Below are 72,089 nucleotides of genomic sequence, written 5' to 3'. Positions count from 1 at the left end.
TTACAGACACACAGACAAAACTACCATTAATTTCATTATGGTGTACATTTATAAAAAGTTCTAGATAAAATTCCACACCTAATATCTTCCAGGAAAATTTATCTACAATATAGATTTTTAACTGTATATTCTAAATTTACTGAAATTTATTTTGCTTTTCTGAGTACAACACAGAATAATCAGAGTTCCTTTTTTTTTGTTCAAAGAAAGTCACTGGTTGAGCTGAGCTTATGCGTGAAAAATTTCACCCCAGAAGGATAATATTTTTCGAAAGGAGCGAGAACAGGGTTTTGAATGGAAGTGTGTGTAACTGGAAGAAGAGGGGGACATTGCCACACGTCCCTTCTCTGCTGCAGAAGTCACTGTTACAGTAATGTTGGGCTGCACTCAATGAGGCAGTTCCTGTACTTCTGTCTTGTCTTTAAAAACATTTGAAATTCAGAAACCGTGATCCTGTAGCCATAAGGGAAAATTAAAACATGTTAACTGAGGAAGTTCATTAATTTTTAAAATCTTTTATCTTTGGTCAGCAACCAACATATTTAGAAAGACTTTTAAAAAATGTTTCAAAACACCAATAATCCACAGGGACAAATTGAAAAAAAAAAAAAAAAAGGAAACACTACAATGAAATTCTGCATCTGGTTGACATTTAAATAAAGCTGCCAGAGTACAAACAAATTTCAGGACAATTCTAGTGACATATTTTTAAAAGAGAGTGCAGAAAAAAAATATTTGGTGGAGCAAATCTTAACACCACATGTGAGGGAACCATCAATATTATTACACTATAGATTTGCCAAATGACCCAGAGCATCTGGGAATACTATAGAGAATGCTGTAACTGGAACCTGATTATGTGCTTTCATATGGTGGACTGTGTACTGAGGCCAGTTCTAGTTCTTTTGAAAAAGATAAGCCAAGTCTACTGACTCAGTTCAGTTCAGTCGCTCAGTCATGTCCAACTCTTTGCAACCCCATGGACTGCAGCAGGTCAGGCCTCCCTGTCCATCACCAACTCCCAGAGCTTACTCAAACTCATGTCCATTGAGTTGGTGATGCCATCCAACCATCTCATCCTCTGTCGTCCCTCTCTCCTCCTTGTAACTGTTAAATAGATGAGGGTTAAGTGTGCAGATGTCTGCATGCATGGTGCAAACTGGGCTGAAGAAAAACCGTTAAAAAGAAAACAGTGACAATGAAACTCCTGGGAGGTAGTCTGTTCATGTCAGTGTGAGGCAGGTGCAGATGTCTTAGGCTGGGCTCAAGATGTGTCTTGGACAAAAGGTAAAATTCTCTGAGTGTAGAGAGTCCACCTGGGTTCTTAGATGTACACCAGTGCTGAACCACGTTAGTTAAAACTCTGTGAAAGTAACTGATTCCAGGCTCGTACAGTGTAAAAATTCTAAACATTTTGAAAGAGTGAGTAATTACTCTGTGTGTTTGAGGGAGTCCTCCAAGTTGGTTAGAAAAGCAGGCTGCACTAGAAAAGCAGGAATTCAGTTTGTAGACCCTAGAATCTAGAGCCATGATTCACTTCTGCCACCTGTGTCTCTGATTCCAGTCCACTGGCATCAAGCCAAGTGCTCAAACGAGTATTTTGCTGGAGTGATTTATCACAAGGTTGTGAATTCTAGAAGATATCAGATCAGAGACCCAAGAAATTCTATCCAATTACTGTAATTAAATCTTACCAACTCAGCCCATGGGGCTGAAGCTTCAACTGACATAAAAGCAGTGGACCTCTGAAGTGTTCTTCTGAGAAGGGAGGAGCAGAAAGACTAGCCCATGACAACTGTTAAATCTGGCTAACAGATATATACACATTGTGTATCCATATGGCTCTATGAATAGCGTGGATATCACACTGTTGGATTTTACTAATGGACATTACACTATTTGACCTGCCTTTGTATATTGTTTAACATTTCCGTTATTAAAAGCAGAAGAAAAAGAAAGGGAAGGAAAACAGTTTAGCTTAAAGTTCTAGCTGGAAACCAATCTTAGCAGACTGAGATAAGACAGTTAAAGATGAACCTATTCTTCTCTGCATAATGACACACAGGATTTTTTGGGAGAGAAATGGAAAGCCTGTGGTTCAGTGTGTTTATTTAGCAAGGTTTTGTTACCTTTCAGCCTCCCTCCTGCTCTTCAAAGTGAGAATAGTATTTCCTTCTCAATGCTTTCACACAGATAAAGAAATCTATAAGCATTCCAAAACTTTGTTTCCCATTGGCCACAAGAAAAGTAAAGTACTTTTTTTTTATTTGGCAACTGAAGGAACATAATGGCAGCGTCATTTCAGAGAAGGGTATTGCTTGAATAGTCATTAATAAAACCAGCACAGTAGTCCCCTCTGTGGCTGTTCACAGTCATAATCTTATCAACTTGCTTACCCAGGGCATGATGTTCTTGATTTGACAAAATAAGACAAAGGGGACCTCATTAATACCTTATGTTCAAAATGCTTTATGTTTTTCAAATAATTCCAGGGTTTTTTGTTTGTTTTCATTTTGAACTTAGAAAACCACTGGTATTGTAAGGAAAAAGTATTTATCTCCATGTTATAAATGAGCAGCTGAGACATAGACAGGTCAAGGGCCTTGACCAAAACTTCTCAGGAGCCTTGGAAATGATTTTAGGTCTTCTGGAATCAAGATTGCCAGGAGAAATATCAATAACCTCAGATATGCAGATGACACCACCCTTATGTCAGAAAGTGAAGAGGAACTAAAAAGCCTCTTGATGAAAGTGAAAGAGGAGAGTGAAAAAGGTGGTTTAAAGCTCAACATTCAGAAAACGAAGATCATGGCATCTGGTCCCATCACTTCATGGGAAATAGATGGGGAAACAGTGCAAACACTGTCAGAATTTATTTTTGGGGGGGCTCCAAAATCACTGCAGATGGTGACTGCAGCCATGAAATTAAAAGATGCTTACTCATTGGAAGGAAAGTTATGACCAACCTAGATAGCATATTCAAAAGCACAGACATTACTTTGCCAACAAAGGTCCATTTAGTCAAGGCTATGGTTTTTCCTGTGGTCATGTATGGATGTGAGAGTTGGACTGTGAAGAAGGCTGAGTGCTGAAGAATTGATGCTTTTGAACTGTGGTGTTGGAGAAGACTCTTGAGAGTTCCTTGGACTGCAAGGAGATCCAACCAGTCCATTCTGAAGGAGATCAGCCCTGGGATTTCTTTGGAAAGAATGATGCTAAAGCTGAAACTCCAGTACTTTGGCCACCTCATGCGAAGAGTTGACTCATTGGAAAAGACTCTGATGCTGGGAGGGATTGGGGGCAGGAGGAGAAGGGGATGACAGAGGATGAGATGGCTGGATGGCATCACTGACTCGATGGACATGAGTCTGAGTGAACTCCGGGAGTTGGTGATGGACAGGGAGGCCCGGAGTGCTGCGATTCATGGGGTCACAAAGAGTCGGACAGGACCGAGCAACTGAACTGAACTGATGCTTTCAGAGCCTAGGGTGGTTTACACAGCTTCCTGTAACCTTGGCATTGTGTGGATTTGTCTTGGGTCATTTCTTAGTTTGGGGGATTGGTTTCCTTCAGAAGCAGCTGGGACCTGTGCTGGAATGGGGTGGTTCAAATTCAGATATGGGTTCTGTTGCTGTCCTAGCCCCCTGGACAGGACAGCCTCTTAGAACCCGCATCTTTAACTGTCAAATGAAAAGCTGTGAAGAGTGGATAACACCAAGCTAGAAGGGTCCAGCACCAAAACTGTGGGCCCTCAGTAGCTGTGAATCCTATTTCTCTTATCCTTCCTGGGAAATGCAGTCCAAGAGTCAATGCAAGAAAGGCCCCTCTCCATTCTTCTAGGTAGATGTGTAAAAGGCTAAGACTGGGATTCAGAACCGCTCCCTCCTCCGCCACCCCAGCCCCCCACTCACCCCCGCGCCACAAGCAAATGACGCTTACAATCTCTCTCTCGCTGATGACCCTTCAGACTTCAATGGATCAGTGCTTCTGACCACCGACCCCACCTAGAAAAGAGCACGGGAGGGCCAGGGAGATTTCAAGCAGTGCTCTGCGTCTCAGCCGAGTCTAGTAAATGCTGGTTAGAAGGCAATGGCACTCCACTCCAGTACTCTTGCCTGGAAAATCCTATGGGCGGAGCAGCCTGGCAGGCTGCAGTCCATGGGGTCGCAGAGTCGGACACGACTGAGCGACTTCACTTTCACTTTTCACTTTCATGCATTGGAGAAGGAAATGGCAACCCACTCCTGTGTTCTTGCCTGGAGAATCCCAGGGACGGGGGAGCCCGGTGGGCTGCCATCTATGTGGTCGCGCAGAGTCGGACACGACTGAAGCGACTTACCAGCAGCAGCAGTGCGCCCGCCCCATGGCGCCCCCGTGTGGCTTCTTTTGGTAGGGAGGATGCACCCGTCCCTGTTTTGGAGGAAGCTGGATCCTTGGGCAGTGGCCTGGCCCAGGGGGGTCCCTGGCATTTGACAATACAATCGGCTAGAGTCCACTAGGCACTGTGGGAGGATCAAAGCATTCTTGAGGGGTCTGAGGCAGGCACCGGGGTTGCAGTTTTGTTAGCTTGGCCTCACCTCGACAATAAATTTTCTACTAAAGAAGGGGCAGGGGTGGAGGGCAGGGGGCGGGGTGGCGAGGCTTGGTGACCAGGAGGCGAGAATGGGAGTTTCTTGCACCTGCACTCCCGCCCCGTTGAATCAGTGTGAAGCAAGTGACATCTCCCCTTTGCCTGCCCCCTTCAAACTCATCTTCCTTCCTTAGAACACCCGCCTGCTGTCTGGGGTCAGCTTTTCAAAGAGAGTATTTCCTCCTGGCTCTTCAAGTTTATGTAAGCACTTTGTAAGAGGGTTGCGCGCTCAAGCTGGGCTTTCGTCTTTCCCGTCCCCTCTCTCCCCACACACCTCCGTGGAGAAACCATCACACAAGCCTTTTTCAGTTTCTCACCCCACCCAAAAGTATTTTTTTAAAAATATGGGAAGGACCTTTAGAGGTGACTTGGTTCAAGCCTTTCATTTTGCAGAGTAGCCAGTCAAAGCCTAAAGAAGTAATGGTGAGTAAATTGGCCCAAGGTCAAGGGTTACTTTAGTTGGCAAAACCAAGACTAGAACAGGAAAATCTCTGGAGACTCTTCTACTTTTTTTACACTGCTTATTTCATAGAGGAAAAGAATCTTAGAACTGTCTCAGGCAGGTCAAGTGCTGTGTAGAAGTGTCTGTGTTTTTGCCAGTTGGCTTCCAGACCTGTGATCACACTTCAGTCACTTGGATGTATGGATAGTTGCTTGCTATCTATGTGAATCCAGGGCGAGCAGGAGCCAAGTACAGTTTGATCCTCTTTTCTTAGCCACTCCCTCCCCACCCCCAATCCATCAGGAGGGAGCATCTGTGCTCTTTGTGTCACACTGTTGGACTCTTCTACTAGGTTAGAGTAAAGCTTGACCATAGGGATGCTTCTGGTAGAAACTGGAAGGAATTCAGCCAGCCAGCAAGGACACATTTCAGGGAGACTTCCTGGGGTTAACAGCAAAGAAAATATTTTGGCTCTCTCCAGAGCCCAAACTCAAACCCCAGAGGAAGCTTAGAACACAGGGTAGGGATGCTGCTGCTGCTAAGTCGCTTCAGTCTTGTCAGACTCTGTGCGACCCCATAGATGGCAGCCCACCAGGCTCCCCCGTCCCTGGGATTCTCCAGGCAAGAACACTGGAGTGGGTTGCCATTTCCTTCTCCAATGCATGAGAGTGAAAAGTGAAAGTGAAGTCGCTCAGTCCTATCCGACTCTTTTCGACCCCATGGACTACAGCCTACCAGGCTCCTCGGTCCATGGGATTTTCCAGGCAAGAGTACTGGAGTGGGGTGCCATTGCCTTCTCCCAGGATAGGGATAGGGAGGCCTATTTAAGTGACCTGGTAATTTTTTTTTTTTTTTTTTGTCTTTTCTTTCCTTAAAATTCAGCCATCTGGACTGAATCTGGAAGTTACAGCATCATGGAACCTTGATGACATGTGAGAACCCTCTTTGTCACTTGAATGAATCCACCACACTGGATCTGGGCTCTAGGGAACTGAATCTTTTGTGAAATTACTCTATGTCCCTTTCTTTCACTAGATGACATTTTTGGGTTTTATTATCACATACTTGACTTGGATTTTGATTAGATAAGATCAGTAATGGAAATATGCAGGAGCAGAATATCACCAAGATGTCAAAATCAACACCAAGTTTGTTTGTTTCTTTTTCCTCTTTCCTCTTCTTGTCCTTCTTGGACTTTCTTCATGCCCTTATGATCCGAACCATGAGTCCATCAAATGGTAGTTTACATTTGTTACTGTTTGAGAGAGAACTTGGAAACCAATGAAATTTACTCTTCACTTTAGTCAAGAAACTGGAAGCCCAGGAAAGTGAAAGGATTTACCCAATGGGCCCTACCAGGGATGAATTAAATTTTCACCATAGTGCCTGCATCACAAACACTTTGCTTTCCTCTTCTTCTCTACTTGATTTTAATAGTTGGACTATTGGGAAAATATGGAGAGTGATTTGAGTGTGGTTAAAGGCTGTCCTCTAGAAATGTTAAGGCCCAGTATGGGATGGGAGTAGAGGTGAGCAGTTCTCAGGGATAAGGGTTCATGGTCAGGTAAGCATGAGGCTCCCAGGGGCTTCAGGGAGGCCCCCAGCAGGAGCTCAGTGTGCCTCCCGATGTGGCAACAAGCAAGGACACGCCCACGGGATTGGAACCCAGGCCCCACTACAAGCCTGAGCCTATACCTCCCCTGACGGCCATTTGGAATGCGTACTGAGAAGTCATGGACGCCTGCAGTTGCTTCATCTCCTAGAAGCTACTTGACCCCCAAGTGAATTGAGCCACATTTCCCAGCATGGAGGATGGAAGCTGCCTGGGGGTTGGGTCGGGCTGGCTGGCAGATCCTTGGATGTTCTAGGATTGCTTCACACACCCAGCATCTAACTCCATTCACATCCCACAAAGGGCACATTTTTGTTTGTTTGAATGGTGTGAAGACTTTGAGGTGGAGAGGGAGTTACTGTGGACCCTTTGGTCCCACGCAGTCATTGTGGAGCTGCGTGTCTCCTTAGCAAGTCCCATGCACTCTCCAAAACTCAATTTTCTTCTCCGTTTGTAAAACGAGGGGGCGTTGACTAAGTGCGTCCCCTTCTGTCATAAATGTCTGTGATTTAAATCTTGCTTCCCACGGAGGAGGGATGAGAGCGCAGATCACATTGTCCTTTTTTGTTCAGCATTTTCCCCCTAGACATGCAGAGCAGGGAGCAGGGAAAAGGAGACTTCCAAAGCCTCGCGGAGAACAGTTATCTTCCGCTAGCTGCCTCATCCCCCGGCCCCCTCCTCTTGGCTTCTGACAGGTCATATATTTGATTACGCAAAGCAAATTGGGAAATCGAATCGCCGCAGTCCCATCTGGGATTATTTATTTCGCTGCGTCCACAGCCGGTCGAAGTTGTGAGACGATATAACGTTAAGAGTAGCCTTCCGCTAGAGGAGGTGGATTTGAGGTCTTCTTCTGAAAAGAAACCGGAGCGTTTATCAGCCAAAGCAGAGCTCTTCTGCGATGCTTAGACGGTTCCAAAAACCATTTACCACTCCGGGCGCTGCCGGCAGGTTGACGTCGCGAGGCCGCTCAGGCTGGCGGTGCAGCGCAGGCCTCACCTCCCGGCCTGGATGCTGGAAAGTCGGGCGAGGACCCAGGAAATCGGCCTCGTATTTCCCGGCTTCGGGCTCCCTTGGGCTCTCCGCAGGCCAGTGCCTTGAATTCAAATGATAAAACTGAAACAAATAACTCCTAGGTACTGACCGTTTAGTGCGGGCGGGTCACCGTGCCAAGGCCTCTGCACCTATCTTGTCCTTTAAGGTTAATTTCACTTTGCAGTTGTGCAAAGTGAGGTGCAGAGGGAGTTAAGGACCCTCCTCGATGTCCCCAGCCAGGGAACCGCAGATCAAGCATTTTAACCCCTGAGAGCCTATTCCCAAACCTGGACTCGGCCTCCAAGCTGGTTACCCTGGAGGCGCCTGGACCCAGAAACCCCGCTCCATTCTAGCAGCCGGGGCCTCAGAGAACGCGGCAGGAAGTGACCGGGCCAAGCTTGGGAAGCTAGGCGTCCTGCAGTGGGACCTGAGCTCGCGTGGTGGGCGGCCGGCTGCGATTCTTAGCAAGGAATTAACGGGCGAGCGCGGCCAATTTGAAACATGCTTTTATTTTATTTTTTTTGAGAACAGAAAAGAAAGCCCCTATCATTTTGAAAGAGGAAAACTCCCCGCGCCCCCTTTCTGTCCCACCCGCCCAGGTTCCCTTGCTTGACTCGATGTGGGGTAGGGGGAAGTTAGCATTGCGTGTGTCCGAGATTCAAGAGAAAGGAAAGGGGTGCGAGAAGAGAGAGAGCTGCAGCAAAGGGAGAGGGAGAAGAAAGGACCCCCAGCGCCGGCCAGCTCAGAAAGAAGACACTCCCGAAGCTACCCCCACCATGGGGGACTGGCGGAGACAGTGGCGGCCCGCAGCTTTGTAATTTACAAGAGAGACGCCGAATTGCACTTTGTAATTTGGTGTTGGTTTACAAGCCAAAAGAACTTCTGTTTCTTCGCCTAATAGATCTGCAGTCAGGGCCTGACCCCTTTTCAGAGAGGGCCCTGGGGAAAGGAGCTGGGTTCCTGGCGCCATCGCCTGTCAGTCAAGTTTGGGAGACAGTTGGTGGCCGGGCCCCCTGGGGCTGCAAGGGCGGCCGCCCACTGGCCAAATAACGTTTATTAAACTCCCATTGTGTGAAAACTGTCCTCTTTACTACAACGGGCCAAAGATGGACATTCTTCCCATTGTGCAGATAAGGCAACTGAGGCCCAGGGATATAATTAACCAAATCAGGTAATGGATGGAACAACCAACAACCAGCCCAGGCTCTCTCACTTCCGCTGCCTCTGTATATTTAGTTTACTAACCAGTTTGTGCAGTCCAGATAATTTCTGATTTAATATTAGAGTTCCTCAGGTTTTCCTAAACTCCTAAGATAAAAACTTCTCCACTCCGACACCATCTCACCTCTCAGCAATTGGAGGGATCTTGATCTTCTTGGGGAGTTCAGGGTCAGGGAATGGAGTGTAATTCAACGGGATCACGATTACAGTTGTTTGTCCCCAAAGTACCACAGGTGGGGTGCAAAGAGAATAGGACAGGTTGGGGAAGGTACCTGGAGGTGGGTGGGGAAGTCCGGAGGAAGCAATAGGGCTGTAGAGTAGGTTTTTAATGCGGGAGGAAGGGTGGGGGCCTGCGTGCAGTGGAGGGAATGGTCCAGGACCCACCCACCTGGATCCAGAGTACTCCACCCCTCCAGAAAATTCTCGGGCTCTGCTTTCCCCAAATCTACCCAGATGCGGCGCAGGGAAAGGCACAGCGGGCTGAGACTTCTGAGGGCCTCGCACTTTCCTTACACTTTCAGGAGCTGCCTTCATGGTCCTCAGGTGACCCCTCCTCCCAGCTCCAATCCCTTGTCCTGGTTTCAGCCCGCACGGTTTACTGTTCACAAATCCCACGTGTTTCCTCCTTGTGTAGCAGCTTTTACAACTCGAACTAGTTCAAGGGCTGCCCGTCTTGTTTATTTTCTGTTTAGGAAACAGCAGATTCCGCCCCCTTTCCCCTTTCACTCTGTCTTGGTTCCCCTTCCCCTCAATCGAGTTACCCAAAATTTGCAAACTTTTTTTGTGCCGTCCCTCTCTCTTAGGGTAACCACTAGTTTAGCAAACCTACTTTCTTAATTTTGTTTTTTAATATTTAAAACAACTAGCGAAGGGCTAACGATTTCCTGTCCTCCGCCCCCTCCCCCGGTAAAAGCACTAAATTAAATAAAAACCCAGTCGGCCAACTGCTTGCCCACGCAGCCAGCAGTGTTGGAAGTTTGTAGTTCGTTAGCATGTCTCGGTAGAAGCAATGAACAGGCTGTTTGCTGCTGCTGCTGCTGCTAAGTCGCTTCAGTCGTGTCCGACTCTGTGCGACCCCATAGACGGCAGCCCACCAGGCTCCCCCGTCCCTGGGATTCTCCAGGCAAGAACACTGGAGTGGGTTGCCATTTCCTTCTCCAATGCATGAAAGTGAAAAGTGAAGGTGAAGTCAGTCAGTGGTTTTCTACTCTTAGCGACCCCATGGACTGCAGCCTACTAGGCTCCTCCACCCATGGGATTTTCCAGGCAAGAGTACTGGAGTAGGGTGCCATTGCTACAAAGGTAAAAACAGCTAACGGGGAGACGCAGAAGGGCAGGTACCAAAATCAGAAGCCGCGCAGGGAAATAAAAAACACGAAACCATTGTGAGTTTTTCTGGCTTGAAACGAAGGGCTTCTCGAAGTATGAGACTTCAGAACAGAGGCAGACCTAGGACCTTGCATACCAGTCCATTGCCCTCCCACTGCGTGACCCAGGGCTCCTCTTTGAACTTCAGTTTCATCATTGGGAAAAACGGGACAAATAACACACTTCTGCGCTCAAGAATTCAAACTCTCTAACATGGTGAATAAATACACACTGATGAGTGTAAAAAACTACGCAAAAGGTTAAGAATCACAGTGTTTCTAGGTGGTGCCAAACAGGAGTCTGCTTGGCTCTTTGTCCTGTGTTTGAGCAGACACAGCTCCCATGTCACCCTGCGAAATGCCCAGAGGGACTGAGCAGCGGACAGCAATAAACAGAACTGTTTCTCTACCTCCTTCGCTGGGCATGGAAAGCGGCTCGAGAGAGAAGAACCCGCACAGAGAGAAATCCAAGTGCCTGGTAACTAGGGAAGAACTTTCCGCATCGCCCCCTGCGCCTTCAGCACATCGCGTTAGTTTCACAGTAGTCTTTCCTAAGCTGCCTCGTTCCCACCTGTTCGAGCTTGGTTAATTCTGCCTGCCTGTCTGCCTGCTCCGCTGCTCTGTCGTGTCCGTCTCTTTGCGACCCGCTAGGCTCCTCTGTCCATGGGATTTTCCAAGCAAGAACACTGGAGTGGGTTGCCATGCCTTCCTCCAGGGGATCGTCCCGACCCAGGGATCAAACCCACGTCTCTTGAGTCTCCAGCATTAGCAAGCAGGTTCTTTACCACTAGCGGTTAACTTCTAACTTTCAGTAATTTCCTTTGTTTAACAAATATCTGTAGCGGGCCTACTATGTGTTCAGTGCACAGGCATTCAGTTTTCTAATTCGTCTTCTAAACCAATCCTAAGAAGCACTGATTATTTAAAGATATAACTAGAAAAGTGTCCAAGTGACTTTATATTTAGTTCGAGATAAAATGCAGCCTTGAATTAGAAGACTAATTCCCTTTTTCAAGATGTCAGAAACGTAACCGTTATTAAAACATTTACGTAAGAGATTTACGAAGGAGCCCTTTCCCCTCTTGTAAATACATTCACGAATACCAAAAAGTTCTCTTTAAAAGGCGGTTTCGTTTAAAAAAAATGCTTAGAGTGAATATATTGTACTTAGATCTCTTAAAGGCACGTATATCCCGTTCTCTCCCAAATCAACTCATAGGAATTCATATAGAAAAATATAAGTGACTTGGTGACCTGCCTATCTCACGGGCGTGGTGAAAGTTAACGAGGAACCACTTTTCATCTTGAGGATGAGTGGCGCTAGCCCCCAAAGTATCTGCAGGTCATTATGTCCTCTTAAGCCGGCGCTGGGGTGCAAGGTAACCATTGATTTGTTCTTGCAGGAGAAAGTAGGATGCCTCCGTGCGCTTCTCTTATTTCCGCTCCTAACACTGGGTTAATGATTGAGTCGCAGACACACTGGTGATGCAGATGACTTAAGTTTTTCTGAAAGCTGCCTTGTCGTCTGTTACTTTCTCTTGAGGACAATGTGATTTGTAAGACTGTTGTCTACTTATTTTCTAGCCCACGAGATAAGTGGCGACTTCGCTCCCGCCGGCGCCGTCACACTTCGGTTTTAACCTCGGGACAGACTTCCCGGCTGCACCGAAGGCCGCCAGGGAGGATTCTGGCGGAGCGCGGCGGGAGGGGCGCGGCGGTTGCGAGGAGGCGGGGAGCGCCGGGCCGAAGCGCCTCGGCCAATCAGCGTGCACACCGCCTGACAACCGGCCAATCAGCGTGCACACCGCCTGACAACCGGCCAATCAGCGGGCACAGAGCTCGGGGGCCCAAGCGGATAATACTGGGAAAGGGAGCCGAGGCTGGCGACTTCAGCCAGGGGCAGTGCGCTGTTCGCTGCTGCTTGCGCCTGCCTGTCCGCGCGTTCTGGGAACTCGAGATCGAAACCTGGTCAAGACGACCCAACCTTCCAGTTCAGCTAAGGTCAGAGAAAGCCAGAAGCAGACTCAGCGAGGTGAAGCGCCTGGCTGCTGAGGAATGATCAGAGTCCGGGATGTGCGGAGCCTGGTCGCTAAGAATTTGACTCACTTTCTCCATGCTCCTTCTCTTCCACTCCTCATCCACTGGACTCCGGGCCTCCAGCTGTCAGCCCCAGATTTCGTGACAGGGTGTGGCGACCCCGATTTCTGTTTGCAAGCCCTGCCAGCAGCCCAAGAGCAAGGTCCCAAGGCTGGATTTCTTTTGCCTAGGCTGCTTAGCCGGGGCCTCAGAGTCTTGGTGAGTTGATGTGATGTTGCTGGGGTGGGCAAAGGGCGTGAATCATCTTTCCCTACCTTTCCTATTCTACTTGTATGTCTTGTCTTTAAGTGCAAATCATGAACGATGTACACAGAGCCCGCCTGGCTTAGTGCTGCGCGGCTGAAACACTGCTGATGCTGGACGGGTGTCTGCAGCTCTGTGCCCAATGTCCCCATGGGATTCTATTGGCAGCAAAACAACTTTGATTTTTAGTTGATTAAATCTGGAGTATCCTGGGGGTGGGGGGAGTGTGCTGGGGTGTGGGGGGAGTTTGGGGAGGATAAGAGAATCTCTCCAAGCCCGACAGGTGTAGGAGGATGACAGGTGTGTGGGAATTGTGGGTGGTACCTCGCAGGGTCCAAAGGTCCCTTGTGATCTGGAAGAAAACAGTTCTTCCATGGACATTTTTATATTCATCATGGCTATACTAGTTGGATATGGCAAAGCCTGATTAGTGACCAAGGCCGTGGTAGTTGAACACGCTATCTTTACCCAGGGACTTGTCCCCAAAGCGTGTGTGTGTAAAGCCAGAGAGGGTTGGTGTTCACAGAGCACTTAGAATGCACAGATAGGAACCTTGTTGGCTTGGGGAACCGTGACGGGGCCTAAAGATACAAGAAATAAATGCTCGTGTGGTCTGGATGTGAAGGACGTGTAGAGAAGTGGGCTTCTCAAGAGGTCGGAGGCAGGCAGACCAGGCGCTCTGGGCCCCAAGCCTGGGGACGGTGCCTGACGGCTGTCGGTCGGTGGGTCTTTGGGTGTTTTCCTGTCTCTCCAGAGTGCAGGCCACTGAGCATAGGCCCGGGCGAGGCGTGGTGCGCCATGGCGGACGGGCAGCCGGGTCCCGCCGTGGACTGGGAGATCGACGTGGAGAGCCTGGAGCTGGAGGAGGACAGCCGCGGGGCACCGCCGCCAACGCCGCCCGGGCCCAGCCCGCCGCCTGCCTACGAGGACGACGACGACGCGGAGGACGAGGACGACGTCGACGCGGAGGACGAGGGAGACGGGGAGGAGGCGGCCGCATCTCCAGGGGTGCCGGGGCGGCCGGAGCGGCAGGGAGCCCTGGCCCCAAGGCCGTCCACGGCGCCGCAGGCCTCGCAGGCGCCCGCCGGGCCTCCGGAGCGCGGCGCAAACGCGGGCGGCGGCGCGGAGCCGCGCAAGCTCAGTCGCACGCCCAAGTGCGCGCGCTGCCGCAACCACGGCGTGGTTTCCTGCCTCAAGGGCCACAAGCGCTTCTGCCGCTGGCGTGACTGCCAGTGCGCCAACTGCCTGCTGGTGGTGGAGCGGCAGCGCGTCATGGCCGCCCAGGTGGCGCTCCGGAGGCAGCAGGCCACGGAGGTGCGTACCCGCCAGCCGGCTCACCCCCTCCCGGGTGTTTGGGGCCGCGGTGGGGGTCGGGAGTCGGGGAGGCAGGTAACGCACACTCTTCGGCCCGGGTCTTCCAGGCGCCTGGCCCTGCCTCAGAAGGATGTGAGGACACCTCTGCCCACGCTGGCCTGCGGTGTCGGGAGGCAGGAAGCCATGGCCATCGCTGGGGAACTTGGCAGAAAAGATTTTGTGTGAAGAAGCAGGCAGAGAGGTCTTGAAAGTGGTTTAGTTCCTTTGGGGACATTATGGGACATAATTTTATTTCGATTTTCTATATTTTATCGTTTATTTTGGTGGTGTTGGGAAGCGGAGGACAGAGGCCATTGCAGCTCCCTAAGTCCATGGGCGTATTACCCAGCTGATCGAGAAAAAGAACCACCCAGCACGTAGAGCTCACAGCACTTCCGCAGTCACGGGCCACTTAGGAAAGTTGCTGCCTATTTATGTGTTTGTCAGTCGTGTCCCACTCTGCGACCCCACGGACTGTAGTCCACCAGGCTTCTCTGTCCAGGGGGTTTTCCCGGCAAGAATACTGGAGTGGGTTGCCGTTTCTTACAGATGAGAGCAAAAGTGACGTGGGAATTTTGAAGAGACGTCTGACTTCCAGGAGAACTACCTAAGAACCAGTTGACAGATCTCTGCCGCCAGCGCGGGGCTGTGGCTGTGACGAGAGCCTGAATCTTCTTTAAGGGAAAGGGTCTTCTTGAACCTCGGCCTGGGACTGTGTGTTTCTTGTGTCCCTGTGCAAGCGCGCTCCGAAGAGAGCGGGCAGCTCCCACTTGGGGGTGGATGGAGAATTTTTGATATTACTTTTTGGCGAGAAGGGGCCGGGGAGTGGACCACAGGCAGGCCTTGGGCAGTGATCCTCATGGGAAGCCTCCCAAAGGCCCTAGAGAGCGCGGCGCGCTGGGCTCCAGAGGTGCCTGGGCCGCGGCGCGGCCTCCTCGGGTGTCCCGCGTGTTGCAAGGCGGTCTCTGCGTTCGCTCGCGCTCCCCGCGGCTTGCGGGCGGGGACGCGGGTGGGGAAGGGCCCGGAATTCCACCTACCGGGCGGTGACAGAGGGTGCGCCCGACTCTGGTTTTGCTCACCTTCGGGTGCCCAGTGAACAGCTTGGAGTTTTGGGCAGACCTGGAAACTTTCGACTTTTCCGCGTCGACTCTCTGTACCGGATCCCATCAGCCCTGCTTCGAGGAGAAACCTGCTCCACATCTCTGACCAACGTCGTCGGGTGCCCGGCGGAGTCTTTGGCCCTAGGCTGGGCTCCGAGGTTACAGCGGTTCGCCGCAGCTCTGTTTTAGGGCCCGGCTCCTACCATCTCATCCACTGTGGATTTCACGTCCTCCCCGCCTGTCCCTCCACTTCTGAATGTGGACTATGTCTGGATGACTCTCGAAAAGTGGCCCCAGGGAAAGCCCGGGCCCTTGCCCCACAATTGGAGGGTTCAGACAGAGCATCTAGCTCATTGTGCTGGAACTAAGCGGTGCTGATATTAATTTGTTTAGAATCATCTTTACATGGGATGGGAAAATAAATACATTTAGAACGAGGAAGATTACTCATGCCTCTCCCTTCTCTTACACCACCTCCCCCCCCCCCACCCTAGGGCTCTATTGATTATGTTTCTTGTATTTACAGGACAAGAAGGGGCTTTCCGGGAAACAGAATAATTTCGAGCGCAAAGCAGTGTATCAGAGGCAAGTCAGGGCACCCAGTTTGCTGGCCAAAAGCATTTTAGAAGGTAAAGCAACGCAGAATTATCCTTTAGCCTTTTAAACTGTGTTCTCAGTGATTCTCATTATTCAGGCACATGGCATTTTTACTTATCTGTGAAGGAGCAATCTGAGGGGGAATTGCTTTTTATTGGAAAGTTTGGGTTTGGGAAGGAAATCAGGATTTGGGAAAATTAATCTCACATACCTCCTTTTTTTCACTGGTAATTTTGTTTTCTGCCTAGTAGTTAATGGGTTAACATGGAGTACATGTGAAATTTGCCCTAGTGTGAGGGATGTACAGATACATTGCCAAGTGATCCCAGAGCAGATGTCCTGGAAGGAAATAAATTAAAAGAAAAGAAATCTTTAGTTTCATTTGGAACTAAATAGAATGAGTCAAGTGAGTTTAACAGCTACCCACTGCCTTTAGTCTGGGCAGTCCAGCCTTTAATACCTCTCTTTTTAATTGTACTCCTTTTCTCTCTGGATTATCTACTTAAATTGCAGTTATTCCACGCTTCATTTTGCTATATTGACAGTTTATAGATTGTAGAATGTGGAAAAAGTTTTGAATCACACAAGAGAAGTGGAGGTTGAATTTGAACAGAGTGATGTCTCTCTCTCCGTGTGTTTGTTTTCTCTAAAGCTTGGGAATATGTTACTTTTTCTTACAATACTACTAATTTTTAAAAATGGTTCAGTTTGGGTATGGAATTTATTTATTGATATAATAATATATTGACTGTTTCTCACCATTTAAAGAAAGGGAAAGTTTATATTTGCTCTAATTGCTGCCATTTCATAAGGCTCAGGTTGAAAAGCAGGTTTGTTTTTTTTTTTTTTTTAAAGTAGGCATTTGAATTGTTTTTCCTATGTGGCTTCTGAATTGAGTTGTTTCTGGACAGGTTTTAAAGTTTGTTCATGTCTCACCCTGCGCTGTATACTTCTGACCTTAGAATGGCTTCTCATGCATTCAAAATGAATTTGGTTACAAACTGGGTAAACAGATTTATAACCATAGGGACCACACTGATAAATTGAAATTGTGCCAAAGCAACTTGAGAAGTGGGAGGACAAAATGGAATAGAAAATCCAAGTAAATAACTTTCTGGCAAGAGGTCACCATAGAAATGTACACATTCATTTTCAAATTATATTTTATTTGCAAATGAGTATGATGGGTTTGTCACTATGTAAACACAAACATCACAAATGAATCCTTCAAACAGACTTGACAGTGGTGAGTGCTTGGGGCTGGTGAAATACTCAAAGTATTTTGTGCTGCCAGGAATTCTATTTATGATTTATACTAATCTTTGTTTTTTACTTTATCCCTATTTATAAGATGTATAATGACTTAATCTATGTTCTAGTGATTGCTTGTTCAACCATTTTGGTATCTGGCCAATGTGATTAGTACTGGTGAAAGATGTTTCAGATCAGTTATTTTCCGTATAGCAGGGGGTACTCTGGCCTTTGTTTGTACTGGTAGTCAGAGGTGGGGGTAGGGGCCCGGTTAAATTGTTCACTGCAGAGTCTCTTTAGTTAACAGCTCTTTTCAATTTTCTATGCTTTTCTGTTTCCTTAAGTCTTTCCTCTTTTTCTCCTCACTAATCTTTTTTAACTTTCTCTTTTTCCCTAGTTCTCCTTGGATTATTCTGCAACTGTAACAATGTGTACATAATGAGCCAACTTTAGAAAATAAAAGTGACATCAGCTCTAGGTATAGATATCTTTTTTTAAATAATGGAAAAAGGTGACATGGATAGTAATAAAGAATTGATTGAAGCAAGCTGAGCAGCCTTGTCTTCTTAATATATAGGCGCCTGGGGAGAATATTAAAATTTCAGCCAGTCAAGTATGCCTGTCAAAATAAACAAACCTATCATAACAACAACAACAACAAAAAGTTACAGTATGGATATTCTTCCCTGGGAAGGGATTCATTTTAAATTGAACCCATACTTTTGCTTTCTGTATAAAAAGATTAGTAATATGGAACTGTACATAACTGTTGTGCTGATATGTATTGTTTCTGTTGCTTTCTGGATTTCCAGATTTTTTCTTATTAGATGTTAATCTCTGTCATGTGCAATGCTTACTTATTTTAGGCTACCGCCCCATTCCACCAGAGACTTATGTGGGAGGGAGTTTACCTCTACCTCCCCCTGTAAGTGACCGGATGAGGAAAAGGCGGGCCTTTGCTGATAAAGAGTTGGAGAACATTATGCTGGAGAGAGAATATAAAGAGAGGGAGATGTTGGAAGCTTCCCAAGCTGCTGCCTTATTCCTGCCCAACCGCATGGTGCATGGTTCTGAGTACAGCTCCTACAAAAGCGCCTACAGCCCCACCCCAGTGGAACCACCAAGCAAAGACTTCTGCAATTTTTTGCCCACCTGCCTTGATCTCACCATGCAGTATTCAGGCTCTGGGAATATGGAACTGATTTCTTCTAATGTCAGCGTGGCCACGACTTACAGACAGTATCCCCTCTCCTCGAGACTTTTAGTTTGGCCCAAGTGTGGCCCCATTAGTGACACCGTCCTCTACCAGCAGTGCCTGCTGAACACTACCACGTCAGTTCAGGCCCTGAAGCCTGGGACCAGCTGGGACTTGAAGGGAGTACGACTGCAGGATGGACTTGGAGCAGATCATGACATGATGCCACCGAAATTGGAAGGCTCTCTGGTGCTGCCTCACACTCCTGAGGGCCACATCTTAAGAAGTGACCTTCAGGGTCACCAGGCCCTCCCGGAGAGGTCTGCGTTCTCCCCACCCCGACGGAATTTCTCGCCCGTTGTTGACACGGACACCCTGGCAGCTCAAGGGCACGTCTTAACCAAGATCAGCAAAGAAAGCACCAGGCACCCTCTGCCACTTAAACATAATCCATTCCACTCATTATTCCAACAAACTCATAATGACAAATCAGGTCCCGAGTTGAAAACATCATCTGTCAAAGAGGCCTTTGAAGAGGCCCCTAAGAAACCCAGGGAGTGTTTAGTCAAGGAGAACCAGAAATACACATTTACAATAGATAGATGTGCAAAAGACCTTTTCGTAGCCAAACAAGTCGGAACAAAACTCTCAGTGAATGAACCCCTGTCATTTTCTGTTGAGTCTATTCTTAAGAGGCCTTCATCTGCCATCACTCATGTCTCTCAGTGAAAGGCTGCTTAAATGGAAAGTTGGATTTGCTGCCGTCTCAGAGGATTCTTACTAGTCACTAATTTTTTTAAAGATAAAAGTTGTATAAAGAAATTTCTAATGTAAATGATGATGATTAAAAAAATTCTGTATAATCTTATGCATGTACTTTACCTTACCACATAAATATATTTAAAGATGGAAATTGCTTATGTGCAAATTTTCAGGCTTTACATACCATTTCAAAAAGCAATAAAATTGACACTGTTTTCTAAAAGACCCAGAATTTGCTTAAGTAAATAGTTTCTCTGTCTAGGTAAAAAAGCAAGTGTCCATGAAACGTGTTCTTTATTTTTCTGTGATGCTGTGTATTTTCAGGTGCTCTTAATGGTTTCTGGGAGCCATAGGGGAACACTTATAATGCCTTTGTTGTGCATTTTGGAGGTCATCTAAGTGTAGGTATTTAAGACTGAGGCAAACATAGCTAAGGAGAACATAAGGAAGATTTAGTTTATAGAATCTTCATTTCATGTGATTGGACAAAGTGAATTAATTTGAAGGGAAATGAAGTTTAATATCATTTATATGACATAGGTTCTTGGCATGGGTCCCAGTTTCCTTCACTGATGGGCCTCAGGCTTCCTTTCTAGGTTGAACATTCATTCTGTGATTTTTTAGGTTGCTGGGAGCCACAGAGCAGGTTTCCCTGCACATGGTGAACCCCAACTCAGCTCTGCGTTACTTTGTTCTTTCCTGGGATCTGGTGACAGCAGGCATTTAGCAGCAGACCTCGTCACAACTCGCAGCTGATCTGGGAGTCTCAGCTTCACGTGTCCCACATTTTTGCCAGTGTCAAAGGTGTAGCTTTCAGTGTAGCTCTCTTCTGAGATAAAAACATTTTGTCTTCAAACTGCTTCAGCAGATAGTTACCGAAGCCTGCAGATGTTTATCACAGCATAAGGGTGGCTTCTTGTTTCTTACAACTTCCTCCCTGTTTTTAAGTTGTTATCCCCTTGTTATGTTCAACAAAATGTTATCTGTTGTTCTATAAGATTGATAAAATGTCAGTAAGGCATTTACGAAAGTATGAAATTCATCCCTGAAGACTTCACCCGTGGACCTGGAATCAAGTACTAGGATGTTATGGTCATTTCAAATAATCAAGAGCCAAATCCACCTTTTATTTTGCCATGGAGTGAGGTTTTTACTTTCAACTCTGCTCTCATTGGGTAACAGGAACGCTAGGTGGGCATATGGAATGTGCCAAGACATTCAGTAGTTTGAAGAATTTTTCACTCTGAAAAACATTAAAAATTATTTAAGAATGATTTTCTTGCTACTGATGAGCTCATATAAGGCTCAAGGGGTTCTCTGGATTGTTGCTTAAAATCAACAGCAGTTGCAAAAACAAGCCAGACTGTAGATTGATTTTCAGTTTGTACTTGTAAAATAACACTTGGTTTAGTTGAGTCAGATTTTCTTATTTTTACTGTTGCAAAAGCCAGAGTGAATGGAAGTACGCCAGAAAAAAAGAAAATGAAAGCAGGTGGAGATCCCAATAACTGTTGAAGATTCTCATTAAGTGCAGAGTGTTTTCTAGTCATGAAGTCCTGGTGTCAGAGACAGAATCTTGCACTGCAGTTGCCCCTCTGCCCCCAACCCCAGTCATCTTTGTTTTATCTTTACAGTTACTAATTGTTTTCCTCCTATTAGGAATTTATTCTTCATATTAAGTATAAGGGCTTCCCCGATGGCTCAGCAGGTAAAGAATCTGCCTGCAATGCAGGAGACACAGGAGATGTAGAATCGATTGCTGGGTGGGGAAGATCCCCTGGAGGAAGCAATGGCAACCCACTCCAGTAATTTTGCTTGAAAAATCCCATGAACAAAGGAGCCTGGCCAACTACAGTCCAAAGGGTTGCAAAGAATAGGACATGATTAAGACTGATGCACACACACATTGAGTGTAAACTTAGCATTGAAACTAACTGCTGCAGAGGTAATGGGGGAAATCACATTAGAAAAACCACATAAAAAATCCCATTGAGATGGCTTTCTTAATCCACACGTGGATTTTTGTCTTTTTCTTACCACATTTTAGGATTGGGAATATATATATATATATATATATATATATATATATATATATATTTGTCAAATTTTTTATACTTTTGTGTTCATTGGACATTTGAGCATATATTTGCTGACCTCTCTGTATATCATTTTAATCTCATTAAGTGAATCCAGTTGGCTGTGAATATTAGTAGTTTTCCTCACATTACCAGTGTCCAAAATTTCACTGTTTTGAACATTTATGAGGGTCAGTACTTTCCTTGGTGAATATATTACTCTACCATGCATTAATTCTGCTGTAATGATGAGTTCTTGGAATTTCATATCTACCATCAGCCACTCAGTGAGAGCTTTGTGCTTGGCACTTTGCTTCTTTTAATCTTTTCTCTTCTGTAAAAGCTAGTATTTGGCTATATACAGTCTTCAGAGAATACTGTCTTCAACAAATTGAATAAAAATTTCAGTTTAAGTATTTTTTATGTTCAAAACAATAAATGGATTTGGCTTTAATCATTTTTAAGAACTTAAGGAATAGCAAAACATGGACCTTTCCCTCAATTTGACTCAACAGTACAATAATGCACTTTAATAACCTATTTTCCTTCCATCTCAATGGATCAAGCAGTTCTGAATCCTTTACAACAATGGTTCTCAAGCTTTAATGCATGACCTGGGAATCTTGATAAATGCACATTCTGATTCTGTAGGTCTGGAATGGGCCTGAGCTTCTGCATTTCTAACATTCCTCCCAGGGCCTGCCTGTGTTGCTGTCTTTAGACCACACTTTGAATAGCAAATGTTTACATTTCTATTATTTTAATACACATTTAACACACTCTTCTGTGCATGTTAGGTTCTAATGCAATAGAGTCATTATGAATAATTTAATATTGGGTTAGCCAAAAAGTTCATTTAGGTTTTTCTGTAACTATGAATTATTAAAAAAATTTCCCTCCAAACCCATAGAATATCTGACATCAAGAGTGAATATTAATGTAAACTATGGACTTTGGGTGATTATGATGTGACAGTGAAGATTCATTAGTTAAACGTTCCACGCTAGTGGGGATATTGATAAGGGGGAGGTTATACATGTGTTGGGGAAGGGGGGACATGGGAGATCTCTGTACTGTTCCCTCAATTTTGCCATGTCAGTTACGAAAGTTCCCTTTCTTTTTGACCCCTTGGTGGCAGAAGTAGAAGACCTAGGCAAAGTCATGAAGCAAACAAGTTGCTTCTGTTTTCCCTTTTTTTTAATGCCTAGATATTCTTTCAATTTGGTTAAAAAGTAATATGTATTTGCAATTGTGATAAAATACACATAGCGTAAAAATCACTGTCTTAACCATTTTTAAGTACACAGTCAGTGGTATTTAAGAATATTCACATTATGTACAACCATAACCGCCATCCCTCTCCAGAACTCCTCTTCTCGCAAAACTGAAACCCTTTTACCCACTAAACAATAATAACTCCTTGCTCCCCACAGCCCTTGACAAACACCGTTCTCCTTTTATTTATTTATTTATGGCTGTGCTGAGTCTTCCTTGCTTTTGCGTGGGGCTAGTTGTGGTGAGCAGGGGCTCCTGTTTAGTTGGGGTGTGTGGGCCTCTCATTGTGGTGACTTCTGTTGCGGAGCACGGGCTTTCTAGTGCTCGGGCTTCAGTTGTGATGTGTGGGCTCAGTAGTTGCTGGACTCTAGAGCACAGGCTCAGTAGTTGTGGCACACTTGTTTAGTTGCCCTTCAGCATGTGGGATCTTCCCAGACCAGGAATTACACCAGTGTCTCCTGCATTGGCAGGCAGAGTCTTAAACACTGAGCCACCAGTGAATTTGACTATTCTAGGTACCTCATATAAGTGGAGACATAATGTATTTGTCCCTTTGTGACTGGTTTATTTCACTTAGAATATTGTCTTCAAGTTTTATGCATGTTGTAGCATATGTCAGAATTTCCTTCCTTTGTAAGACAGTAAGTAGTATTCCGTTGCATGTGTATGCCACATTTTCTTTATCCTTTGATCTGTTGATGAACACTTGGGTTGCTTCAATGCTGCTGTGAACATGGGTGTGTAGCTATCTCTTCCCCTAGTCCCCACTTCCTGATTTCACTTTCCAGCGTCAAGAACTCTGTTTTCTCAAGTGTACACCCGTCCCACATGGTTTTGTCTCCTAGCGAGTGAACCATCTCCATTCCTCACCAAGTTAGCTCTGCTTTGCCCAGAGAGGCTCCAGTGTCAGTCATGTACCTTTTAATGTGACTTTAAGTGAGTGTGTTATCACATCATCTTCATTTAAAAGTTTAATTCTGATTGTAGACTGAAAGACTTGCATTAACTTGTATTAAGAAACTTTCTGGAATGTCTTCTGGAAAGTCTCAGCAGTGCTAAAGAGCAAAGAAATGGCTGAAGGTCAGGATGAAGTAAGAAAAGGAGAGTCTGCAATTCCCTGTAGAATCATAAAGACATCACTTCATTTTGAGGCTGGATTTTCAATTGGGACTAAAATTCTACTGGCCATCCTGATTTTATTTATTTTTGGATTAACTTTTTTCTTCCTATTCTAGGTCTGTAAGCTTAGGCTTATTTCTTAATAAGCCCTAGGGCTGTTAGTTTTTGATATGGCTGGATTCTGCAGTTTGTACACTTTGGTTTGTGGCACCCACTTATATTTATTTTAATGGTTGTATCAAGCTTTTATCATACTCTACCATCCTTAGTTATGTTGTTTTCTACCTTGTTATATCTGAACATGTTTAGAGTATGTGGTTGTTCATGGAATTCAGTTTAATGAACATCGACTGAGAACTTTTTGTATGCCAGATACATGCTGATAAGTGGGCCTATATTATTTAGGTTCTTTTAAGTAGAAAAAAGAACCCAGAAGACTACTTTTTTTTTTTTTTTTAAGTAAGATTTTATTTTAAAGAGAAGGACATAAGAAGGATGGAAATCTTGGCACTTAGCAGGTCTCCCAAAGACTGGGACATGGTCAGAACACTAAAAGGTGGTTCAGTCCAGGTCTGGCAACCTTGCTTCCTTGTTGTTCCCTTGGCAATTACTGCGTGACCTAGGGAAAGTAACTGAAAGTGCTAGTTGCCTCTTCAATGTCTACTCTCCTCTCCTTTAGTGACAGAGCCCTCGATTTATTTGGACTGGTGACAAGCCCAGCTAAAAGTCTGCATTTCCAGCCTGATTTGCATCTAGGTGTGGCAACCCACTCCAGTATTCTTGCCTGGAGAATCCCATGGAAAGAGGAGCCTGGCGGGCTACAGTCCATGGGTCAGAAGAGTTGGACGTGACTGAGAGGCTTAGCACGCATGCACGTGACTCTTGTGACACAGGTGGACAGCCATGGGTAGACTTGAGGGTATCTAACAGAGACTGGAACCACAAGGAGCAGCACATTTGGAGTTTTTCTGTTTTGCATTCTTTATTCCTGGAATTTGGAAGAATCCTGTAGCACGTGATGACATTTAGGTTGGCAGCCATGTTCAAAGGAGGCTGAAGCAGAGAAATCAAAAAAGTCTAGATGCCTGATTCTTTAGAGGATCTGCTATAGCAGCCCTCAATTGCTTTCCTCTGTTCATTTTTTATGGGAGATACCATGTGCATGCGTTGTCACTGGCTCATGGTTACAAACAGCTGAATGTAATCCCTTTTGGTAAAGTGGGGAGGGTTCCTCCATTCTGATGAAGCATCTGCTGGGTGTGCCTGCTTTTCCTCTGTTCCCACTCTCTTTTCTCTAATTTTCCTTCCCTTCTTTACTATTGTCTCTACGTGCATCTTTTGGCTTCTTTCTCTGCTATTGTTCCATCATACTGTAACTCCTTCCTCCGTACCAAGAGTAGGATCCGATGAGTTCAGCTAATTCCTGTTGTCTTCTTTCATCCAAGCCTTACAGGTAAGGTACTTGGATTTGGTCTCCATGGGGAGTCCTGTGGTATAAGCCATGGTGTTCTCCATTAGGAAACCTCTCACTGGCTATAGGGGGCTCTTGGAATATTAATATACTATATCCCCTTACAAATTAGTTAAAAATACGAATAAGACATGGTCCCTGCACCCTAAGGGCTCAGAGCCTACTGGAGAGAAGCATACATATGCTTAGTGGGCTCTTTGTTTTGTTTTGTTCTTTACAAAAATCCAACTCTAAGTCAGATGACAATGATAAAGAGCTAACTTATGTTCTTCATTTTTTTGTCTGAAACTTTTCATGCATTATTTCATTTAATTCACACAAAGTTTAACTTGTGAAGTAGATATAATTGTTATCCTCACTTTACATGTAAGAACACAGGCTTAGAGAAGTGAAGTAGCCTGCCCAGGATCACACACTGGGGACGTGACTGTGTCGGGAAGAATCCCAGGTCACTGGAATTTCAGAGAGTGTACTCTTAACCTGCATCTTATGCAACCTCACAGAAATGAAACGAAGCTCCTTTTCATGCCCATATCTTGGTGTATGAGGACAGAGAGGTGGGAGATGTGAGTTCCAATTCATGCTTCCTCTTTCTGTCCTTTTACTTCTCAGATTTTGTTTCCATCTGTAAAACAAGGGTTGATGAAATGGGCCTGAAAGACTTGGCTGTTGAAAGGCAGAATTTGAATCCTGGTGGACCACATGCTTGTCACGTGACAAGAAGATTCAACAGAACCCCTGAGCTGTGGTGGCTCTGGCTGGTCTATTCATCCTGGGCTCCATCTGTAGTGTTAATCCTCTGGAAAGAGACTCTTTAAAACCCACTTTATGTGGAATAAAACTAAGTTGTCCAGGGGGACATCTGAAGCATGAACCAGAGGATGTGTTTAAGAAGCTTACCCTGATGCTGAAAAGCCTCCAACAGGAAACAGACATGGCTCATAGTCACTAAGTCAGCTCTAGTCTACTTTTTATATGGCATTTCTCTTCCTTTCTCCACTCACTTAAATGACCATATTCTTAATATGAACCTGTTCCCTTAGATTGCTTCCAGGAGGCAGCATGGCAAACTAGAATGCATACAGGCTTGGAGTTAGGTTAAAGCAATTTAAAATCTAGCTCATCCTTGGCCAGTCATCTCACTTTTCTGAACTTCCTTTTTCCCTTCTGCGCAGTGGAGACAATAACATCAGAATTGTTCAGAGGATTAAGTAGTTTAATGTGTATAAAGGGCTTGATCCAAATCAAGTTGCTCTCCCTACCTTTGACCCGTGATATTCCCTAGAAGGTATTTCTCTTCACCAGGAGTCTGTAACTTCAAACAGCTACAAGAATTACATGGTTTTAAAGACTACTTATTAAGATGGAAAAATTTAGCCTCAAGATTCTACAGAACTGTAGACTATGTCATTTAATTTTATAACATAATAAACATTTTATTATAGCATGTGTATAATAAAATAAATGCTGTAATAAAATATAATAAATGCTATAATAAAAGTGAGCCATTTTGTACCCACTCATAATATGGACTTCTTTTCTAGATTTTAAACTATTAAAAAAATAGGTGAAGAATGTACATGGTGCAAGACTACAAAGGATGTACAGTGTAAAGTAAGCTCCTGAATCCCCTCTTCAGAATCAACTGCTATTGCTCATTCATTACATATCTTTCCAGAGATAATCTGTGAACACAGATGCATGAATGGGAGATGACATGTGCAGAGTTCTGCACTTTGCCTTTAGTACTGTATCCTGGGACACATTCCATGCCAATTCATGTTGAGCTGCTTTAATGTTGACTTAATGTAGACTCTGTGTCTTGAACTAGATTCTCAGAGATGACCTTCTCAGATGGTAAAGAGTCCGCCTGCAATGCAGGAGACCCAGGTTCAATCCCTGGGTCAGGAAGATCCCCTGGAGAAGGGCATGGCTACCCACTGCAGTATTCTTGCCTGGAGAATTCCATGGACAGAGGAGCCTAGCTGGCTACAGTCCCTGGGGTTGCAAAGAGTTGGACACCACTGAGCGACTAACACACAGTATAGTCCACTCTCTATATCCGTGGATTTCACATTCACAGTTTCAACCAATGAGCTGCCATTCAGTTGAATTAGTGAATGCAGAACCCTCAGTACTGAGGGGTGACTGTATTCATTGTACTGCACCATTATATCTACAGGATTTGAGCTTCACAAATTTTGGTATCTGTTGGGGTTCTCAGAACCAATCTCCCCATCCATTCCCTTTGTATACAGAGAGAGAGGACTGTGCAAACTTTCACTGTGTAGAGGAGGACACTGGCTTACAGGAGTGTGAACTGTTCAAGGTTGCAGATCCCTTAATTTTGATTCTGGTGAGCTTTCCTTGTCACCAAGCTGTGGATGAGTATAGGTGTGTGCACAGACGTGTGTGAGCACACTGGCCAGTGAGTTAGCTAATACCTACTACTTGTGACATGGTACCTTTAATTTAAAAGTTATAACAAGCCTTTCATTTAAAAGTCATAACAAGAGATACAGACACAAATGAGGAGAGTGAGCTTAAGTAAAGAATCTGTTCAAGGTTTTTGGTTCTCTCAGGCTCTAAAATCCATACCCTTTGGCACTGCACCCAGCTTTCTCTCTTCTTCTTAGAGGTAACAGTTTCAGGAAAGTGGGGACAAAGGATGCAAAGTGGCGTAAAGTGATTAGATTTTGATTAAATGTGAAGTACTTCTCTGGTGGCTCAGACGGTAAAGAATCCTCCTGCAACATGGGAGACCTGAGTTCGATCCCTGGGTTGGGAAGATCCTCTGGAGGAGGGCATGGCTACCCACTCCAGTATTCTTGTCTGGAGAATCCTCATGGACAGATGAGCCTGGTGGGCTACAGTTCAGGGGTCACAAAGAGCTGGACACGACTGAGCGACTAAGTGCGCACACACATACTTCCCGTAAAACAAATGACTCTGTTGAATCTTGAGGGAAAGGCACATTGTGTTGTATTGGCGGAGGTGAGGGTGGCTGGGAAGATGGGTCGTTAGGAAGTGTGGGTCAAAGTTGCCTGCAGGTGTGGTGAGGGCATCACAGCTTCATGACAGCCCAGTCTGTAGGCTCTCTCAGAATGACACCGCTAAGTGACGTCTTGTTCGTAAGAACCAAACCTGTCAGCCAACTTGGTCAGCATCCCACTTCTTCTTTTAAACCATGGCATGTGTTGCCCAGTTTCATTTCCCTCTTTCCCCTGGAATGTGCTCCCTTATCAGACTTGGAAGACAAAATCATTCGAGCCACCTTCACTCACAGTGAAAACACCACTGTATTTCTCATTTATGTTATAGGTTTAGATTCCTGCAAGGCCTGCCTTGCAGCACTGAATCACAGTGGATCCTAAGGCTGTGTCCATGACAGTGGATTGTGAATAGTAGATGACATAGTAATGTGGCCACAGCCATGGTGGCTGGCTGCCTCCGGCCAGGATCTGCCTTTTTCTGGCAAGTTGAAAAGCACTCCCTGCTCACAGGTAGTGTCATGAATGTTTCTTCCCTATTTTGCATTGAATATGTGTGTGTATGTGAGTATGTGTGTGTATGTGTGTGTGTATCTTTTTTTCTTTCCTCTTTTATTCCCTTATCACGTAGCATAAAATGTATTAATTTTATATCACAATGTTTAAATATTATTATTTAGTATTTTATTATTTATTATTATTTTACATCATAGTCTATAAGTTATGGGATATGATGAAGAGTAAACATGACTTAAGGACTTTACCCCCTGTTTCTTCTGAGGTGGAGGTTACTGTGATTTCAGCCTACACAAGATAGTTATATCATGTTAGGCAGAATTATGACCTTATTACTGTTTTATTTAAAGATCAAGTATGGTTTAAAGAGATGCATGTGGATGCCAGTTTGACAAAGGGTTAATCTTACCATGTGATCTTGGTGGGGCACAATGTGCCCAAGATTAAACATAATTTTTGGTGTGTTTGAGAGGGTGCTTCCCAATGAGATCAGCATTTGAGTTGGAGGACTCTGTAAAGTAGACTGCCCTCCCCACTGGGGATGGGCATTGTCCAGTCCATCGAGGGCCCAAATAGAATGAAAGACAGAGGAAGGAAGAATGAGTCCCTTTTTCCAGCCTCACTGCATGAACTTAGACATCTTATCTCATCTTCTGCCTTTGGACTGAGGTTTACACTTGGCTCTCCTGGTTTTCAGGCATTTGGACTCATACTGAATTATGCCATTGGCTGTCCTGGGTCTCCAGCTTTCAGATGGGAAGAATTTCAACTTCCATAATCTCATGAATCAGTTCCTCATCACTCACAACTCTTGTAGCTTTCCCACTGAAAACTCATGGGGTTGGAGTTTGTAAATCTAACTCCAGAGCTCTGCTTGCCTTTTGGTGCACCTGCTACCAGGCAGTGGTGATTAGTTATGGTCTCATGGATCAGATAGATACTGAGGAAACGTGGATTGGCATGCTTTTCCATCCAGCTAGGGGAACTAAGGGAACACGCTTCATAAACCTCTTATTGGATGTACATACTTTTTGTATAATTTTGTGCAAGATAACGAATATTCTATGCCTTTCTGTTCTTGTCCATAAAGTGGAATTACTTACATATATGTCACCGGGATGTCACACAGATTTAAATTAGGTCTTGTATTGTGTGCACTCAATAAGTATACGCTAACTTTGGATAATTATTATATCGATGTTCATAGTTTTGCAAAAATGGATTTTCCTGGCAGCTATATTCTATGTTCTAACCTGTCTTTTTTATTTGTGGGAAAGCCTTTTAGCTTACAGCCTACCTTTGTGATCAAGAAAGATTTTTAGAATGTGGATGTTCATAACCAATAGGTTCCCAGATCACTGCTAGACATAGTGCTGATTTTTAAACAAGTTGTATTTTCCTAGACTATACTATTTTGAAACACTTAACCAGAATCCAACACTCTTTCTGAGAAAGTAAAGGATGCAATTTTTTCATAATTCATTGCTATAAAAACATGGATACTTATGAGCAAAGAATAATTCAATTTTTTTCAGTATCTAATTTTCTGATAATGAAGTAATGACTGAAAATGGCTTATACTCAAGGTGAAGCCTACTGAGGATGAGAATGCGAGCTATTAGATGTTGCCAAATCAGGACAGGATAGGAATGTTCCTCTTTCCAGACTGTTATTGTAATCATTAGGTCTTTTATTCGCAGGAGACCTAAACCCTAAATAATACAGAATAAACTAGGACACTGAAATGAAGGTAGGGGCAGGGGTATTTGAAAGGCATATTCATGATTCATTTATGCTTGTTCTCAAAATTCAATGTATCTTGAATAATTTTGATAGTGTATCCTGCAGATTTAGGGCATCAAAAAAAGTAAGTTTTTTGATGTAGACTAGATTTTGGGTTTGCAGAAATACCGCTGCACTCCATAAACTGATTATGTGCCTGGGAGAAGAATATCCACTCACCAGCTCCTGCTGACAGGATTGTATACTGGGTGTTGTGTTAGAATACTTTGTGTTGCAAGTGACAGAAATCTAACCCTTAAGCATTTAGTTTAAACAGAAATGGAGAATATTTGAAATACAGGGGTTTCTTACATAATTGAAGAAGGATTTATAAATAAAATCTCAAAAGAAGCAAGGAAATGTTCAGACTTCCCTTCAGGAACAACTGGAACTGGGACATTTATCTCTGTACCGGATTCTCCCATGTCTAACATCTATCATTGCTTCTTCTTGCGGTATTCTTCCTTCATTCACTCTCATTGCAGACCAAGTCCCTCCCAAGCGTCATATTTCATAGCTTTCACCCCTGAGAATACTGAATTCCTACCTTTGTTCCATTTAAAAGTCCTGGGAAAGAACTCTGATTGGTCAGGCTTGGGTAAAGTACCAACCTTGGACCAATCAACCCTAGCCAGGAAGATGAAGAGATAGGGCCTAGGCATTGCTACCAGAGACCAGAAGAGAGACTCCTGAGTCAAGTAGACCCCATTTGGTACCAACCACAGTTTGCTAGTCCCAGGTCTCTTTAGGTGCTCAGGCATCTCTTCATTTCCTGAAAAAATCCTGTACACTTGGTATGTTCCTATGCTGAAATCCAGGTATAGAAATCTGGAGGAACTCTGGATGATGTACCTGCAGACCACATAATAATCTCTGGCCCAGGGGAAAAGATCCTCTTGGCCATAGGATAAAGATGTAGAGAAATTTCTTGCACCACACACCCTAAAGGAACACACATTTCTTAGAGCCAGGGGTGAACATGATCACTTTGGCATTTTCTTTTCCCCATAAAAAGACATATCAAACCACTAACACATTCATTTCCCTAACTTCCTTTGCAAAGGCTCATCCTACCTCCCCACCTTTGAAATACTCAGTGGAGACACTCACTGGCTTTGATATCACAAATAATTTTTTCTTTGGGATGAAGGTGTTTGCTGAGGCAGCAGACTTCCCTGCTTGATTCTTTATTTGTGCATTAAAATATAATAGGTCTGCAGTTTTAATCCTGGACCAGAAAGAACATAAAACATGTTTGATCTCTGGTTCGTGTTGGAGCTCCTTAGGTCTTGGATAGATTACTTCTGAATAGGTGCCCTTTGCCCAGAATTCCAGCGAGTACTCCAGGGCAAAGATAAACTGTGTCTCCAGAGATGAAAGGACAGTTATTTTTCCACAAAACCTCATAAATCAGTTTTGGTATTGTTTTTGTTTGATTTGATTTTTTTTTCAGGCACAACATTAGGGCTGTTCGATCCATTTAATTGAAAATATTTGTATAGAGTCCTGGGTTTTCTTTTGTGATGAAAAGTGTTACCTCAAGAAACAAGCTGATAAATTGCAAGGCAAAGTGAAATGAACATCCACCCAGCAACAGGGTCTGAGAGTCCAACATCTGATTGTACTTAGTGAGGAGGAAACTTGAAAAAAAATCAACCCAACTTTCATTTCTTGCTTCTTTTATCCTTAAGCTCAGCAATAAACTAGCACTCTTTGGTTAAAAAGTCAAGGGAACAGATGTATCATACTGGTGCTTCAGCATGTATATTTCAAGCAGAGCACGTAAAATATGCGAACGCCTCTCAACCCTCAGTGGAGAGAGCCTCAAGGAGCATGTGCCACGCTGCTGTCAGTCACCAGGGCACATCCCTGAAATTATAGCTCCTCTAGTTAGCTGGGGAGAAGGCAATGGCACCCCACTCCAGTACTCTTGCCTGGAAAATCCCATGGACAGAGGAGCCTGGTACGCTGCAGTCCATGGGGTCCCTAAGAGTTGGACACGACTGAGCGACTTCACTTTCACTTTTCACTTTCATACATTGGAGAAGCCAATGGCAACCCACTCCAGTGTTCTTGCCTGGAGAATCCCAGGGACGGGGGAGCCTGGTGGGCTGCTGTCTATGGGGTCGCACAGAGTCGGATACAACTGAAGCAACTTGGCAGCAGCAGCGGTTCGCTGGAGCTTGGTACAAAGGGATGCACTTCTGGAGGCTGGCTGCTTATTTCACAGAAAGTAAGTGGTTGGCTTGTACAGAGCTGAAACACCGACATTTGACAGCTGGTAGGTCACAAGCGGAGCCTGGAAACGATACTGTTGAAAACTAGGGACAAACCTCAGAGGCAGTTTAAAAAGGCACTGAGTGCAAGGTCTTGCGTTCTGTCCCGGAAGACCTGGGTTGTGTTCCACCTAGCCCTTGCTAGTCAGAGGAAGTTATTTAGTTTCTGCTCCCAAAAATTGGGCCTATCTGTGTTTGCCTCAGAGAACTTTTAGGATGAATGACAGTGCGTGCGTCTGTGTTCGGTCTCTCAGTCCTGTCCACGTCTTTGTGACCCTTTTGGACTGAAACCTATCAGACTCTGTCCATGGGATTTTCCAGGCAAGAAAGCTGGAATGGATAGCCATTTCCTCCTCCAGTGGATCTTCCTGACCCGGGGATCAATCCTGCCATTCCTGTGGCTCTGACAGTGCAGGTGGATTCTTTACCTCCTGAGCTAATGAGTAACAGTAGTGTGCGTAAAATGATTTTCTTATGCTCTAGTGTAGAGTGTATTTTTTAAAATTAGAATTCATTACATATAAGAAAGGCTTCATTCAACTTTTTAAATTCAAAAGCTGGAAAGGACCTTTGAAACGATTTGGTTCGATTTACTCATTTTGAGAGACTTCCTGATTTTGAGGCAGTGGCTTTTCCCAGGAAAGGATGGGCATAATAGGCTGGAAAAGGCACATATTTCAGCCTTAGCATGGTGCTCCTGCTAAACCATGCTACTGTCAGACTCTAAGTGCCACCAGGGCAGGGCCCCCAGAGGTGTATTCAATGCCTGTTATGGTGCCTGGCGTTCAGTGAAAGTTTGTCCAGATGGTAAATGAAACTCAGGGATGCTAAACTTTAACCAGAAGAGATCATTTTTTTTGCTTTGTGTTTCAGCTTTTATGTCTTTCTGAAGAGTCAATGAACAAAATATTGTGAACTTCTTATTACATAAGACAAATTACTAAGCAGCCTAATATGTGTACTGAACAAAAAAATGGGATATTTGAAGGAAAACTGCTAACTGATGTATGACAGTGCAGTTGAAACCCTAATCATTCTTAGGCTGTTAGGAAATACTTTTTTAGATGTCTGCTTTACACCTAGGATTATGATGCGTTAAACTGAGAAGAAAGGTTAAATGATTGTGGTTACCAAACATCCTACAGAATATGCACAAACAAACAAAACTAGTGAACAAACTGTTCTCTTGATGGTCCCCAAATGCCTTTAGGAATTAGTAATGACCCACATCTATTTTTCCCCGAGTTAGGATCAAATAAAGATGCCTATCCCTCTTCTCAAAAACACCCTTTTTGTAGGCTCAGGCCGGGATTCTTGGCCTGGTTTTCTGCATGGCTATGCGCGTTTTGCTCAGTAAGCGAATGCAATCCACAGAGAACCCCTTGACCACTGTTGGCCAGCTGCCATCCACTACTCCTACCTCTTCCTGCCATGTAAGGAAGGATGGCCAGATGAAGGGTAGTTAGACTCTGAAGGTCTGGCACATGGGGCTTCAGTGTTCCAAACTAGAGGAGCTTCTGTTGAATCTGTCCTTCTTTGTTGGGGAGCAGAGCTAGATAGGAGCAGGTGGCTTCCCAGGCAGTCTCATACTTGGTACCTTGATGCTCTGTAAATATGTGTCCAATTGTTATTCAGGCTGCATGGGAGAAGCATGAGTGGTGCTCTGCTTCTCTCTTTTCCCAAATAATTCAACTCCAGCCCCAAACATACTTATCTTTTTAAAACAAAAGCCTTGCATTCTGATTGAGTAGGGTTATTTGTTCACCTAAATGATTGAGCAAGCCTCTTATGGTGGCAGTTTAAACAAGGTCACCATGGACAGCCTTGCAGGTCATATGTAAATGACATCTGCTGGAGTTGTGCAGACTTCGCATTATGATCTTGTTTCACTGAGTTTAAATAATTCTTATTATTTTTCGTGTGTTTCCCTGGGAGAGGGGCCACACACAGTCCCACCTCACACAATTTATAACTCAGTTCTTTTCTAACCTTGCAAAGTGCTCTCGGTAACATGAGTGCTAGGAAAAATAATTTTTTCCATCTTGCTATAATTCTAGTGATATTTTTAGCACCTCTTAAATACTAGCACCCCAGGCAACTCCTTCCTGACCTACCTCTTAATCTGGCTCAGTATGGAATAGAATATAAAAAAGAGAAAAAAAGAAATTTGTGGTAATGAGAGATCACTGGAGACATTTACAAGCTCATAAAATATAGGTGAACTTCCAATGTGTGATGCTTATTCAATGTGTGGATCACCATTTTTAAGAATTCACTGAAGATACAAAAAATTAGAAGTCAAATCTATTTTGGTTCATTTTGTTCCTCGTCAATGAAGGAAATAATGAACTATAAACTGTAAGACTTAATATCATTTCAAAGGGTTTTCATGTGTATGATGTAATTTCTTTTTAAGGTGCAAACTTTTCAGTTCATAATACTTTACTGTCATTCATTATTGGTCCATGTAATTCCCTCTTATTTTATCATTTTTTTCCCCTAATTCCCCAACCTCCGCTTCAAGTTCCCTCTCCAATATATTTCCAGCTAATATGTTGATAATGAGTCTTTAAAGATGTGTGTGTGTTACTAAAATATAGAGTGTTGTTTGGAACATATTTATGTTTTTAATTGTGATTCAATCTTGTATTTAATATCATATGGCTGTAGCTAGTTAGCTCAGTATTTTTAACTACTGCAAGGTATTGCATAGTGAGCATCCACTGTATTTAAAAAATATTTTAAAAATTCTGGTAAAATATACATCACATAAAATTTACCATTTAATTATTTTCAAGTGTACAGTTCTTTGGCATTAGGTACATTCACATGATTCTACAACCATCACTACTGTCTTTCTGCAGAACTTGTTCATTTTACCAAACCAAAAGTTAACTGTTAAACACGAACTCCACATTCTCCTTTCCCTTCAGCCCCTGGCAACCACCATTGCATCTACTGAATTTTATTATTCCCCTACTGATGGACACGGAGGCTATTTGCAAGTCCCAGTACCACAAACCCTACCACCACCAATGACCTCATATAGATCCCCCATGAAGCTGTGCAAGAATTTCTCTGGCTTAATAGAACCAGAAGGAGATTTTGGAATCATAGAGGATACATGGTTTTCTAGAAAGACTGTACCAGTTTACAGTTTCCCCAAAGGTATCCCAAAGTTTCTATTTTGCTATATCCTGCCTTCTCTAGAATTAGCTATTTTTAATTTTCTTCAGTGGTAATAGTCTTATTTTCACTTAAATTTCTTTGTTTACTAAAGAATCTGAGCATCTCTTAATATTCTTTTTAGTTACTCGGGCTTCTGTTTCTGAGAATTACCTTTGTAATACTTTGCTCATTTTAAAATTGGAATTCCCACTTTTTCCTTATGGGTTTTCAGGAGTTGTTTGGATATTATTTGGTGCAAAGTTCTTGCTGGTTTTGTGTTAAAAGTATTTCCCCCTAAATTCTCATCTCTTAATTTGTCTATGGTGTTCTTTATTATTTTTTTTAAACTTTTTGTTTTGTATTGAGGTATAGCTGATTAACAAACAATGTTGTGAATTTCTAGTGAACAGCAAAAGGACTCAGCCAAAGGTACCAATTCTCCCCCAAACTCCCCTGGGAAGTTGATTGTTGATGATCCATTTCCATATGACAGTGGAAACTGATAATCCTTTTTTTTCCTTTGCAGGTGGGCAGTGGCTCATCACCTCCCATGATCAGTCTCGTCTCAGTTGGGGGACATCATCAAGGTAGCTTTGTCCTCTCTACCTGAAAAATTCTAGCATTGCTATTTGTACAAGAAGTCAGCCTTGCGAAATTCCTGTTTTTCTAACTTGCAAAATTCCTGTTTTTCTAATTTGTAACAAACTAGCCAGCAATGATGACAAAATAGGATTCCAGGGGCCAGGAGCATAGGGGAATCATTAGGTTACACCACCTATTTCTCTTTCATCTTTTTTATTCTTCAAGAAACACATTTTATTGTTTTTATTTTTGTTGTTCCCGAGGAACTTTATTTTGACAAAATCAAATCATCAGTTTTTTAATGTTAGCATTTATGTTTTTAGTGTCTTATTCCAGAAGTCTTCCGCTAACCCTATATAAAAAATGTACTATTGTACATTTTCTTTACATTTTTTGTTCCCTCATATCTCATCTGTATTTTCTTCATAAAGTCACGTCTCACATTTGTGCCTTTAATCCATCTGAAGTACACCCTTTTTCACTAGTCTCGTATAAGGTCCAGCCTTATTTTGCCTCATCTTGGTGACCTACTTTCCCATCAGAATTTATTACTATAAATGATTCATCCTTTTCTTCTTGTTTTGTGGTACCAGCTTTATCTCACATTAGTTCCCGTGTATGTGTGGTGCTGCTTCTAAAAACTCTGTTCTTTTCCATTGGTCTGTTTGCCTATTCCTGGTTCAGTGCCATGCTGTCTGCACAGCTTTGTAATATGTCTCAGTATCTGGTGGGGTGAGTGTCTCCTCCTTGACTGTCTGTTTCAAAATCGCCTAAGCTGTTTGTGGAATTTCACTTTCCCATATGCATTTTAGAATGAGTTTATGGAATTCTTTAAAAAATCCCCTTGGAAATTTGATGAGATTGCCTTGAGTATATAGATTAATTTGAGAAGCATTGACATCATTCCAGTATTTCTCTATTTATTCAGATTTTCCTTTATGTACTTTAATAGAATATTTTTAGTGTTTATTTTATAAAGGTCATCTATTGTTAGTTCCTAGATACGTTGTAACTTTTGTTATTGTAAATGGCATCTTCTTTCTAGTTCATCATTGCTAGCATAGAGGGATATTACTGCTTTTGTAGATTTATCTTATAACACTCTTGCTAAACTCTAGAAGTTCTAATATTAATACTTTATTGAAACTCTTGAGTTTTCTCTGTGGATAATGCTATTACCTTAGCACAGTAAGTTTTATCTTCTTTGTCTAATCCTTATACTTTTTAAGTCTTTTTTTTTTCTTTTTTGCCTTATAGCATTTGTCAGTTTCTCTTGTTAAATGAAGAAGTGATATGGGGCATTCTTGTTTGGTATTCATTATTAGTGGAATAAGTGAAATGTTTCTCTATTATATGTGATATTTAATATAGGTTTGTGGCATATAGTTTATTTAAACTCAGGGAAATAGTTCTCTTGGATCACTGATCTTTATTGAATGCTTTGTTTGCATGTTCTTAGGTAATCACATGATTTTTCTTCCTTCCTTCCCACATCACATCATTAAGCATCTGTCCTATGTCAAAGAATGCTGAGAGGATAAAGTAAGAATTGGAGATTATGGGCAGACTCTTTGGAGATAATGAATAGTACCAGGGGCAGTTAAATCTATGGCTCTTTAGGGCTTCGTAGGAAGCAGTTGAAGGGATTGTGAGAGGAAAAAAAAATCTCATTAAAATTGTATAATATAGTGATTAAAAGTAAATTTATTGGGTATTTACTGTGTGTCAGGATCTTAGTTTGCAACTTTAAAGCTGTTATGTCTCTTTAAGCCTCATAATAACCATGTGAGGTGGAATTATTCTCACATTTTAAGGTAGAAGAAACAAAGGCTTAAAGAAGTTAAATAATTTCTTGTTTTCTTGGAATGTTGTGAATGCTGATTGCCTTGAGGAGAGGAACCAGGAAATGGGGGAAAAGGAGTAAAAGGGAAAATTTCACAGATTCTCTTTTGTTGTTGTTCAGTCACTAAGTCACGTCCGACTCTGCGACCCCATGGACTCAAGCACACCAGGCTTTTCTTTGCTTCACTAACTCCTGGAGTTTGCTCAAACTCACATCCATTCAGTTGGTGATGCTATCTAACCATCTGGTCATCTGCCGCCCTCTTCTCCTTTTGCCTTCAATCTTTCCTAGCATCAGAGCCTTAGCAAGTAATAGAGCTAGTGTTCAGACTCAGATCTCTTTCCAAAGCTCATGTCTTTCCCACACACTGTTATTGTATTCCTTAAAAAATCTCTATTGATAATATGAAAGAGATATAAAGATGAAACCCAGTCAGTCATCAAAAGCAAAACAAAACAATTCCATCTCAATATGCTATAAATTTGGGGAAAAGAAAAATGAACTAGAGCTCCGTTGAGAAATTACCAGTTTCAGGATACCATGAAGGTACAAGGTGATCTTGGAATGCGTTGTTATGCCAGAAAGTAAAAGAAGTTCTCATAAAAAATGATAGGGACCTGTCAAAAGGGTACAAGAACCAGCTAAAGGGGCTCCTGATGGTCAAATCTGGAAAAATTTGAGCATCAAAAGAAACAAGAACAGTAATTAGTTGTAATCCATTGAATAAAGTGAGAATCCATGAGTCTGTACTAACAAATATATAAATTGAGATAGAAAAAAAGATTCTTCCTTTTGTACACATGATAAACCCGGAGGGAGTGGTGTAGTTGGGAAAATCACTATTTTGCAGCCATCACTGCAGAGATTGTTTTAGGCTTGAATCATCAATGGATGCTAAATTCCCACGTGAAGCAGAATGTTTGCATGGTCTTGAAATGTCTGTCCAGAGGTTTTTTTTTTCCTTTAGTGCAAGGAAGGAAAATAATAAATATACAGTGGAAAAATTGGACAACACCTTAAGTTAGCAATAAAAATCATTTTCATCAAAAATGGGCTTGTATGGCTCTAGATTTGATACTTCAAGGGTGCAGCATCATGGTATATAACCAAATCTGATCATAAGGAAACATGAACCAAACCCAAACTGAGGAATATTTTATAAAATAGTATTCTATATAATAGCTGACCTGTCCTGAAGGACTGAGAACTGTTTCAGTTTAAAAGAGATGAAAAGGACATGACATATAAAATTTAATACTGTTTGTGATCCTTAACTATATCCTATCCTGGAGAAAGGAATGTTATTAAAAAAAAAGGCATTTGGTACAATTGATAAAACTAGATTATTGACTGTAGATGAGATAAAACCGTGTGTTAAATTTCTTGAATTAGATAGCAATTGTAGCACCATATAAACACTTTGCTTTTAAGGACTATATATTGAAATATTAAGGGGAAATGGAGCATTTTCTAATGGCTCAGAAAGGAAATAAATAATAAAATATGTACAGGTAGAAGAATGAGAAAACAAATGTGGCATGATGGTAATAAATTAGTGAAGCTGAGTAAAGGCAATACGGAAGTTCTCTGTACAATTTTTGCATATTTTCAGAAATTATGAAATTATTTCAGAATGAAAAAAATATTGAGTAAGAACTAGTAAAGCCCTTTGTTGAAAGTACTGACAGATTTGACCCATACCATCTGTGTTTTCCCACAGAATGGATGACGGACACTCATAAATTACACATTTGTCCCCGAGATGGACTTTCTAGAAGCAGAAAGCTCCTTGTTGGTTATCTGCCTTCTCTTGCTTGTAAATTCAGTACCATTATTAAAAGGAAAGGAGGCGTTTGTTAGTGAATAGAGGTTTTTATTGTTTTCCTTTGCTCAGAATGGTGGATGGCAAGCCTAAGCCTTGCCAAGACTCTGTTTCCCAATTTGATGTATTTATAATAATAATCTTTAAGAAATCAACCCTCAGTGACACCCTGCACCCGAGGGGAGTGAAAAACCACTGACTTTTGTTTAGTCTCTGCTGTGCTCCAGGATTCTGCATGGAGCTCAGAGTCATGTTGGGGATGTGTTTTGTGTGGTGCTAAGCAAGTCACCCAGATTGTGTTATCGCCAATGCTTTGCTTAGAAGTGAACAGAAATTCTGTAAGTTGCATAATACTTCTATTTTTTTCTTTAAAATGAATTTAAAATTTGTAGTGAATACATGTAAAATTGTGATGATATACATATAATGTATACTATAAAATTTATAAGATAATCATTTTAAGCATACAGCTTATGGCGTTAAGTACGTTCGTATTGCTGTGCTACTCTCATCACCTTCCATCCACAGAATTCTTTTCATCTTGAAAAACTGAAATTCTGCATTTATTAAACAGTAACTTCCTTCTTCCCTCTTCCCACCCCTTTGGCACTCCTTTCCAGGCTTTGGCAATCACCATTCTAGTTTCTGTCTCTGTGAATTTGACTACTCTACGTACCACATATACGTGGATACTATATTTATACTTTTGTGACTGACTTGTTTCACCTAGCATAATGTCTTCAAGTTTCATCCATGGGGCATGTGTCAAATATTCTTGGCTTTCAAGACTGAATATTACTCTACTACATATATGCCACATTTTGTCATCCACCTGTTGATGGACATTTGGGTTTTGTCCGCCTTTTGGCTTTTGTGAGCAATGCTGGTGTGAACATTGCTGTACACATTTATGTTCAAGTCCCTGTTTGCAGTTCTTCTGGATATATACCTAGAAGTGGAATTGTTGGATCATATAGTAATTCTATTTTTAATTTTTTGAGGAGCCATCATACTTTTTCTGTAGTGGATGCACTAATTTACATTCCCATCAGCAGTACAGAAAGCTTCCAATTTCTCCACATCCTCTGTAACACTTGTTACTTCATTTTATTTTACTAGCAGTCATCCTATTGCATATATCTCATTGTGATTTGAGTTGGATTTCTTTTAAATGCAAACTCCCTTGAGAAGGAAAAGCAAATATTATCAGGTTATCAGTACTCTAGAGTGAGTGAGTTTATAAGGTTTTCTTTTTTTCTCAAAATGACAGCTCCCTTTAGAATGGCATGTATATGGATGGAAAATTACTTGTAGTATTTAATCTAACCCTGAGATAAGAGCCAGAAGGCCTTTTTCCAACCCATTATTATGAGGTCTTTGATAAATCAATATAATTCACAAAAGCCTCAATTTCTTTATATGAAAAATGTGCATAATACTCTATAGCAATGGCCCTCAAGCTTTAGCACACATCTGAATCCCCTGGATGGCTTGATAAAGCACAGATTGCTGCACAAATCCTCAAGGTTTCTGAGGAATTTGCATTTCTTACAGTGGTGCTGATGTTGCTCAGGCCAGGGACCACACTTTGAAAATCATGGCTCTAAGGATTTGTTTTAGGAGTGAGATAATGTAAATAAAATAAAATAATTTCCCACAATTATTAAACACTGTGAAATGCTAGAGATTAATTTAATCACATCAGGACAGAGAGGTCTCATAAGTTAGGTGGTGGAATCTAATAGAGTGATACTTTTCAGGACTGCACTAAATCTCAATGATTTGAGCTTTCTGAGAAGTGGGCCAATGAGGAGAGAGTAGGGGATATCATGAAAGAGATGGACTTTGGGAGTGAAGCTGGGAAAGTGTCAAAACCTCATTTTATCAAAGGCACAAGTTTTCCCAGGACCAGTTCTAGTGCCTACTTGAGGCTTCTGTATCAGTAAAGAATTGTTTGGGTGCAAGGATGAGAAAATTCAAAGAATGGGCATAATAGCTACTTAAACAATTAAGGGCTTACTTTTTTTCTCATGCAAAAAGAACTCTAGAGATAGAAAGTTATTTGTTTTGATTCAGTGGCTCAAGGATTTCAGTATTGAGGTCTGTCAATTTTTGCCCTCTGTCATGCATACAATATAGCTGCTGCAGTTCCAGCCATTACACCTGCTCTCCATACACGTATTCATGGAAGCAGACAAAGAGGAAAGGTCAATGTTTATGACAGGAAAACAAAACTTTCTCAGACATTTTTGTCTGGTTTCTGTTTATGCCTCAATGTCCAGAACTTCCCTTGGCCATTCATAGCTTCAGTGTGGCTGAGGAATGTTTCAGTTGAGTACATAACTATCTAAAACTAAATTGGAATTTTGTCAGTAAGGTGGAATGTGTCTGTCCCAGCTTCGTAATTTTTCCTGCCCCTAGTGATTTTAGGCTAAGATGGTTAGGCCACCGTGGGCAAAGCTGTTAGTCTGAGTTCTCTTTTTTTTCTTGTATAACTTAATGTACTTCTTTTTTTTTTTTTTTTTTACAGTTATTGTCATCATTAGTACTTTAACATCTATGACAAATTGAAGCTGGAGAGTACTTTTCACTCATGTTGGCTCAGCTATTTCTCCAAGTCACCTTGGGAGATCTTATCAGCCCTATTTTGTAGGTATGAGAATAGCTACTCTTTTTCCATTTGTATCTCTCTGAATCCTACCAGTTCACTAAGTTTCTGTCATCCTGCTTTGGTCTCTCCCACAATGTGGTATGCTTTCCAAATTCCCCAAATCCTAACATTTTCCTATGTCCCATTGCCCCTGGGAACTCTGTGGTGATCAAGCTAATCTGATGGACTGATTCATGGGAAAAACCGCACTTAAGAGGTGAACTCTGAAAGTAAACTTTGGCTGTCATTGTGTACAAAAGTTTTTCAGTCTGTGTTCTCATCCAGAAGTTAATGCTTTTCTTAGCTTCCAAATCTACTCGCCATGGTGTAGAGGCAATAATGAAGTCCACCTTATGCACTTTTGAGAATCTCCTTGGAAATGTGCTTTGTAAACATGAAATCATATATTTATTTGTGGTTTCTTACTTTGAGTTTTCTTTGTGAGCTTGACTGGAGAATAAATACAGAAATGATATCTTCCCAGGATGGTAACATTGTGAATATTCAGGGAGATTTGAAAGAGGAAAGCCTGGTAGCTGGGCCATCAGGCTCCTGCCAGGAAAGTAACCTCAGGAGTAGATGTTCTGGGGAAGACAGTGGAAAGAAGGCAGAAAAAGAAGGCAGTGGCTAATGGACAAGGTTGGGCAGGTGAAAGGAGAGTGGGAGGAAGTGAATGCTGATACTGGTAGTCTCACTGAAGATGAAATAAGGGGGCCAGGTCAGGGACAGGAAAGTAGAAACGGGGGCAGGGAGGTAGGCTGGCTTGCAGGAAGCACCAGAGTGACTAGAAAGGAGAGGATATTCCCAAGAAAGTAGGAGTCTGGGGAGATGTGAGCCACCATAGATCAGTTCAGCCAATTTGAGTCCAATTCAGCAAACATTTGTTAAAATTTTTCTAAAAATTTATTTAAAAATTAATTCGGATAGAAATATAGTTGATGTATAACATTATATGTTACAGCTGTACAATATACTGATTCACAATTTTGAAAGGTTATATTCCATTTATGGTTATTATAAAATATTGGCTGTATTTTCTGTGTCATGCAGTATATCCTTGTAGCTTATTTTGTATCTAAGAATTTATACCTCTTGATCCTCTGCCCCTATTTTGCCCTTCCCTCTCCCCACTGGGAACCACTAGTTTGTTCTCTGTATCTGTGAGTCTTCTTCTTTTTGTTATATTCATTATTTTATTTTTTAGATTCTGCATATAACTGATATAATACAAAAGAAGTATTTATCTGTGTGACTTTTTTTCACTTAGCATAATGCTAAGTCCATCCATGTTCCTGCAAATGGCAAAATTTTACTCTTTTTTTATGGCTGAGTAATGTTCCATTATATCCTTTCATCTTCTTTATCCATTCATTTATTGATGGATATTTAGATTGCTTTCATATCTTGGCAATTTTAAATAATGCTGCCATAAACATTGGGGTACTTGTGTCTTTTTGAATTAGTATTTTCGTTTTTTTCAGATACATATGCAGAGTGGAATTTCTGGGTCATATGGTAGTTCTATATTTAGTGGGACTTTTTTTGCTCTTTTTTAAAATTTATTTTTAATGCAGGGTAGCCAACACAACATTATTTTTGTTGTGTTTTTTTGAGAAACCTCCATCCTATTTTCCAAAGTGTTTGCACCAATTTACATTCCCAACAACAATATATGAGGGTTCCCTTTTTTCCACATCTCATCAGCATTTGTTCAGCAAACATTTATCAAGTGTCATAGAAAAAAATAATCCCTACCTCCTCAAAAAAAAATTGTCCTTGTGATCCCTAGAATTTGTGAATCGACTACTTTGTATTTTGCTGGTATAATTGTTAATGAGCTTGAGATGGGGAGAGCATCCAGGTGGCTCAGTGTAATCACAAGCGTCCTTGTAAGTGAAGGGGGAGGAGAAAGAAGGATCTGAAGAGCTGCTAGCTTTGAAGTCTGAGAGGAGGGCCATAAGCCGTGGAAGGCAGGTAGCCTCTAGAAGCCCAAAAGCAAGGGGAATGGATTGCCTTTTTACAGCCTCCAGAAGGCATGTTGCCGTGACAACACCTTGATGTTGGTCTAGTGAAACCCATTTTGGATGACCTTCAAAACTGTAAGCTTATATATATATATATATATACACACATACATTTATGTATTTTTTTTGCTTATGTCCACTAAACTCCTGATAATTTGTTATCACAACAAGAAAAAAACCTGATACATTGAGAAAATACCAGATGGTGCTACGGATTGGGAAATATGAATACATAAGATATTAACGCTAGCCTTTAGATGACTATCAACTCCCTGGTCCAAGTCAGTGGTGGTCAAATTTAATGCGACCAGGAGGATTTTTGCTAAAATGTAGATTCTGACCAATGAGGTTTGAAGTGACCCCAGGATTCTACACTGCAAATACTTCCTGGGTGATGCCTGTGCTGTTTGTCTGGAAAGTATTCTTGGTTTAACAAGGGTTTAGACTGTGAGTCTGTCCTAGGGGCTGGGAAACCACGAACAGCAAAGCTTCTTAGTTATGATGGAGAAAATTGTTGGAATATCATTTGACACTAAAATTTAACAATATGAAACTTACTAGTAGAAGAAACTTGGGGCTTCAGACTCTTGAAAGGATTGTTGTGATAAACAAGATGTATGTGAAAGCAGTAGGCAATTTATAAAGGTAGGCAGGTGGCAGGTAATGTGCACTGTGTTCAGATTTTAGTTTCCCACTTTGAATGTCAGATGAGAGCAGTTTTGGCAAGAAAGTACAAGTGTCATTTTGGACTCATACTTCCTTTGCTAAAGTGAAGGAAGAAATATTTGAATTAAAAACACCTCAGTGTTTATCCCAGTCATTTTTCTTTTATGTCTTTTAAGTCCTCTGTTCTGCTCTGGTTATACTATACATATGGAATGCAACACTTGAAAACAAAAAGTGTACAGAGAATAAAACAGTAGTCACCTGTAACTCCATAATTCAGAGATTACCAGGAAGTAGAATTTTTCCAAGAGCTTATTGATTTGTTACTGTTTTAGAGTCTGTGCAGACTTTTGTCTCCCTTAAATATTTTAGAAAAGAATAACTGTATGCTCTTGTGTTGTGCACTGTTATTAATATCCTGTAGTGATATTGTCTTTAATAATTCTTTTCACATCAGGGAACACTTTTCCATAAAGCAATAGTTCTCAACTGGGGGCTATTTTGTTCTCGGGAACATTTCACAATGACTGGAGATGCTTTTTTATTGTCGTGACTGGGGGTAAGTTCCTGCTGGCACCTAGTAGGGATTCTCCCCAACATCCTTCCATGCAACAGGACAGCATCCACAACATTAATTATCTGCTTCAAAATGTCAGTGCTTGGTTTGAGAAACTCAGCTGTAGAGCAGAGCGTTGCAAATTGTACTGGTCATCAGTCATCTGAAAGGCTTGTTAAAGCAACAATTGCCCCCTACCAAATTTCTGATCTAGTAGGCTTTGGAGGAGGCTGAGAGTTTGTAGTTCTAACAAGTTGTCAGGTGATGTTGATGCTGCTGGTCTGAGAGCCGCGCTGCGAGAACTATTTCCATAGGGCTTAATAAGTTACATGACTTTAATTGACCCTGTATGAACTATTAGCTTCTTAATTTGGGTCCTGACTTATATTCAGTAGTTAGGCTTATCATATCGCTGGTGTGTTGCAAACATCACTTGGGCCCAGGCCAGGTCTCTTCCTTTCTTGGTATGTCCTGGGATGCTGAGAATAGAAAATAGGTCTCATTACTGTGGACCAGATGGTTTCACTTGGCTGTGTGGACTCGGCACCATATAAATGGCTCCAAGGACATATGAATGAGTTGTTGGCCTGGGGAAGATTGATAGAGAGAGGGGAGAGATGGAGCAAGTGAATGTGGAAAGGAAAGAAACATCCATTTTTTATTGTGCTTACGACACTCTCTCACTGTATCTCGAAACCACAACACACCTGTGCAGAGTTTTGCAATTTCTTATAAAAACATGGCCTTTTAGTCTGGAATGGTAGATTCTCAACCTGACACTATCTTAATGGTATTGCAGTCAGGTTAACTTTTCACTGTCATCACACCAGAGGGAAGATTTATCGCTTGTGTCTCCGGGTTCATAATCTCTTTTCCAAGCATCCTTTCTCCCACCTTGCCTCCTGTTGCCCTCAGTCCATTCAGCATGAGCAGAGCTCACTGCCCCCTCTCATAATGCATCATATCGAGACCTTGCACAGAGGTGGCAACTGAATTCAGGGTTGGGGAAGCTAAGTCAAGTTGGAACTGAGAGGGCTGGGGGTAAAGCACGGGTTAGATCAGAAAGATCCCAGAAGCTGTGGGTCAGAAACCAAGGAAAAATTGTGCTTAAGATGAGGCAGTATGTCAAAAACCAGATAAAGGTTAGAAAAGCACTGGGGCCAAAGCATGCAGGAATGGGAGTGTTCACAACTGAAGTGAAGCCCTTTTTTCGAAGCCTCTTATGATTTTTACTTGGAAATAGTGCTGGTCTGTGAAGTGCTAAGCCAGTTCATCTGGTTGACGGGGTAGACCTCAGAGCATAAGAAGAATAGTTGATAATTTTCTAGGTGGAGCACAGAGATGGGCATATAGGGATTTCAAAGATACTGCTAATATTTCTTTCCTCAAGGTGTTAAAGCAAGTGGATTATTTTATTACTATCTACTACTTAGAAAGATGTTAATCAAACACCTCCTATTCCTCAAGATAATTTTCTCCCCCTTTCAGAAATAAGGAAATGGAAACTGAGAAAGAGAGGTCATTTGCTCAAGGAAGTGTGGGGCTGGCATGGGGGTACCCAGTTTCCTCCGTCCAGCCCTGCTCTCCTCTCTCACTGAAGTATGAGGCTGTTTGGGTCACAGGCGGTTTCCCAGGTTTCCTCCTGATCATTATGGAGTCCTCTCCGTGGGTCGGGGGTCACCCTGTTGCCCAATCACGGGTGCTCACAGCTCCAGTATTCCAGCCTGCTGAAATTTAGCCACCTTTCTATGAAGATTTTTTACCGGTTTCTCTTCAAATATTAAACAATTCTCAAACCATAAAGACAGCAACTCGCTTCCTTTCTAACCTGAGAATTTGAGGGGTGGAGAGTGGTGTTTTGCAGCACTGAAAATTAAAATTGGTAGTTCCATGAGTATTTGGCACAGCCATCCCTGACGAAACGTGCGAGCTGCAGTGCACGTGGGAAGTCTGCTGTTAAGTCAGGCCCACACCTGACCACGTGGGAGCCTCGCTCCCACCGTCGTGGGTCATGCCAGCCTTTCCTATAGCACAGTCCTGCTGCACTTAGCAGTGCTCTGCCCTCACTCACTTCACTTGAGCAGGGTCTTAGTGGCACTGTACAACCGAGTTTACGGCGCCCATGAGTCATGGAGGGAGAGAGCTGCATGGTGGCTGGAGCCAGCGGCAGAATCAAAGAGGCAGAAGGTGGGGACCATGGTTTAGGGATCTCGAGGGCCTGGGAGTCATAGATTAATGCCCACATCAGGGCATCCTGGGGGAATTGCAGCATCCTAAAATTTTGGAACAAAGTAGACCGCCTAGTCCAGAGTTTTTACAGGACACACCCTGATAGAAAAACCAGGGCTGTGTTACTTTAGCTAGAGCCAAGCCAGAGATGTGTGTCTTTATTTTGATAGTCTTTGCATCTGAAACCTGGAAGCTGCCTTGTCTTGCAGTCTCAGGTCTTGCTTTCAAATAAGGTATATTTAAATATATTCTTTAAAAATACTTTGTCATCTTCACAGTTGACATCAGGGCAACTAAACACTGTGATTAGAACTGCCCACCCCTCTTTGTAGCCAGCCTGGCCTGTCCCCATGGCCTGAGTCATTTTGCTGCTAAATGAGGTCTTAGTGGTTGCAGCCAGGTTGCCAGGTGTCAGGCCTGTGGTGAGCACTCTGAGGCCACTTCCGTCTCAGCACTGCCCACTAGGTGACGCCTGTGGGTGGAAGAGGCTCTCCATAGTGCGGGCTTCCGTGCTTTCTTCCTTGCTCGGCTCACATCTTGCTGAGAAGATGCTTGCATGGCAAGAACTGAAGAAATTATTCTGGTCTACTTGCTTGGAGAGAGTGCATGTGAGGATCTCAGCTCCTTCTTCTGAGGGATATTGATGTCTTTGCTTAGCATATGTGACGGTCTAATTATAAAAGAAGGAAAAAAAACAAAAGCCTAGCATAGCCCAAACAACTTTAAGTTTCTAGGTAGGTTTATAGCTGCTTTATCAATATAAAAAAATAATGTCCAAATTAAGGTGACTTGCAATGGTCCTAGAGTAGTAACTATGAGATTGTGTGAGTAAGAAGATTGGAGATGGATGTGATTGGAGCAGTTGTATGACTGTTTTATGCTGCAGCAGTGGTTCTCAAATGGGAGAACATCAGAATCTCTGAGAGACATTGGCCAGCCACAGATTTCTGGGTCCCACTCAGACCCAGAAATTCCTGATTTAGAACATCGTGGGCGGGGCCTGAGAATCTGCATTTCTAAGTTTCTAATGGATTCCCAGGTGATTCTGACGCTGCTGGTCCAGGGACCTCACTTAGAGAACCACTGCATGACAGCATTTTGTTCTGAGTATGGGGGTGGTGGGGTGCCGGAAATGGGCGGAGAGGGGGTGGAGGCTAGGAGCTGGGATATCGTGGAGGGGCAGGGGGACAGTGAACTGGGAATCTGTGTAAACAGAGGTTGTCTTTTAGTTATAGCAAAGTCACTTCCCCTTTCCTTGTACAGCTTTTCAGATGTTCTTATTCCAAAGAATGCCAACAACACATTGTACTTTTGATAGATAAATCTTCTGGGCAGGGATAACTTGAATCTAATGACAAGTCAGGGACAAATAACCAGGCAGCTGGGCCATTGTTGGAGATACATTGAGGTGATTTATTTAAATTCACTCGATTGTTTTTCTAGTAGGGAAATGAAATAGTCTCTGGTATCACAGGTGTTCAAGTGCTTTTTTTAAAAAAATGGCTAAATATTTAAAGTGACAGACAAGGTTGAGAAGGTTGTATGAAAACACATTATAGCTGGTAGTTTTTGAACATCTTAATTGAGATTCTTGGTTCTTTATAAAAAGTGAGAGTGGGTGTGTAGGTATATATGAAAATAGTTATTCCCGTTACACCCCAAACTCCTCTTGAAGTGTGTTTGCCTGGCTTAAAGCATCTTTGTATGACATAGCTTCTTTGTACAGATTTTTTGATGTTTATGCTTTTTCTTTTTTCCTAAACTAATGCTTCTGTGCAGCACAAGATAGGTTAGTTTGATCTCCATTCTGTAAGTGAGGACTGTGGGCCAGGGCAGCTAAATAATAAGCCAAAAGCTACTTGGTTTAGCATCAAAACTGGAAACAAGAAGGCCTAGACTTTAGTTTCCAGGCTCCATCTCCATTTTTCACCCCTGCCTTCCCCACAGGACTCCTTCTATCAAAGCATCTCTTGTGAACATTTCCATGAAGTTTACTGTAGTTGCGTCTTGTCCTCAGTTATAATTGGGGTCCCCTAAGATTCAGTGAAATATCTAGCCCTCAGGTTGATAGCAAGGCAGGCAAGAATGTTCCTCTCTATCTTTCATATAATGACAGTTAAATCCCTTTCACAAGAACATAGAGGTTTTGCTCTGTTTCTAATTTCAGAACAATAAGTTTCCAATGCACCACCACCCACCGGAAAAAGCGCACGGTGACTGACAAGGTGAGGTCTTTGTTTGGTTGTATTTCAAATCTTGCGCTTTCTGAAATCCCTAACACTGTGGTTATAAATCACTAAAAGGTGGATGTTCTCTAAAATGAATTTTGCATGAAATGTCAGCTGGAGTCTAGGGGACAGCTACAATATTTACGACTGGTGGTATTTCTTAGGAGAGAGAGAAGAAAATGAAGCCAATATAGTTTAGTACTAGGGGGTGGGGAATAAAGGGGTGAGGAGAGCAGATTTCTTTCACTCACTCAGATACTTTGTTTCAGCCATTTTCAGTGCAAACACAACTCAGGTGCTCATAGTGGAGCATTCAGGGATGTTCATCCATATGGTAAAGAGTGGGTTGGAAGAACTTGGGCAGCTGTGTTAAGGGGAAAATAAACAAACCTAAAACTACTATGGGAATGTATTTGTTAGTAGGGAGATTGTTTTACTAAGTCCTCTATTTCTGAAAGACAGTTTGACCCTAGTCACAGCTCATGGTGGTTTGCTTTCAAAAGCAAACTGCTCTGTTTATTTGGGGGAGGAAATGTTGCAGAGATAATGTAACATCCATGTGTCCCCCTTCATTGTTGGGGAAACAGAGAACATCTCTGCCTGCCATTTGAGGGCCACTGACTCAGATACAAACTTATATTTTCAATGTTTTCTCCGATTAAGTGTTCCTCGCTAACTGCTCCAGTCCCATGAGCCTCTTGAGTATTTCTGTCCTGTGTCTTTGCTTGAAAACGCTCTGTATGGTAGAGTGAGTTTCTCTTCGTTACTCAAGTGGTTCTTCATTAAAAAACAAACAAACAAAAACCTTCATTGAGGTAACTCCCTGTCTCAGCTCAGGCTGCTTTAACAAAATACCATAGACTGGTGTGGGAGTTGGGGGGTGGGGGGTGGGGGAGGGTTGGGGGGTGGGGGCGGGGTGGCGGGGCAGGGCGGGGAGGGGATAGTGGCTTAAATAGCAGACATTTCTATCTGAAAGTTCTGGGAACTGGAATGTCCAGGATTAAGGTGCCAGCAGATTATGTGTCTGATGAGAGCTCTCTAGTGGCAGCTGTCTTGGCTGTCCTCACATAGCAGAGAGCATGTATGCTCTGGTATCTTCTTGTATGGACGCTAATCCCATCTTAGAGGCCTCACCCTCATGACCTCACCTAAACCTAATTTCCTCACATACTCCACCACCAAATACCATCATATGAGGAATTAGGGCTTCAACATAGGGATTTTGAGGGGACACAAAACAGTTGATAAGATTCATGTACCATACACTCATTTAAAATTTGTAATTCAGTAGCTTTTTATTATATTCAGTGTGTAACCATCACCACAGTATAAGTTTGGAACATTTTTAATGACTTAAAAAGAATCCTGTACCCATTAGTAGGCTCTATCTAAATAAATCTATATCTAGATATATAATTTCTCTGTGAAAGTGAAAAGTGAAAGTGTTAGTTGCTCAGTCGTGTCTGACTCTTTATGACTCCATGGACTGTAGCCCACCAGGCTCCTCTGACGATGAATTCTCCAGGCAGGAATGCTGGAATGGGTAGCCATTCCCTTCTCCAGGGGATCTTCCTGACCCAGGGATTGAATCTGGGTCCCCCGCATTGTAGGCAGACGCTTTACCATCTGAGCCACCAGTAGGTTGACCTATTTAAGGTATTTCATAAAAATGGAATCATATAGTATGTGACATTTTGTGAGTGGCTTCTTTTACTCATATAATGTTCTCAAAGTTTCATCCAAGTTCTAGCTTGTGTTAAAACTTTCATTTTTTATTGCCAAGTAATATTGTTTTGTATGGATATGCCGTATTTATTTATTCATCAAATGATGGATACTTGGATTTTTTCTGTCTTTTGGCTTATTGCCATAAGTAGTCATGTGTAAGTTTTTTTTTTTTTTTAATGTGAATAAACACTTTCATTTCTATTGGATGCATACCAAGGAGTAAAATTGCTGGCTCATATGACAACTCTGTTTAACCATTTGTAGAACTGCCAGACTCTCTTTCAAAATGACTATACTATTGTTACTTTCCCACCAATAATGAATGGGAGTTCTAATTTTTCTGTTATCTTTGCCAACACATACTATTGTTGTCTTTTAAATTTTAGCAATCCTAATGGGCATCTGGTCCCATCACTTCATGGGAAATAGATGGGGAAACAGTGGAAACAGTGTCAGACTTTATATTTTTGGGCTCCAAAATCACTGCAGATAGTGATTGCAGCCAGGAAATTAAATGACGCTTACTCCTTGGAAGGAAAACTATGACCAACGTAGATAGCATATTAAAAAGCAGAGATATTACTTTGCCAACAAAGGTCCGTCTAGTCAAGGCTATGGTTTTTCCAGTGGTCATGTATGGATGTGAGAGTTGGACTGTGAAGAAAGCTGAGTGCCGAAGAATTGATGCTTTTGAACTGTGGTGTTGGAGAAGACTCTTGAGAGTCCCTTGGACTGCAAAGAGATCCAACCAGTCCATCCTAAAGGAGACTAGTCCTGAGTGTTCATTGGAAGGACTGATGCTGAGGCTGAAACTCCAGTAATTTTGGCCACCTCATGTGAAGAGTTGACTCACTGGAAAAGACTCTGATGCTGGGAGGGATTGGGAGCAGGAGGAGAAGGGGACGACAGAGGATGAGATGGCTGGATGGCATCACTGACTTGATGGACGTGAGTCTGAGTGAACTCCGGGAGTTGGTGATGGACAGGGAGGCCTGGTGTGCTGTGATTTATGGGGTCACAAAGAGTCAGACACGACTGAGTGACTGAACTGAACTGAACTGAATGGGTGTGAAGTTGTTTTGATTCACATTTCCCTTAAGGACTAACAAAATGACTGGTGGAAATATCTTCTGAAAGTGAAATTTGCTCAGTCATGTCTGATTCTTTGTGATCCCATGGACTATACAGTCCATGGAATTCTCCAGGCCAGAATACTGGAGTGGGTATTCCCTCTCCAGGGGATCTTCCCAACCGAGGGATCGAACCCAGGTCTCCTGCACTGCAGGTGGATTCTTTACCAGCTGAGTCACAAGGGAAGCCCATACATTTTCTAGTTGGGTATATTTTATTTATATGGTATGAGGTAAGGGTCCAACTCTTTTCCATGTATTTTCCTAGCATTATTTGTTGAAGATTTTCCTTTCTATAAAATTGACTCGATACTTTTGTCTACCATCAGTTGACGTAAACATGAGGACTTATTTCTGGATTCTCAGTTCTATTCCACTGAAATGAATGTGCCACACTATCTTGATTATTGTAGCTTTGTGTAGTAAGTTTTGAAATTGCCAAGTGTAAGTCTCTCAACTTTGTTCAAGATTGTTTTGGGTATTCTGGGTCCCCTGAATTTCTGTATGAATTTTAGAATCAGTTGTCAATTTATGCAAAGAAGCCAGCTGGGATTTTGGTAGAAACTGTATTGAGTCTGTTCAATTTGTATAAAGTATTGCCATCCTAACAGTATTATGTCTTCTGATCTGAGTGTGAAATATCTTTCCTTTTATTGAGTGAATAAGTGAAAGTCGTTCAGTTGTGTCTGACTCTTTGTGACCCCATGGATTGTAGCCCACCAGGCTCTTCTCTGTTCATGGAATTCTCCAGGCAAGAATATTGGAGTGGGTTACCATTCCCTTCTCCAGGGGATCTTCCCAAACCAGGGATCAAACCCAGCTCTCCTTTTTTATCTTCTTTTAGTTTTGCTTCCTTTTGGTCTTTACCCTACTGGGGTCTTTGGGAACTGTGCATATGTGTAACAGCATCTACCATACCTCTTCACTTTAGCTTAGGTTGGATTTGAAGAGCCAAAACAGGAAAACACTTAAGGAGACCTAAGACTCTAATAGAGAAATAAAATAGAGCTGTTGTTTCTTGTACCTTTGCTTTCCTGTTCTTTATTATTTATTTTTTAATTCCTTTTATTGAGGAAGTTTATTGACTTCTTTTTATTGAGGTCTTCTTAAATTTCCTTCAACAACCTTGAAGTTTTGGGAATATGTTTTGTATTTCTTATGTTAGATCTAGTTATCTTTTTGATACTGTTGTAAATGAAATTCTCTTCATGTTTGGGTTGCTCTTTGCTACTCTGTAGAATTATGACTGATTTCTTTTGTATATTGATCTTTTATTCTAAAAATCTTGCTTGACTTGTTCTTTAGTTCTAAAGGCTTTTTAGCAGATTAGATAGGATCTTTTCATAAATAATATTATGTTCTTTGTGAATACAGAGCTTCATTTCTTCCTTTCTAATATGTCACTTTATTGACTAATTGTCTCAGCTAGAATCTCTAGTACGGTGTTAAATAGAAGTAGTCATTTTTGTCTTGTCTGTAATCTTACAGGGGAAAGCATTCAGCCTTTCACAATTAAGTGTAATTTTTAGGTGCAGGGTTTTTTTGTAGTTGCTGTTGATCAGGTTGAAGACGTTTCCTCATATTCCTGATTTGTTGACTGTTTCTATCATGAAGGTTTATTGAATTTTGTGAATGATTTATCCATTTATTGAGATGGTCATGCCATTTTTGTCCTTTATTGGCATGATTGTGGTATATTGTGTTGATTTTTTTTTTGGTTGTTAAACAACCCTGCATTCAAGGGATAAACTCCACTTGACCATTATGTATGAATATAATCTTCTGTATGTGTTTCTAGATTCATCTTGCTAGTATTTTGATAAAGATTTTTGCATCTATATTCATAAAATGTTGGTCTAAAGTTTTTTCTTTGTGACAACTTCATCCAGTATTGGGTTTTAGAATCTGGATGTACTGGTCTCACTGAATGAGTTGTTAATTGTTGCTTCCAATTCTGTTTTTTGGGAAGGGTTTGTGAGGGATTGTTATAAATACTTGTTTAAATATTTGATAGAATTCATCAGTGAAGCCATCTGGACCTGGGCTTTTTTTGTGGGTTTTTTTAAAATTAATGATTCACTCTCTTTACTTAATTTTTTGAGATTTTCTAATTCTTGTTAGTGTTAGTAGTTGTATAAGAATTTGTCCATTTCATCTAAGTTGTCTAATTTTTTATAGTTGTTCATTTAACACACACAGACACACACATTCTGTCAGTAATGGTCTTGCCTCTTTAATTTCTGAAATAGTAACTCATCTTCATTTTCATCATGGTGAGTCTAGCTAAAGGTTTGTAAATTCTTTTCAAAACCCACCTTTTTGTGTCAGTGATTTTTTTTCTCTATTAGAATTTTATTATTCCCTTGTATACTAATTTTTATTTTATTCATTCTGCTATATTTGGGTTTAGTTTCACTATTTCCAGTTTCTTAAGGTGGAAGGTACATTGTTTTTAGATCTTTTTCAGTATAGTCTATTATTTCAGCTATATATTTCTCTCTAATCACTGGTCATATTCAGTAAAAATTGGTATGTTGTATTTTTTCATTCATCTCAATACATTCTATTTTTCCTTGTGATTTCTCCTTTGACCAATTTTGAAGGCTATAATCCCAGAGATAGGATAATCCTTCCCAATGGAAAGACAGAAATGTTAAACTAATAATTTTGCAGCAGACCGAAACTTTGTCACAGATCAACATTTGGGATCTTTGGGTTTGTGTAAATAATAGTAGCATCACCTTCATCAAAATGACGAATTTTATTTAGGGCATATTATTGTGAGTCAGGCATTGTTTGAGGCACTCCATTGTAGGTTGACTCATTCACTAACGTAATTGATGAGGTGGATATGATTAGCATCATCAGTTTTTAGTGGAGAGAACTGAAGCACAAAGAAGTTGGGGAACTTGCTCAGGGTCCGGAGTGTCAGAGCCAGGACTCAATGGCCAGAGTTTGGCCCTAGCATCTGCTACCCTCAGCTGCTGCAGGGTGTTACGGCAGGTTGGCCGAGTGTGGCCCTGGACTCTGATACTGGTTTCTTTAGGGAGAGTGAACAGCAAGGTTCACTGGAGTGTCCCAGAGAGGGAGACTTGGACTTAACCTTGTGAATGACAGGTTGAGTCAGTCAACAGTGATGATCTCTTGATGTGCATTGAATCAGAGAGCAGACAACGCAGGTTTGCTACCCAACCAGCTGCAAAACCCAGAAGCTAGAATGTCATTTTCGACTCTCTCTCACCCTCATGACCTGTCAGTCGCTGAGTTTTATTAGTTCAACATCCTAAATGTATTTCTTGGTTATCTACTTCTCGTTTTCTTTGGTTCCATCCTATCCAGACCATCATCATGGATGGCCTAGTTCATTTTAACAATTTCCTAACTGGCCTTCCTGACTGTAGTCTTGGTTTTCTTAAATCTATTCGTTCTGCATGCAGAATGGGCTTTCTTTTCTTTTTTTTTAAAAAACAGTTTTGATGAAGCATAACTGATATACCATAAACCGTACATTAAAAATATTTATTTGGCTGCGTTGGGTTTTAGTTACAGCCCGCAGGATCTTGGTTGTGTCATGTGGGATCCTCCACCGTGGCTCACAGATGCTCTAGTTATGGTCTGTGGGCTCACTTGTTGCAGTGTGTGGGCCTGGTTGCTCTGCAGCATGTGGGGGCTTTTGTTCCTCAACCAGGGTCCAAACCCATGTCCCCCACATTGCAAGGTGGACTCCCAACCATGAGACTACCAGGGAAGTCCATGAATTGGTTTTTTAATAACACAAATCATACCTGAGGGCATACCTCTTCTTATAATCTCCAGATGGTTTCCGTCTGCCTTTAAAACACTCCAAATATACACTCTAGGGCTTTCTAGCCTTCCCTTTTCCCTGCCCATTTTCCCTTTCTTCTTCTAATCTCCAGCCATAATAAACATTGCTTTCTCAAAATGTCTTTTTAATTGCTATTTGTTGAAAAAGAAAAACTCATCTTTAGATTTTAAACATTTTAAATGTTTAAAGATTTAAAAAATTTAATCATGAAAGTTATAAGTTTCCTAGGATGCCATAACAAACTGAGTGGCTTGGAACAACAGAAATTTTATTATCTCACAGTCCTAGAAGCTAAAAGTCCTAAATCCTAATGTAGGTAGGATTGGTTCTTAAGGCTGTGGGGGAATATCTGTTCCACGGCCTTCTCCTGGCATCCTCAGGCATTCCTCAGTTTATAGACGGCACTCTTCCTGTGTCTTCTCTCTATGCCTATCTGTGTTCAGATTTCGCCTTTTTGTGAGGTCAAAATCATGTTGGCTTGGAGCCCACCTTAATGATGTCATCTTAACTAGATTATCTGCAAAGACCTTATTACCAAACAAGGTCACACTTACTGGTACTGGGGATTAGGACTTCAGCATCTTTTCAGCGGACACAATTCAACCCATAAAGTATCTTATCCGGTAGAATTTATTTCAGAAACATTGAACACAGATAAGGGTATTATCATGAATAACTTTGCCATCCTAAATAGCTGTTGTTGGCATTTTTGTATATCACCTTTCATTCATTTATGTAAGCACTTTAGGATAGGAATCTTTCTTGTAACATGATTGGAACAACTATCCCTTCCCCAGCAAATCTGCTGAGAGCTTTTGACTGACAGCCTTTGCCTCAGAACCCAGAATTCTCTCATCGTATAGATGCTCATTGAAATAATGGCTGTAAACGCATCAACAGAGGAGTGGAAGTGTAGCTTCACTGTGGCTGGGAAATTCTCTCACAGTGGGCAATAGAGTGGGGAAGGTGGCCAAATGACAGGGATACACAGCTTTTTTTTTTTCCACATTGCTTCTTCCAGATACCACCCTGACTTTTTTTGGAAGTTCTGTACTCTTCCAAGAAAGCAATATTCATGTTTCTATCACTTTATCAAGAGGCTGTTATTTTTGGCTCTAAATTAAAAATGAAACTTCAAGAAAATTTTAAGTCTGGTTGGGACAGGTACAAGGACAACTAGATTTTTCTTGGTCCACTTCCTTTTCAAGCTAATCCTGTAGATTCTTTTGCCTCTTTCCTATTTTCTTCTTTTCCTCTCCTCCTCTTTCTTTTCTTCTTTTCCTGCTGTGTACAGATGAGACAGTCTCTTCTGACCATAGTTTCAAATTGCCCAGGACCAGCAGATGAACCTGCAGTGGGACTTGTGAGAGGGCTGGCTTTGCTTGGAGCAAGTTGGGGCAGTTGTGCAGAGTCCTGATATCTGAGGTGGAAGAGTCCTTGGTGTTGGGCACTGGATACCACCCAGGAGGTAAAATGTCCTAAAGCACTTATTTGTGATGGTACTTTAACTTTCTGTGACTGAACCCCTATGCCCATGAAGAAATTCTATATTTATTATAGCATGGAATGGCTTTTCAGTGTTTTTGGTTACCTAGCATTGCACATTTCTGTGTGCTGTCACCATTTCTCCCCTTTCCCCTTACCAAAAGATTACCAAAGGCCAGACCTTGCTTTTCTCTGTGTGGTAGCTGGTCTTAAAAACCATAAGTTATGCCTCCCAGCCTTTCCAGTCTTGTGTGGTTCCCTCTTCTTGAACCTGGAGGGCTGGACACGTGGCTCACTTGCAACCAATAGCATATGACAGAAGTGATACTGTGTGACTTCAGAGTCTCACATGACAGGCCTTTTATCTCTTGGAACACTTGCTTTTGGGACGCTTCCTCTCAGAACTCAGCTACCATGATGTGAGGACCCCGAACCACACAAAGAGGCCCCGGATGGTTATTCTGGTCTGCAGCCAGGAGCGCCTGCCAGCACTGAGGCGACCACCCTAGGTGTCTGTCCAGTCCACCCTTAAGATGACGGCAGTGCTAATTGGCATCTGATCTCAAGACACGGGGAGATCTCAAGTAAGAGGTGCCTTGCTGAGCCTGGTCAACCCCAGATCTGGAAGAGATAATAATTTTTAAGCTACTAAATTGGGGCATCCTTTGTAGGCAGCTTCTCCTGGCCATGAGGCCTGGGTGCCTGACTTACCAGTGTACTCAGGCTTGACCAAGACATTCTACCCAGACTTTAAAGCTAGCACGAATGATATAACGGTGAAGGGACCTTGGAGAACTCATCATGGAAGCAGAGGAAGCTGTAACAACATCCAGTGTCCAGGGTGACTGCGGCCTTGACCAGTGCCACTGGCCAGTGATCAGCTGCACTTGTCCAGTGGCTGGGCTGGCAGCAGCATTCCTCCACAGTGTTCCTGTGGTATGAGTTTTGGCTACTTTCTGGCTTCCCAGTCTCCCTTCCTTCTACCTGCTTTCTGATCCCAATTCTTCAGATTTTCTGGGGACTCTCTGAAATTCCCTCAGTCTTCTTAGTTAATTCCTTTTCTGCTCAAATTAGCCAAATGTCTACTTATACATGGTCAATGTGATAAAAGATACATTTTCTTATGTGAATGCAGTGACGTCTTAAAAGGATTCCTTTGTTATAGTTAAACTTGCATGTCAAAAAATTATTCTCTGCATGCAGTTTAATCTCTATTTATTCAGGGTTGGTTCCTGTCACATACAACTGGTGATCTTAATTGATATTATTCTTTGTCCTTTGTGAAAATGACTGTTGGAGTGACTGTGAAAATTGGAGGCACACTCTTTTACATTTTGTATTTTCATCCTGTGAGGTAGATGTGATATTTAGAAGTGGTTCAGAACTACCGGGAGCAGGTATCATGGTGGAGTGGTGGTGAGGGAACCACTGAACCTGGTAGGAGTCAGGGGATGTGAGTTTTAGCTTTAAAACTGTGGCTAATTCACCATATCTATTATCAGCATATTGCTTCCTTTCTGTAGACCTCAGTTTCCTTATCTTTATAGATGAGAGTTGAACAGCACTAGGTGATTGCAAATATTCCTTTGAGCTCTGAAACTTCCCAAGTTGCCCGTGTTGTTCATTTTAAGCGGATGTTTCATCTCAACATTGTCAAGAAGAAGAGATCTTTGTGATTGATCCACTGTGGACCCCATCACCCTCAGGATGACCCTAGGGAACTTGACAGGAGATATTAGAGATGCACAGTGAATGTTTTCCAAGGGAAGGCTGAGTGGTGCTTTACTAGGTGCTGGGGGTTGCAAGTAAATTGTTTCTAGAGATGGAGACAGATTCTTACAACAGTGTGAAAAACACTTGTACTGGAGAAGTTTGGTGATCCAGGAGGAGGATACTAGTGGACTACCTGCGAGGTTTGTGTGTGTGTTTGTATAGTGTGTAAGAGCTGGGTAGGGAAGTCTTTAGAGGAAGTCGCTTTTTTGCTGAAAAAGTAGAGGAAGGGAGTTCTAGGCAGAGAGAACAAGAATGAGATGGCCCCAAAGACCGTGGAGACGTTTGGAGAACAACAGCAGCTCATTGTGGCCAGAATTCAGGCTTCCTGGTTGGAACGGGAATGAGTAGCAGTGGGAAGCAAAGCCAGGATTGGATCAGAAGGGGCCTTCTAGAACAAGTTAAGTAGGTGAGACCCTCTTTTCTGGGAGAGGAGCCATAAAAGTTTTTAATAATAAGTGGTATTGGATCAGACTGAAGCCACAAGGCTGACTTTTTTTTTTTTAATTTTCGGTTAAGATTCTGGCAGGCAAGGGAAGTATCTTCTCATCTGTAGCCAGAATAAGGAGATATTTTTTGTGTTATGTCTGGACAGAAGTTTGTAGAATGACCCAAATCTGCCTCTTCAGGGGCCAGAGTTCAACTTCTAAAGCTTCAAAGGGATTAAGGAACTTCTTGATACAAGATAACCAATTTCTGTTAGTACAGGTATATATTTTACTGACTCTTTGTGAAGGTGAGACTAGGAAGAACATGAATCAAAGTATCAAATATTCTAAAGCATGTGTAGATTAAATTGGTGAAAGGTGAATTTTCTTTCCTTCATGAGTTAGTGTCATCTTTTAAAAAATTAGAAACTTTACCAGGAGGTTTTTGAATTCTTAAACATCTACATACATGTGGTCAAAGTGATAAAAGACAGGTTTTCTTATCTGAATGCAGTGACATCTTAAAAGGTTTTCTTTGTTATCGTTAAACTTGCATGTCAAAAAATTATTCTCTGCATACAATTTATTCTCTATTTATTCAATATTACTTAACAGTGAAGTTGATAGAAAGTGAGACAGCACACTTTTAAATTCTAAACTACAATTGTTGGACAAGAATCTTGACAATGCCAGACTAATCTCTTCTGATTGGTGCTGTATTGATAGGGGCTGACAACATAAACCCATGCTGGAATATTCTAATCCATCACCTGGCATAAGGCGTATTTTACTTTGGGCTTTGCGGGAAGATAATCCATTTGCATCTGTGTTTCAAAGTGAGTGTTTCTAGGGGCATTAATGTCCCAACTTGCTACCATGTCTTTATAAGGAGGGATTACAACAGGCAATCTTGCAATTAAAGAAATAGCAACGTATCTCTATAGAGGTGTCTGTGCTTTGATTCAGAACCACATTCACCCATATTGTCTTTGAAATCTGTCTTTTGTATTGTTTCATAACTGTGTTTCTCCATCACATGGAAGACTCTGGGCCTAGATAAAAATCTTCATATAATGGCCTGTACCAGAATATTTTTCTTCTTTAACAGTCCTTTGTATCTTGGTAGAAATGGAAGAAACCAGACATCATGAAGTAGAGACATGTCATCGCCCATGTATCCTGTCAAAGGTTGTGACCTGCCAAATCCATGAGCAAAATAACGGTGGTGGTGGTTTCATGCCATTCCATGTGGGAATGTTTGTTACGTGATAACAGAGAACCCGTATCACCATGGGTACCTGGACAGCCTTGGATAAGGGATCTGACGTTCGTAAAGCTTCGTTTTTTTCATCTTGAAATCTGTTTAATGATACTGATTATATGTTGACTACCTTTTACTTGCCAGACATTTGTATATACATATGTACGTGTACTTAGCTACAGTGGGCCCTTGAACAGCATGGGTTTGAAATGCATTTTCATGTGAACTTTTTTTTCACTAAATATGTACCACAGTACTACTTGATCTATAGATGGATGAATCTGCAGATGCAGAACCCCGTATATGGAGGGGGCTGGCTGGATTATCAACTCTGAAGATGGTGCCCTTAACCCCAGCATTATTCAAGGGCCAGCTGTACATTGTATATCTATATCCACACACACACACATACACATATACACACATTTATGGATATAAGTTGATTCACATTTTTCATGGCTCTTCTATAAAGTTGCTGAGAGCAGTTGCTAGAGAGTTGGGTTCCTGTGAGTCTCTAATCAAAATATTTTTACCAACCAAGCAACATTCACCCTGTTTTGTGCATCTGTTTAAAGATCCCTTATTTAATGTATATAGTTGGCTTATCAACATTGAACTCACAGCCAATGGCACCATAACTCATGCCTGAATGACACTTATCTAACATGTATTTCTCTGTAACGTACATTCTTCTTGCATTTAGGAATATACTAGACAGCACTGCAGTACTATGCTTGAGTTGGGGAGTGCCCATTTTAACCAGCAAAATCAGAAACAAAAATGAGAAAAGCCTGGCACACTAAGTATACCCTGAAAAGACACTTGTTTTCAGTATGAGAGCTCTAATAAGTAGGCAGAGTGTGGCCTTGTTTGTCCTCAGCTGGGTCTGTGTGCTTGGGGTAACTCATTTTTCGTTGTGCTGTAAATGTTCATGAATGACTATAGAAGTGCCATAAGTATTAACTTTGGGATTACAGATTCTAGTGAGCAGGAGAATCTGTGATAATGGGGATCAATAGTATATATAATCTCGTTTAATTATGATGCTAGCTCTATTTTGTAGGATTCAGTGTCTGTGGTTTCTTTTTTTTCCCACTGTCTCTACCAGACTGATAAAGACTGTCTGTAGAGTAGGCTCTTGTTGGAAAGAGAAGAATAGAGAGGTAAAAGAGGGAGTGTGTAGAAAGAGGGGAGGAGGAAAGGGAAAGGAAAGGAAAGGAAGAGTTTCTGACAACCTCACTTTAAAAAAAAATTTTATTTAATTGGAGGCTGATTTCTTTACAATATTGTGGTGGTTTTTGCCATACATAGACATAAATCAGCCATGGGTGTACATGTGTCCCCCCATCCTGAACACTCTTCCACCTCCCTCCCCATCCCATCCTTCTGGGTTGTCTGAGAGCACCGACTTTGAGTGCCCTGCTTCATGCATCAAACTTGCACTGGTCACCTGTTTGACATATGGTAATATACATGTTTCAATGCTATTCTCTCAAATCATCCCACCCTTACCTTCTCCCACAGAGTCCAAAAGTCTGTTCTTTACTTCTGTGTGTTTTTTGCTATGTTGCATATAGGGTTGTCATTACTGTCTTTCTAAATTCCATATATATGCATGACAACCTCACTTTTAAAAACTTTTATTTTATATTGGAATATAGTTGATTAACAGTGTTGGGTTAGTTTCAAGTGAACAGTGAAGTGATTCAGTTAAACATATACATATATCTATTATTTTTAAAATTATTTCCCCATTTAGGTTATAGAATGTTGAGCAGAGTTCTCTGTGTTAAGTAGGTCCTTGTTGGTAATCTATTTTGAACTCTCTTGCCCAAGGCAGGAGATGTAAGTTCGATTCCTGGGTCGAGAAGATCCTCTGGAGAAGGAAATGGTAACCCACTCCAGTACCCTTGCCTGGGAAATCCCACGGACAGAGGAGCTTGACAGGCTACAGTCCATGCGGTCACAAAGAGTTGGACACAACTTAGTTACTAAACAACAACAATAATATATGTCAATCTCAGGCTCCCAATTTATCCCTCCCCCTACATTTTCCCTTTGGTATCCATAAGTTTGTTTCCTGAGTCTGTGAGTCTATTTCTGTTTTGTAAATAAATTCATTTGTATTTTTGAAAATTCCATGTATAATTGATATAATATGATATTTGTCTTTCTCAGTCTGACTTCACTTAGAATGATAACCTACAGGTCCATTCATGTTGCTGCAAATTAGATGTGTGTGTTTTTTATTCCACAAAGCTGCTCCACTGCTGCCGTTTAAATCTGGAATGTTAAATGAAATGCATGTAATGGGGAGAGATGCTATTTGAAATATCCAGTTCTCTTTTGCATTGCTTCTGGCATGACTTACCTCTGTTGTGCCAGAGGCGTCCATTTGCCTCAGATGATAGGAAAGTTATAGCAGAGAAGCTAAGAGAAGACAAAAGCCAATACAGGCATGTTTCAGGAATCTTATGGATTCCATTCCAGACCACAGCAATAAAGCAAGAATCACAATAAAGAGAGTTACCCAATTTTTTTGGTTTCCCACTTCATGTAAAAGTTGTATTTACACTATACTGTAGTCTGTTAAGTATGAGATAGCATTATCTCTAAAAAATACTCTATACCTTAATTAAAAATAGTTAATTGCTAAAAAATGTTTTCCGTCATCTGACAAATGGAAGGTTGCCACAAACCTATATCTGCGAAGTATCATAAAGTGCAATCAAAGTATACCTGAAATAGCAGCCACCACTTTCATAGTGCGTAGTGGTTGTGAGGTACTCTTCTGTGTTTTATCTGTGTTAATTCCATCCTCACAGTAGTCCTACAAGGTCATAGAACCCAGGCAGCCAGGCCATAGTCTACCGCTCAGCCTGATGCCTTAAGGGTACCTTTCCGCAGTCAGTTTTTGACATGCAGAGTAGTCCAGAGCAAAGCAATATGCTTAATTGAGGCAACATTAGAGAAGGCATTCCTCAATTTCCTTTTATTGTTGTTCAGCAGCTAAGTCGTGTCTGACTCTTTGTGACCCCATGGCCGGTAGCACCCCAGGCTCCCCTGTCCATCACTATCTCCCAGAGTTTGCTCAGACTCATGTCCATTGAGTCCATGATGCCATCCAACCATCTCATCCTCTGTTGCCTCCTACTACTTTGTCAATTTCCTTACTCCTACAATAGGCTGTAAGCCTGATGACCAGATATTTCCTTTGTAATGTAGAAAAGCCACCCCTTTACTTTAAGGTGTAGTCTCCATGAGGAAACATTTGGTGGGGAGGTGCAGGCAGATTCGGAGAAGGCAATGGCACCCCACTCCAGTACTCTTGCCTGGAAAATCCCATGGACGGAGGAGCCTGGTAGGCTCCAGTCCATGGGGTTGCTAAGAGTTGGGCACGACTGAGTGACTTCACTTTCACTTTTCACTTTCATGCATTGGAGAAGGAAATGGCAACCCACTCCAGTATTCTTGCCTGGAGAATCCCAGGGACAGAGGAGCCTAGTGGGCTGCTGTCTATGGGGTTGCACAGAGTTGGACACGACTGAAGTGACTTAGCAGCAGCAGCAGCAGCAGCAGGCAGATTGGAAGAAACAGAATGCTTGTCCCTTCTTCCTTGTTGGTCTGTGGGGGAGGGAGACAGGGATGCGGAAGCAGAATAGCATTTAATCACTTGGGTTACGGGTCTATTAATTAATGCTTTGGTGGCTCAGATGGTAAAGAATAAGCCTGTAATGTGTGAGACTGGGGTTTGACCCTTGGGTCAGGAAGATCCCCTGGAGAAGACAGTAACATCCCGATCCACTATTTTTGCCTGGAGAATTCCCTGAACAGAGGAGCCTAGTGGGCTACAGTCCATGGGGTTGCAAAGAGTTGAACATGACTGAGCAAATAACACACACATGGCTCTATTGGCCATCTAGGTCAGAATCCTGAAGAAGGAACATGTTACATGCTCTGAGAGGAAGATGGAAAGGAGGAGACTTGTAGGAAGCCCTCTGTATCTGAAAAAAATCATCACTGTGATGGGATCAGGCAGAGGAAGCCTGGAGTCTGGGTTACTGCTTACAGATGTGTAGGTTGGGCACTGCATAACTCCACAGGCCACCATGTACTTAGACTTCGATGGAAATACTTCACCTCCTAAGGTTGTGCCTTGTTGTGGCCCTGGTCTGACTTGGTTTTCTGGAATCTGTGTGTCTGAAATCTGTTTTAGCTCCTGTGTGTGGCATGAAAATGAGCAGAAACTCCCTTGGAGAAATACTGGCTGCACAATCAGGATGGGTATCCTCAGCTTGATGAGGCAGAAACCGAGGTCTGCAGGATCACTCCCTGAACTGGAAATCCAGTGGGAGGCAAATGCAGACCTCTGAGGAATGTGCTGTGCTAGTGCAAGCCGAAGCAGGGCCATTTGAGTACAGAGCACCTGCCAGGCCTCAAGGAGCCCAGAGAAGGGATCCCAAACTTATTGGCCACAGACTTTCAGCAAACACACACAAAATGAGCAGTGACCAAGCCATCCCAGAACCCTACTGCTGCAAAAGACAGAGAACAGAGCACTCTGCTTTAGAAAAATCAATAATCTATAGGCCTTGCCTTCAGATTCCTTACAGGCGCTTGGGAAGGATAGACTGAAATAAATCAATGCAGATGACATTTGACAATATAGTATTAGAAGTATGCCTGAGATAATGCGAGGATACAGTGGGGAGTAGATTCAGCGCCCTAGGGCACAGCAGGCAGAAAAGCTTTTACAGGAGAGCTGATGCCCTCATGGATTTTGAAGGATGGTTAGGAGTTTGTCAGGCCCACTAGGCAGGAAGGGATTTCATGTAAGACCTGGCGATGTGAGAGAATCTGGGCTCTCCAGATATGAGAAGGATGCATTTCCTGGACTTAAAACCGTGCAGAAGTGCTTGGGGTTTGATGTTCTGTGGTCATGGTCTAGATATACTTTGTAATCGTATCTTTGAATTTTGTGTTTTGGAGGGGAGGTTGATGGGACAGTTGAGCATTTGCTAGCAGCTTGGAGTGGTGGCTTGCTGTTGGTCTCACCTCTTACAGCCTCCTAAGGAGGGAGTCTTGACTTCCTGTTCCCCTTCTCCAGGGCCCTACATGGTGTCCTTCTTGTCTTCCTTTTCCCGGCCCCACGTTTCCCACCATGTCTTAGAGCATGCTGGTGGCCATCACTGCCCTGGGCTGGCACCACCACCGCGCTTTTTGCAGGTCACCTAGTGGGTGTAAGCCTCTTGACCATATACCCAGGGCTTCCTAGCCATGCCTACCTACCATGGATTGAGATAGCACATCCTGGGGAGGAGAAATGCCTGGCTTGACTTCTGAGACCATTGCTATAGCGTAGTATCTCTAGCCTGCTCTGGTGGAAGTGGAAACTGACATGCATGCTCCAAGTCACCACGATGTCCATGTGGGTCTTGATTCCCTGAAAGTATTCCTGTGCCTGAGGGAGTACAGCATTAAATAACAAAAAAACCTTATGGCAGATTAAGAGAGATTATAGAACACAAAATATCTTTTATTTCAGAGCTTTTAATAATATCCCCCCACCTTTAAAAAAAAAAAAGAGAGATCTGGCATTTTCACTTTGCACTAGGTTCCAGAAATTATATAGTCCTGGGTATAGGGACTGAATGAATGAATGAGAGGAGACAGCTCTGAGTATAGTTCCCCAGCCACCACATCTGCCAGTCCCCCATTTGGATTTTAAGTGATACTGCTTCATAGGAGCCCTTATTTCTCACTTTACAAATGAATAAGTTTCAGAACAGTGATTCCAGTTCACCTGGAAAACTGATGAGAGAGCCAGAGTCAGAGGTTCCAGCTCCAGGATTCACCCTGCTGTTAACCCTGGAGGCACCTGCTCTTTCATAATCCTCCATGGCCCGAGTGATGTAAAAAAAATAAACGCAAGGTTAATGCTCAGGGAAAGAAGGACATTTGATTTATTGTATCAGGAATGTGCTAAATCGTACCCTAGTGGCCTAAGAGTTAATACATCTTCCAAAGCAGGTAATTTACTGGCAGGCAACTGAGAGAAAAGAATATGGGATCAAAAGACATTAGCTCAGGGGCCAGTGGTGCTGGGGGGCATCTTTGAGTGTATATAGCCCAACTGTTAACACACAGTGAAACTGAGACTCAAGAGGTGAAATGACTCACCCAAAGTCACAAAGCTACTTCCTTCCAGGGCTGGACTTGACTCAGGTTCCCTGACCTCAAAACCAGTGCTTGTCTAGCTTTCCTACCTCTGAGCACAATAACTAATAAAGGTGACTGTAAATCTTATGGCATGAATTCATTTGGCATTTGTATAGCACATTTATAACTTCAGAGTGATTTCTCTTTTTTCCCTCTGTACAAGCAACTTCAATGGGCTCCGATCTATGCAGACAATTGCTTTGAGGATAAAATTTGTTATCAAGCATATGAAATTGTCCCTCATCAGCAGAGATTCCTAGCCTAGGTCCAAGCACAGCCAAAAGGAAATCCAGCCCCCTCATCTTGAAGTGTGAGTGTCTCAGTCTTGCAGAGGCAGCAGTCACAGTGACACAATGAGCCTGGCTGGTGGCTGGAAGTAGGAGGCAAGGATCTGCTGGTATGGGCCAGGTGAGAACTGAGGAAATAGCATGCTTTCCTGGAATAGCAATGCAAAGAAAAATATCCTGGGACATCGAGTTCCCTCCCAGTGTGGTATATTTGGAGAAGGAAATGGCAACCCACTCCAGTATTCATGCCTGGAAAATCCCATGGACCGAGGAGCCTGGTGGGCTACAATCCATGGGGTTGCAAAGAGTCAGACATGACTGAGCGACTTCTGTGTGTGTGTATGTGTGTGGTATATGTGTTATAATATGGAGTTGTTTTTCTTGCTAAGGCCAGTGTTTTCCTCCAGTAGGTCACAATAAATCTTTGATGACACTATGAGAACTGTCTCAGAAATCCCAACTGGAAATAGTGGATGGATGATATGGTAGTTAGGTACTAAAGTGAGAAGTAAAGTAGGATACATTATTTTTCCAAAAGAGCGTGTTTTCTCATTGACAGCTGTGTCAGTTAATGAAGCCCTGGTCACTCCTGGGATCTCAATTGAGGTGGACACACTTACTTATACCTAAGTATATTCTCTCATTGTTGGATTCATTTCTGGGATGAGACTTGGAAGGAATTCCAGGTCATGCCCCCAGTGTCCTGACCTGGAGTTTTAGATTGACTAGTTTTATTCTCAGCCCCACTCAAGCTCCTTTGATCCCTATTATTTAATATCCTGTGCTGATTGTATGTATTGTACCCTAGTAGAAAATGTTTTGACTTGGAGGAGACTTTGGGTCCTGTCAGCCTAGCTCCTCATCTTACAGATGGGGAAACAGGGAAGTAGAGTTTAGTCAGTTATTCCAAGTGACCCAGTTTGTTAGTGGCAGATCTGGGAGTAGAACTCATGTATCTTTCCACGATGCCATGCTACCTGGACAGTGTCTGAAATGTTAATTGTAATAGTTTCAGGAGAAACTCTTGAAATAGTCAACTTGGATTTCAGGAATAGGATTTTAAATAATGTTTTGGAAGACTCTTTCCAGTGGTTTCTCATGAACTCTGGTGCCTGATAGCCGTAGTACCCTTTGGATCCATGTCATGGGATTGCTCTGAATATGAAAAGGACAGGTGGCTTAGCTCAGTGATTCTTCAGTTAACAGGAAGAAGGCAGATCTTCTCAAGGGCAGAACCTTGTCTTATTCATTATGAATATCCTGGTACCTAGAATAATGCCCAGCGTAAGACAGCTACTTGGAGGGTTCATGAGTTTCTGGGGCTGGTCAGCAGAAACTTTTGTCTATCACGTTTTGCTAACCACTTCAGTGCTGTTGACTAGAGGATGTGCTTTTGATTAGAGTATTTTAGAGTAAAGAGAACACCAGAGAAAAAGATGGGCTTGTTGCTTTTTGTTCTAGCAGAATTCATCTAACTCTTCTGAACCTGAGTTTTCTTATGAAAAAGTGCCAGGCTGAATCACCAAATTTTCTTCCTGTGTTAACATTGCATGATCTCTCACTACCCTCCTGCAGAAGCATGAACTTTCCAGTCATGCTTTTGATTGAGACATTGTGTGTCTGTATGTGTGTTAGGCTTGCTCTATAGAAATAATATATGGGAAGGTGGTTTTTAGTTCTAAAATCAAATGCACATGAGCTTAAATGAATCTCAAATTATATAGACTAATAATTTTCTTTTTGGCTTATTGAATAACAATAATAATTACACTATAAAGCATCAAAAACTACTTAGTATCTTGTGGAGGGAAAAAAATACAAAAATTAGCCCTTAATTAAATATGAATAAAATGAAATTAGAGGTTGGTATTTGTTTAGTTTTAAAGGGACATTGCATCTATTTATTTGGAAACTCTACCACTTAGTCCTCTGCCCACCATAAACCACTGTACAATGACAAACATACCATATTGCTTATTGTGCTAGAGCTGAAGACACTGCAGCTTGCATTCAGAGTGTCCGATTGTGCTCAGGCTCCAGGAGTTGATTTATAACTTGAGGTGAAACCATGAAACCACATGGACTGTTGTCTGAGAATAAGTATGACCAATTGCACCTGTATTCCTCAAAGCAAAAGCTACTAAAATCTTAACTCAGCATACTTTTACTCTCAGTAGTACTCAAAAGATATTAATCATATACTGCTCCATGTAAAGAATTCATTTAAGGAAAATTGACAGCATTTTGATGAATTTCTCCAGAGTGTAAGCAGTAGGGATCCAGGAATCAGAGACATTTAAGAGTGAGAGGAGACCATTTAGTTAAACTCCTTATGTTGTAGATAAGAACATTGAGACCCACGGAGGTTAAGGGACTTGCTTAAGGGCACAGAGCTAGTTTGAAACACAGTCAGCAATAAAACACATGTCTCCTAACTCCCTAGCCCAGCGCTCTTTGCACCTCTCAATTCCTGAGTGTAGCCATTACTTAAATCTTAAGGTTCATCTGCCGTTTATTGTTTCCTGTGTGCTGAGGGATATGCTGAGCATTTTACAGGCTTCAAATCACTTAATCCTCAAAATAACTCATTTTAATAATCCTCAGGAAACTGGCCTTAGAGTGGTTTCTAACATTTAGTGATCACATGGCTAATAAGCAGTAGGACCAAGATAGAAGTACAGGCAGTTTATTTTGGAGCCCAAGCTAGGGTATATAGGACACTAAGCTAAATTTGAATTTCAGATGAGTAAGGCGAAGCTTTTTTATAGTACAAGTAATATGTCCCAAATATTGCATAGGACAATTCAAATTTAAATGATTATCCTATATTTTCCTTTGCTAAATATGGCAGCTTTAGCTTTTATCTCATGCTTGTCTCATTTCCTTGGCTCTGAGAAGTATCCTCTGGTCATTTTTGTGCTGCCATTTCTTTGACCTTATCATATCTTGAAGTTAAAAGCTTACTTTGTAACTAGTTTGATTTCTTACAGTTAGAATTTGACCTAAGTCCACTGGGAGCTTGGGTTGCAAAGAGATTTCATTGGGAGTAAGACAAGGTAAAATGTTTCTTGGTATAGGATTTCAGAGATACTGGTAGCAATACTGAGGACAGCTGTGCAAGCAGTTTTCTAAGTTGGATGGTTTCTTTCCCTGGATAGGATTGTTTGAGGGGATACAATTTTCTCCTGGTCTTTTTTTTTCAAGTCTACTTTGCACTGACATCTATATAGAGTCAGAAGTTAATGAAAACATATCCCAAGAATGCAGGGAGGTTTCACCATTAGGAAACTTCTTGATGGAATTCACTGTGTTTCCCCACCACAAGATCATCTCAATAGACATAAAATAAGCATTTATTAAGACTCAACACCCATTCCTATTAAAACAAACTTGGGAGTTAAGAGTAGAAGAAAGTTTTTTCCTTAACTTGGAAAAAGACTATATCAGTTCAGTTCAGTTGCTCAGTCGTGTCTGACTCTTTGCGACCCCATGAACTGCAGCACACCAGGCCTCTCTGTCCATCACCAACTCCCAGAGTCCACCCAAACTCATGTCCATTGAGTCAGTGATGCCATCCAGCCATCTCATCCTCTGTCGTCCCCTTCTCCTCCTGCTCTCAATCTTTCCCAGCATCAGGGTCTTTTCCAATGAGTCAGCTCTCCACATCAGGTGGCCAAAGTATTGGAGTTTCAGCTTCAACATCAGTCCTTCCAATGAACACCCAGGACTGATCTCCTTTAGGATGGACTGGTTGGATCTCCTTGCAGTCCAAGGGACC

The 72,089-nt window shown here is 42.2% G+C and overlaps 1 protein-coding gene across 6 annotated transcripts; it reads left to right on the top strand.

Moving 5' to 3' along the window:
• The first annotated feature begins 12,192 nt into the window (after positions 1 to 12,192).
• Positions 12,193 to 42,495, top strand: DMRT2 (doublesex and mab-3 related transcription factor 2). 6 transcript variants are annotated; one of them, XM_059889060.1, is made up of 5 exons: positions 12,193 to 12,602; positions 13,402 to 13,961; positions 15,627 to 15,729; positions 36,104 to 36,164; positions 42,355 to 42,495. In XM_059889060.1, exons 2-5 carry the CDS (start codon positions 13,446 to 13,448, stop codon positions 42,368 to 42,370), a joined length of 696 nt encoding a protein of 231 aa, XP_059745043.1. In that variant the 5' UTR covers positions 12,193 to 12,602; positions 13,402 to 13,445; the 3' UTR covers positions 42,371 to 42,495. The 6 variants fall into 6 exon arrangements, with proteins under 6 accessions (XP_059745043.1, XP_005210039.1, NP_001179302.1 ...); XM_005209982.5 differs by lacking the exons at positions 36,104 to 36,164; positions 42,355 to 42,495 and adding exons at positions 17,346 to 17,426; positions 17,815 to 17,901; NM_001192373.1 differs by lacking the exons at positions 36,104 to 36,164; positions 42,355 to 42,495 and adding an exon at positions 17,815 to 19,124.
• The last annotated feature ends 29,594 nt before the right edge of the window (positions 42,496 to 72,089 follow it).

The sequence above is a fragment of the Bos taurus genome, chromosome 8 (assembly GCF_002263795.3).
Source record: "Bos taurus isolate L1 Dominette 01449 registration number 42190680 breed Hereford chromosome 8, ARS-UCD2.0, whole genome shotgun sequence".
Classification (NCBI taxonomy): Eukaryota; Metazoa; Chordata; class Mammalia; order Artiodactyla; family Bovidae; genus Bos; species Bos taurus.
The sequence above is the reverse complement of the archived record's forward strand: the minus strand, read 5'-3'. Positions and strand labels throughout refer to the sequence as shown.

Bases quoted from the DNA above. Each gene is read 5' to 3' on its own strand.
- DMRT2 (NM_001192373.1), top strand. From the start codon at position 13,446: ATGGCGGACGGGCAGCCGGGTCCCGCCGTGGACTGGGAGATCGACGTG. The intron at 13,962-15,626 runs GTGCGTACCCGC...TTGTATTTACAG, and splicing joins GGAGGCAGCAGGCCACGGAG to GACAAGAAGGGGCTTTCCGG. The intron at 15,730-17,814 runs GTAAAGCAACGC...TACTTATTTTAG, and splicing joins GGCCAAAAGCATTTTAGAAG to GCTACCGCCCCATTCCACCA.